Source organism: Pholcus phalangioides, unplaced genomic scaffold (assembly GCF_987345545.1).
Source record: "Pholcus phalangioides strain wild (caught in Gottingen) unplaced genomic scaffold, Ppha-v1.0 ptg000027l_1, whole genome shotgun sequence".
NCBI lineage: Eukaryota > Metazoa > Arthropoda > Arachnida > Araneae > Pholcidae > Pholcus > Pholcus phalangioides.
The window spans coordinates 13395694-13467782 of record NW_028301617.1 but is presented as its reverse complement, the minus strand read 5'-3'; the positions used below and the strand labels follow the sequence as shown (position 1 = coordinate 13467782).

Here is a 72089-nt window from a genome sequence, read left to right as displayed (position 1 = left end):
CAGTAATTATAATTCAAAATATAAAGCACTTTAAACTACAGGGTCATTCCATTTCAAATCACCCGGCAAAATGCCAAAATGACAGCCATAGTCTCAGATTTCAATGATTTTTTTTTTATTTGTTGCATTTACCATCCTTATTAACCGTGTGAAATATTATTTGCATATCTCTAAAACCTTTTGAGAAAAAAAATGTTGAAATTTATCAAAAACTGATGCAGATGACTTTTCCGAGGCTCAATTTTTAAGCGGCATTGTTTGAGAAAATAAATCATAACTTTTTCAATTTTCAATATATTCAAGTGAAATTTTCAATAAAGTGTTCACAAAAACATACAGAATATGAATAAAAATAATTCATACCCTTACATTTGAAATTTACATGCAAAAAAATTATGTAAACTTTGTTTTTGTGGAATTTTTCGTTACAAAAAATACAATTTTTCAAACGTATTTTTAGACCAGAGGCACAGCATTTACCAAAACAACTTTTATTTTAAATTTCTCCTAAATATATGAAGTAAAATACTGGAGAAAAAAAATAATGGTTTTTTGACCATTAATATGTTTATTCTGGCTTGCAACACAAAATTCATCGAAATAAGACTGGATCGTTCCGATTTCAAATCATTCAACTAGATACTGAAATGCAACCCCTCATCCCAGATTCCAATTATTATTTTTTATTTATTGCTTCTACACTATCTACCAATAAGCATTTGGACACCTATGCAAATGACGATATCTGCGGTCCTGAGATACGTCACACCCTCCGCTGGTATATATCATGTAAGAAACAACATCGGCATTAGTCGCATGCAAGATGGCACGCAGTTCGGAGCTCTCTGATTTCGAGAAAGGTATAATTATCGGGTATCACAAAAATGACCGATCTTTAAGGGACATATCTAGCAAGCTGAAGTACCAAAATCGACAGTGGCCTATGTGATTAAGAAGTGGAAGGTGAGCTGTGATTGTCGGAATTTGCCCCGAGTCGGCAGACCAACGAAACTGGGAGATAGAGACTGACGGGTGCTGCCCAGAGAAATTCGGAAGAACCGCACCCAACCGATGGCCCTCATCCACGAGGAGTTTCAACAGGCATCCAGGAGTATTGTTTCAATGAATACCATCCGTAAGGAAGCACATCTGATTGGTTTTCATGGTCTTGCTGCTGCCCATAAGCCTTTGATCACAATGTCCAGCCGCGTTTCTCAGTTAATGTGGTGCAAAGCACATCGAAATTGGACCGTAGATCAGTGGAAACGAGTTCTTTGGAGCGACGAATCAAGGTTCACCCTCTACCGTTTGGATGGCAGGGTCTGGGTCTGGCGTCTGCCTGGAGAAGGTCTCCTGCCAGAATGCATTGTGCCAACAGTCAAGTTCGGCGGAGGTGGAATTATGGTCTGGGGGTGTTTCTCCTGGTATGTACTGGGACCCTTGGTCCCCATTCATGGTAAGCTCAACGTCGATGCCTACTGCACTATTTTGAATGACAATGTGCTTCCTACGTTGTGGCAGTTTTACGGGGTGGACCCCTGTTACTTCCAGGACGACAATGCCAGCTGTCATACTGCGAGGTTAAGCAAGGCTTGGTATGGTGCCAATGGGGTTCATCGAATGGACTGGACTGCCCAGAGCCCAGACCTGAACCCTATCGAGAACCTCTGGGACGAGTTGGATCGCCGAATTAAGGGGTGCCCTACCCGTCCAAAATCGGTGAAGGAACTGACATGTCTTCTCCAAGCCGAGTGGAAGAAAATACTACTAGCCGTCACACAAGGACTTGTGGAAAGTATGCCCCGGAGGGTTCACGCTGTAATTGCCTCTCGTGGAGGCTCTACCAACTTTTGATTTTGAATAAAGTTAGTTTTTCTTTTCTATCACAGGTGTCCAAATACTTATTGGTAGATAGTGTACCATGCTTGTTGACCATGCATGTACATAAGTTTCATGTACATATCTCAAAAACTATTTGAGAAAAAAATTGTTTTCTAACCTCACGAATGACGTCTCTTAGGCTAACCCCCATTCAAGCAATATTATTCGTGAAAATATATCATAACTTTGCAGATTTTCAATATATACAAATAAAATTTCCACTAAAATGCTCACAAAAAAATGCAGATTATGAATAGAAAAAATGTAAACCTTAGAGGGAAAAAGTCATTTAAATTTAATTTTTTTATTATTTTTTTTATTTTTAACACAATTTTTTAAACATTTTTTTTTTGGATGTACAGCATGAATTTTCAATTTTTTTAAAATTTAATCCTATTAATATATTAAGAAGACTAGAAAAGTAAACATTATTTTGACAGTTAATATGTACATTTGAGTAAAAAAACACAATTGTACTTATATGACTACATTAATTATATTTGTACATTTTGACTTAATATAATGATTCATGCTTAGTAAAAAGAAATTTATTTCATTATTACTAAACATGAAGCGTTATTTTATTTTTCATGTACACTTATACATTTATTACAGTATTCATTAAATTGAGTTTCATAAGTAGTTAATGCAATAATTCAAAACAATTAATAAATTTTAAAATTCTAGGATTAAATGAATTCATGAAATAATTAGAAATGTTAATGTAATGTGTCAAAATAAAAGTTTGTTTTGGTAAATGCTGTGCCTCTGGTCTGAAAATATGTTTGAAAAATTGTATTTTTTCTAACGAAAAATTCCACAAAAACAAAGTTTACATAATTCTTTTGCATGTAAATTTCAAACGTAAGTGTATGAATTATTTTTATTCATATTCTGTATGCTTTTGTGAACACTCACTTGAAAATTTCACTTGAATATATTGAAAATTGAAAAAGTTATGATTTATTTTCTCAAACAATGCCACTTAAAAATTGAGCCTCGGGAAAGTCATCTGCATCAGTTTTTGATAAATTTCAACATTTTTTTTCTCAAAAAGTTTTAGAGATATGCAAATAATATTTCACACGGTTAATAAGGAATGCAACAAATAAAAAAAAATCATTGAAATCTGAGACTATGGGTGTCATGGCTGGGTGATTTGACATGGAATGACCCTACATAAAAATATGTTTTTTGTTATTTAACACATCTATCACGTTAAAAAAAATCTATTTGACAACATCGACAATAAGTTTTTGACTGTTTTAATACTGAGTTAGCTTCTGAAGTAAAAAATCTAACCCTGATTTCCTATCACACACATTTTGAATAAGCGGCTCTATTTCGCTTAGTATATTGAACACAGGTAATCAGTAGGAGTTTAGATAAAATGAACCAAAAAAATTAGCAATTATCTGTTTTAGATTCTTTGCATGTCGAAAAATTCAAAACTGCAAAAAAAAATAATTTTGTTTCAATTATTGTCATAAATTAGCATTTAAAAATAGAACATTATGATATGCAAAAAAGTAAGTTTCTCATCATGTTATATACCTATTGTGCTCGAAATACTCAAAAGCATTCATTTAGGTTTTTGAAGGTTTTTGATGGTTTAAACCAGTTTTTGATGCTTGTCACATCAAAAACCCAACCCTCACATCAGGATTGAAAGCCATAGATTTTGTTCACTCTGTTACAAACACAAGTATCGCTGAAAAAAAAAGTATTTCTGCTGTTTTTACCCCTTAAAATAATGAAACCAACTCATTTCTTACACGTATACTGAAAAAAGGACAGTTTTAAGGAATTGATATTTTCTTTTTCTTTCGTTTTTATGGTTTTTCATGATTTTTTCAAAACGGCACATAGAAAAGTTTATTTTTTACGAATATTTAACTACTTCAAATCAAAACTTTATCATTTCTGACAAACAATGGATTTTCAACTTTTACAAACAACTTTTCGATAATTTATAATTTAATATCTTAGTTTGGAGTGCTGTTTAATTTTCTGCCAAAATGCTTCCCGTAGCATCAGGGGCAGCTGTTAGGAGGGGTGATTTTACAAATCGCTAAGCAACTGGTTTCAGCATGTAGTAACCATACGTCCTGCATTTTGTCTCATGTTTCACGTGATATCCTTGTTTTTCTTTTTTTTCTTCTTCTCCATCCCAACTTTTCTGAAAAATGTCCCAATTTTACCCATTTTTTACACTAAGTTTTCTTGAATTTGTTGTTGCAATATTATCATATAGAAGTTCAGAAAATTTCATGAATTATCATATTGTGCTAGGAGGGGGTGGTGATCACTGCTCCCTCCCATAGACCCACCCCATGTAAGAGAGTGAACACAGTTGTTCAACTGAGAGAAAGCTATTATCACAAACATTCTAAGTAGGCTATGCAAACATACTTTCATTTTCTCAACAATTATAAAGGTTGTCCCAAATTATCTCTGTAACCATTGACTTTAATAAATAACCAATTTTTAATCAATTAATTCAAAGGATGTGATTGGTTGTAGCCTTGTAGCCAATTGTGAAGGGTTTCCGTTTCCACTGAAACTGCCCAAATCGCTGTCTTCCACCAGGAGGAGCTATTAATACAGATATTTCACAAGGGAGAATTTTTTTTTTTTCATCTCAATCTGCCATAAAATGCCTGAGAACAGTTATGGCATTAACCCTTATTTCTTTAGCAATTGCCTTTCTAGCCTGATGGCGCTTTTCTTCCAGGTCGGTGATGTTTGGCCATTTCATGTTTTCCCTTCTGCTGGGTTATTATTATTATTTGTGGGTTGCAATTTTTTTTTTGCTATTGGTTATCGTCTGAATGTGCTATCCCTTTTAGAAATTTGCTTGTAAGTAATAGGCTTTACTGCAGCATTTGAATTTATCAAGTCTGTTAATACCCACATTTTCATAGGTTTTTTTTTTGTTCGTTATACGTTTCCTGAACATCTCATTTTGAATTTGTTTTTAGGATTACATATGGATTCTCACAGGCTGAACACATTCCATATTTCAATTTTAACTAGTTTTTTGCATACTGGCTGTTATAATTTTAATCTTGCAGTTGTGTTTTTTATTGAACCCAGGGCTTTTTTTTGCCCTGACCTTTATATTGTTTAAAACGACGATTTTTGGCCGAACATTTTTTATTATTTTTAATTCCTTATCTCGTCTAGGATACTATATTCTTAATCTTGATCCTTTATTTAGTCTAAAAATTGTTTTTGCTCATTTTTTATTGTCATTTTTTTAGAGCCATATTGTTATCCCATTTTCTGGCAATGTATTGATGGTTAATTTTCTATAATCGTGGTCAGCGTCAACTTGACGACTGTTTTAGCACTAAACAATCGCCACTTTTGTGGTGGACTGTTCAGGATAGCCGACAAAAAACACACAAATTACATGAAAACTGGAATTTATTATATGAATAAGTATAATCGGCGGGAAAATGAGATAATCAATTGAGATATGCTGGAAATGCAGAAAATGACAATAAGAAATTGAATAAAAGAAAAATGTGGTTAATTATAGCAGTTGCCAAAACTAGCAAATACCGATTTGGCTGTCAAGGTTGACAATTTCGCCATGAAAAGAAGCAGACATGTTAGCCCTGACCCACACTTATGGAAAATGAACTGCTTTGGCAATGTTTTTTTGTCAAGAAAGGCATCCGAAATCATGATTCTGTTTCAATTTTGCAACTTCTCGTCATACTTTCTGGAGTTTCCCCAATTAAATAAAACGAATCTCTAACCAAAAGAGATTATACTATATCTTTTCCAAACGCCCGAGCCTGGCCTTATTTAAATTTATCGTGGCCTCCATAAATGATAAACTGACATGTTCTTTCTTTCTTTTTTTTAACACGGGAGTCGGGTAGAAATGGTAATGATTTCAATTTATTGGTACAGAAATTACCCAATCACAGATGTGGAGGCGATTGTATTTCAATACATTAGCCTCTCCAGATGGAAAAAAATATTCTCTATAATAAAAAAACAGGAACAGCTATAATATAATCTTCCAGCCACTGTGATGGTTGGGTGGTCATAGTGATGGACTTGCATTGCAAGAACCTGGGTTCAAACCCCAGCGTCGCCACAGTGGTGGTTGGCTGAACTTGGCAAATGCAGGCAGATCTCCCCATTAAAAAAGTCTCACCACAGAGAGCAACAGGCCCAAAATGGTACAATTATTCACTTCACTCATAGTTAGAAACATTGACGGCAAATCACACTGTATAACAAGCATTACACAGAAACAAACTTCACGTCCACAACACGTACATTTCCTTGAGACCCCCACCAAATCCAAGTGACTCTCCTTTAAGGGGTTGCTACTCGCACTTATTAGGGTAATTGAGGCTAACAACGAAAGCTCTTTTATCTTAAGGGGGATAATATAATCACATAATCATATCTAAAGGGGGAATTTCTAGGACTTACGCTGTCCCCCTTGAGTATAAACAAATCTTACTTTTCTAGCTTTAGTTGGATTATTTTCTTGGCAAGAAAATAATCCGGGTATAACATACTAAAAAAAAAAACCTTAGATAATAGTCAAAAACAGACTTTTTTTGTACATTATTTATTGTATGCTGGCATACATTAAGACATTTTTTTTTCAATAATTTTAACATTACCAGAATAGCTACATTTCTCATCAACAGATGGCACTGAACATTTTCTTAACTTCTGCACCATATTTCAAGGATAAATGTAACTATTTTAGCGATAAAAATTTTGGCATTTAAAAAAAAAAAAAAAAAAAAAAATCTGTCTTTCTGTGCAAAACTGCATTGTCTATGCTTTTTGAATTATTGAATTTTTACTTTTAATTAGGTTGTGATCACATTTTGGATGGTGATAAAAGAGCAATTGTTGTAAATCCACTCACCCACTGTTGAAAAGCTATGCTAATTCGAGTGTATTATTCATTGGTGATGTGTATATAAATTTCATAAACATTAGTAGGGCTATTTTTTCTGAATTTTTAAATTGTACACTTCTGTCAACTTCAAAAGGGAAAACCGTTAGCATAAATCTAAAAAAACAAAATCATTAGCATTTCCAAAAATGTCTGCACGTCATTGTATATCTTGCATTTTCCAATAAATTTTCAGATATCAATCAAAAACTATATTCATGCTATATTACATTTCAATTATGTGCTGCATAAGCTTATTTTGTCCACGACAATCTCAATAATGCATATATGCTATTGCTACGTAAGCTAATTTCAACGCCTCGCTTATAACATACACTTCTCGGATCACCTAGGGGCCCTGTTATAACTCAACTAGACTGTATTTACATGTAACACAATGTCAGAAGAGCAAGAAGTGATGCTTATGGTTTCCCTTTCAATCATGCTCAAAAGTAAGTACTGAGCAAAATTACCCATTTATCCGTTATTTCACAACTACAAAATTTATGTATCCGTAATTACATTGTATCAATTATATTATATCATTATTTACATAATTATTTTATTAATTTTTCTAGCGTCAACTAAAAAGCGCTTAGCGAGTTATTTGGCAAAATTCGGTTTCGCCAAAAGCTCCGCCTTTCGTGACGTCTTGCGCGTCGTGCGCCGCGCGTTTTGCCGATGTTCTCTTCACTCTTGTGTGTTTTCTTTCACTTCGTGCCGGGTTTTCCTAGGAGCAGGTTGCCTGCGCCGCGCGTAACGTGATTCACTCAGCGCGACACGCCGTCCACTCACCAATAAAAAAACAGTATGACTGTTTTCCTACAGAGCGCAATACGCCTGACGACAGCGCTTTACGTCGGGCGTGATTGGCGGACTGCTTCTGAAGGAGTCAAATGCGTCGTGCGCCTCGGTTTTGCCGATATTCTCTTCACTTTTGTGTGTTTTCTTTCCCTTCCCTTCAAACCGGATCATGCAGACAACAGAGTAGCTGATGCCAATGCCATATACTATAATATAGCCGCCCTGATGCGCCACGCTAGGAAAACACAAACGCGTAGCGTAATTATGTAACACTTTTCTCCCGACACGAAATGGTCTAATTCGGTTCACACGGCGCAAAAAACCTATTCCTAGGAAAACCCGGCTTAAGTCGGGCTCGGGAATACGTTGAAACCACACAACGTACTTACCTGTAATTGAATGTGAACTTGCCAACGTAGGAATCTGTCCAAGGAGTCAGAGAATGCACACCAAGATGGGATCCTGATTATATCCTTTGATGACCAATTTAAGGGTCCTTAAACGATCAAAATCAGTGAGAGCACGATCGCAACGCAATACCCGTCCGGTAAACATAGTCGACTGTAACCAAAACCAACCTCAAGATGGATAAAGTTCGTAGTTGTTGTTGTTTTACGATTTTTTGGGATTATTTTCTTTTACATGACGTCATCGTCTGCTTCTGAACACTGCTAACACCTTCCAAAGCAGAACGTGTTGACACCGGTCACCCGAATTGCTTCATTCCCATCCCCCCCCCCCAATATATATATATATATATATATATATATATATAAAAAAATAAATAAATAAATAAATAAATAAAAATAAACTTTCTTTAAAAATATTTTTACTGTATTAGAACAAATCTAATGAGGCTTTTCGAATGGACGTCACAATCATCATCACTCTGAGGGACAAACACTAGATCATATTTTCCCAACCTTTTTTGTTCCATCGCCATAGAATCCTATACTATACCTGTAGCTTCTACCGCCCCCTGGAACATTACATCGCTCACCCCCACCCCCAGGGGACGTTAACGCTCACGTTGGGAATCACTGCACTAGATGATCCCCATAGAGCATAGAGATCAATGTTAAAATTGTCGATTTTACCGTAGAAATGCGGAAATTTAGTGGTGTTTTCCACCACTTCAATGATTTTAGAAATTTAATTGAATTTTTTATTTTCCAAATATATATATATATATATATATTGAGTTCGCTTAGAAATACAAAGCCCAGAAAATTAAATATAAAGTAATTTGCCGGACCCACTTTTGAGGTGGATTTCTATGCATTAACTAATTTCAACTTTTTATTTATATCTTTTCAAGTGCGAAAATAAAAATTAATGTCTCCGTATTGCCTTATATTATCCAATTTCATCAATCCATATAATTTAGGATGTTTTGAAATTAATTATGGGCCCATATAAATTACACTCATGTCCATAAATTAAGGATAATTCAGAATCACACGGAAATCGAAATCTAAAGTAAAAATTTCACCTGTAGAATTATCACACACATCTGCAAGAATGATATGCAAATTTCAGGAAGCCACCAGATGATGCCGATAGTACGTCACAATGACGGGAGTGTAAGAGGGGGGGTATATAAGAAATGGTGGCAAAGAAGTGAAATTGTTCACAAGAGTTCTGTAAGGCGCTCAGTGCCGTAAGCGAATAGTTATGACACAGAGGACGCATGTGGGTGATTTTTTACGTGGTAGAATTATCGGTCGCCTGGAATGTGGGCGTACTCAGATGGAAGTATCCGTGGAATTGTCCAAAGTGTCATCTCTAGGCTTTGGCAACGATTCCAAGATAACGGAAATGTCAGTAGACGTCACAGTACAGGTCGCCCCCGAGTTATAATGCCGAATGAAGACCGGTATTTGGCAATAACTGCCAAAAGAAGCAGACGGAGCACATCCGACCTGTCTCGTCAGCTATCTGCAGCCACGGGTACCAGTTTCAAGGCAAACCGTGTACAGACGTTTTGGAGATATTGGTCTATATGCTCGCAGGCCTGTCAGATGTGTTCCGCTCACGCAAACTCACTATCGGCAGCGATTAGCCTGGAGTTGAGAACATGCAATGTGGCCATCGTCATAGTGGGCTTGTGTGATGTTTTTCGACGAGTCCAGGTTTAGCTTGCAGTCTGATTCACGTCGGACTTTCACGTGGAGAACGCCAGGTACCCGTTACCACCAAGACAACATCATTGAACGACACCGTTACGGTGGTGCAGCATTGCTCGTTTGGGGTGGAATTATACTGGGTTCCGTTGAATTACGATATCTCGCCAACCTTGGCGGTGACTTGGCGACCGAAACATGTAGTACCGCCAAGTCAGTTCGTTTGTCGTCAGTCGAGATCTGGACTCGCGGAGACTGGGTTGTATTTTGTGTATGTGCTAAGCGTCATGTAATATTTTTTGTTTCACTTTACTGTTAATTAAAGTAATAATTGGGTATGAAGCACTCCGTATTACTTTGCAATCTCCGTTTTCTACTCTGCTACACCTTGCGTCTGTAGAAATCGCAAGAGGTTATTGGCACCAGGTCACGTTGTCACTGCGTGGTAACCAGAAGTGAAACCGAAATGGCTCCGATGGACGTTAGGCTCCAGATCGACAGATTGCAGTGTCAAAAGGACTGGACACGATGGAAAATGTCGACGACTCTACTGCTGATGACCCATGAACTTTTGGGTTTTGTAACGGGAGAGGAAGTTCCTCCGAGAGAAAAGGAAAATTCGTCGCTCGCCGAGGCAGCGGAGTTTCGTCAATCCAAAAAGGACTTCGACGTAGGTGACGCTAATGCACTGTTGCTCATAACTCAGAGCCTAGATGAAACGAACTTTGACTTTGTAAAAACGTGCACAACAGCCAGAGAAGCGTGGGAAAAGCTGCTAGCGATCTACGACAAGTCATCGTCGCATCGACTAGACCGGCTGTGGACGGAGTTTTTTCACCTCGAGTGGAGCGAGAAAGAAACTGTCGCGTCTTTCATCAGCCGTTGCCAGAATATATTCATAGAAGCAAACGACGAGCTTCGCCGCATTTTAAAATGCGAGGTTCCCAGTGCGATGTTGCTGTTTCGTATTGTGTCAACACTACCGAGGGAGTACATGGCCTTCAAGACGGTATGGGATGGTGTACCACTGGATGAACGGTCAATCGAGCTCTTAACAGAACGGTTGTGCGGATTTGAACAACAAAGCAAGTTACAACGGGGTTCAGACGGCTCGGCGTTACGCGCGGAGAAAATGGATTCCTTTCCCGGCGAAAAGAAACTCGTATCGAAAAGGAAAGACGAGAAATGGAAACAAGGACAGAAAAATCACGGGAAAACTGGATCTACTGCGAAAATAACGTGTTTCGTGTCACCGAATTCGGGCTCCGCGATGTCATGTATGTTACTACAAGCCGCCGATAGCTGGATTGCGGACTCGGGAGCATCACATCACATGACACCGAATAGCGATGTATTCGTGAATTTCGAGAAATTCGAACTTCCGGAAGTTGTCAATGCTGCTGGTGGGGAGAAGCTTCTTGCCTATGGATGCAGTCGGATAAACGTAAAAACGAAAGTCAACGGTAAGTGGAATCGCAACTTTCTCATCGATGTCTGGTACGTTCCCGATTTGAAATATCAGCTCTTCTCCTTAACGCATGCTCTCGAGAAAAATCTGTAAACGATTTTTGTGAATAGGTACTGCTACGTAAAAAGAAACCACGTGACTGTTGCAGTCGGGCAAAAATCGAATAATGGTTTGTTCATCATGAACATGGTTATTGAGAAACCAAAAGTGTCTGTACCAGTACTCGTTTCAAGTTCGAGTGACACTCTCCAGTTAATGCACGAGAGGTTGGTGCATCAAAATAAAAAGCACTGTGAAAAATTTCTCAAGAAGAAGGGAATTTCTGTGTCTGCTGGTGACACTCAATTTTGTGTTGGGTGTGCGTATGGGAAGTCCCATAGAAAATCATTCAAGTCTCGAATGATTAGAGCAACACAACCAGGTGAACAAATCAATGCTGATGTTGTAGGACCCATGGAAGAAGTCTCTGTTGGAGGTTCTCGTTTCATGCTGATTATGAAAGATGACTACACCAAGTTTCGTCGTGTTTTCTTCTTGAAAGCTAAAAGTGAAGTAGCTTCTTGCATCGAGACTTTTCTCAACGAAATTAAAACAGCAGGTCATGTTGTGAAGCAATTTCTGTGTGATTCCGGAACAGAATTTGTAAATAATGCAGTAAAGAAAATTCTTAATGATCGTGGTATTGAGATGTGTGTGTCCATGGTTGAAACACCTGAACAAAATGGGGCGGCTGAACGTGAAAATCGCATAGTTGTGGAAGCAGCCAGGGCCATGGTTCATCATAAGCAACTTCCTAAGAAGCTGTGGGCAGAGGCTTGCAATACTGCTGTATTCGTTCTCAACCACACAGGTCCAACTCCAGTAGATGGTAAAACACCGCATGAGCTGTGGTATGGTAAACCAGACAATTTTAATTTCAAACGTCTACGAATGTTTGGTACTAGGTGTTATGCTCATCAACCAAAACAAAGGCGTCGAAAGTGGGACAGAAAGTCTGTGGAAGGACTGTTTGTTGGTTACCAGGCTCACGATGAATATCGTGTGTACATACCATGTAAAAACGCTGTCAAATTAACCTGTAACGTTATTTTCTGTAAAGAATCATCATTCAAAGCAGAAACTGTGGATTTCATTGAAAATTGTGATGAGTGCAGCGATGAAGATGATAACATCCAAGTGTCCCTGAGGACTGATGATGAATGCCAAGAAAAACCAGAAATTTCCGAAAGGCGGTATCCTCTTCGAGAACGTAGACCACCTCCTTTTCTTACAGAAAATTATGTGCTGTTGGTCAGTACCTTGACTGGTGTTAGCACTCCTAGCAGTTACAGTGAAGCTGTAAGTTCGCCTGAAGCGAAAATGTGGCATCATGCCATGGAGGAAGAAATGAGGTCTCACGAAGAGAATCAAACATGGGAACTGACAAAACTTCCTACCGGTAAAAGAGTTCTTGACATCAAGTGGGTGTACCGAATCAAAACAAAAGCAGACGGATCACTTGACAAGGTGAAAGCTAGGCTTGTCACAAGAGGTTTTACGCAGAGAAAAGGTCAAGACTATGATGACTTGTTTTTCCCCGTTGCTCGTTTTGATACCCTGCGTACTGTTCTTAGTGTTGCGGCTTCACATAAATTGTATCTTCATCAATTTGATGTGAAAACAGCTTTCCTGTATGGATTTCTTGATGAGGAAATTTATATGCGACAACCAGAGGGATGATGATGGCTCTGGTCGAGTGTGTCGTCTTATACGTTCGCTTTATGGACTAAAGCAAGCTCCTCGATGTTGGAATCGTCGATTCGCGCAATTTATCACCAAGTTGAATTTTCAACAATCTCAGGCTGATCCATGTCTGTTTATTAGAAAGACAGAGGAAGAGATGCTCATCATCGCTCTCTATGTTGATGACGGACTGGTAGCTGGATCAAGCAAGTTGGAGATAGACAAGCTGATCGCTGATCTGAAGCAAGAGTTCAAGATAACTGATGGTCCACTAGACTCGTTCTTGAGTGTCCAAGTTCAACAGAAAGAAAATGGGGACATTTTCATATCTCAAGGCCTGTATGCTGAGAAAATCTTGCATCGTTTTGGTATGGAGCAAGCTAAGCCAGTAGCTACTCCATGTGAAACCACTAAAGCTCAGGAGGGAGCTGATCCTGTCGATGTTCCTTATAGAGAAGCAGTTGGGTGCTTACAGTATCTAGCTGTGGTTACTCGCCCGGATGTAGCTTTTGCTGTAACTTTTGTGTCTCGAGCTTTGTGCAAACCAACAAAAGATGACTGGATTCGTGTGAAAAGGATTTACCGATACCTTCATGGTACCACTGATTTGGGCCTGATGTATCGTTCATCTCTGAGATCAATCTTCTGTGTTTACAGTGATGCAGATCATGCTGGTGATCTGAAAACTCGAAGGTCAACTTCTGGAATGGTCTCTTTGAATTCAGGTGCTGCTATCACCTGGTGGTCAAGGCTTCAACACAGTGTAGCCATCTCCTCGACGGAAGCCGAATATGTAGCCGCAAGTGAAGCTGCTAATGAGCTGGTGTGGTTGAAGCTGTTGTTCAAAGAACTTATCGGATTCGGTGACATTCCAGTTCTCTATGTGGACAACCAAAGTGCTATAAAGCTGGTGCAAAATCCACAATTTCATCGTAGATCAAAGCATATTGACGTTCAATTTCATTCAGTGCGTGAAAAATGTGAAAACAATGTAATGTCTGTGATGTATGTACCGTCCCGAGATCAAAGGGCTGATATCATGACAAAGCCATTGTCAAGAGTAATTTTTAATTGTATTCGCAAAAATATTGGCTTAATATCGGGAGGGAGTGTTGAATTACGATATCTCGCCAACCTTGGCGGTGACTTGGCGACCGAAACATGTAGTACCGCCAAGTCAGTTCGTTTGTCGTCAGTCGAGATCTGGACTCGCGGAGACTGGGTTGTGTTTTGTGTATGTGCTAAGCGTCATGTAATATTTTTTGTTTCACTTTACTGTTAATTAAAGTAATAATTGAGTATGAAGCACTCTGTATTACTTTGCAATCTCCGTTATCTACTCTGCTACACCTTGCGTCTGTAGAAATCGCAAGAGATCTGCATGTTCAAACCGGAACCATGAAAGCCCAAATTCATCGGGACATCATTCTGGAACAACATGTACGTTTGTTTAGGGGTGCCATGGGAGCAAAATTTGTGTTTATGGATGACAACGCCCGTCCTCACCGAGCAAACATCGTAAACGAATGCCTTGAATCTGAGGATATGACCCGTATGGAATGGCCAGCATTCTCACCTGACTTGAGAAAAAGAATTCAATAATGAAATAAATGAGGTAGAGAGCCGAAGGTGCATTAAAGTAAAACGGACAAGGTGAATATATATCTATGTATATACTGTAATTAGAATTTCATAACGTAAGTTGTAATGAGTAAGTTGTATAGGTATATCTCATAATGTAGATTACAAAAGAGGGTGTTAGTGGGGGGGGGGGGGAGGAAAAGAAATAAATGAAACATTTCAGAGAGAATCAGAAATATTGTTAAATGTCGGTACTGTAATTGAAAGAAGATAAAATTTGATTAGTAACTATTGATTCGCAGCTAGATGCTTGGTCACCCGGTGCAAGCGCGCATTTTTACGCCCCCTTGTAATGGTAAAGGAGAGGTTTCAGAATGAAATTTGCGACACCTCGGGTTCAGCGCCTGGCGTACGAGACCCATGGCCTCCACATCCTGTAGCGGGGCCCCTAGTCTGGGATATTTTGCGGGCCCCTCGGCCAGACTTTTAACGGGCCTCTTCTGTAGTTAATTTATAGCGTGAAAAAGCAAAAAATGATGAGAACCGTCCCGGGCTCCAGGGCTAGAGCCCTGTCAGCCCTCCCTCTGTGGGGGCCATGACGAGACCCGTCTGCTCCCCCTAGTTGCGGCCCTGTGTATGAATGAAGGCTGACAGTTGAATTCATATCAGATGGCATAGAGTTATAAAATTCAGGAACTATGTAAGTAAAATACTTTCTTTTCAAAGTTTTATGAACACAAGATAATGCATAGATTCAATTTATTCCTGAGGAAGAACGAGACAAATTATTATTTAAAGAAAACTGATTTTTGAAAATGAGGAAGTGTGATTTAGAAAAATATATACATATATATCAACTTTATTCGGAAAATCCATTGATTCAGCTGAATGCATGCTGTGCTATAACCTCACTTTTTCCGGCATGCCGAAAGTGGCCAAGACCACAACATACAAAAAGCATGTGCCCCTCGTGTTTTACGCCATGCCGGCCAATGCGTGGGAATACGGTAAGTTTATTAAAATTTTTGAGTAAAATAATTTGGTAGTTGTTCAAATCAGCGCTCGTGTAATCAGTTCCATTTTGCCCAGATCTTAACTTGAAAAGTAAAAAATACGTTGGCAGAGGAATGGGAAAAAAGACGAGCCCACAAAAAGCCAAGTATTGTACTTAGTTTGAATTCTTTTACGAGAGAACACACCTTTTCTTTTCCTCTCCTACAAAGAAGCATTCAACAGTGGGCGGAACAAAAATTTTAAACCACACAACACTAAATCCGATATCCCGCTGTTTGTACGGGGGGAAGGAAAAATGGTTGGATTTTTTTCGAAGCAGTTTTGTGACAATTACCTGAACCTTTTTCAAGTAGATTTTCTCAACACCCTCAAACCATCAGTCGGTTAATCGATGGCTCTCAGAAATATCAAAATCTGTTGATACCGGTTTAGGTATTGCGCAAAGGAATGCGATTGGTGAAGAACTGGTGGAGGGTTGGACAGAAGCTTCCAGAAGGTTATACTCATCCAGGCAGTGGTGCCACAAACCCGGTACAATGAAATAGAAATTTGTAGAATGTTCCTTTTCTCGAAGTTTCGACAGACCTTTAAATAGTAGGGAGTTGTACGATTTTGGACTCGAATAGAGAGAGACTGGATGAAAAATCAGTTGTGATTGAACTGTGCGAGAAAGTTGTTAGCTCTCTGATTAGGTTGTAAATTGCTTTTCTGTAAATAAATCTGTGATTGTCCATCGAACCGCTTTTTGTTTTGCAATCTCGAAGTCTTGTGAAAAATTATCCGGAACAGTATCTAAGAGGCTTCGACATTACTCTTTACGTTCCCCTAGCGTAACCAACCGTCTTCCTTTTTTATGTCATTTCAAGCGTCCTTCTCCGTTTCGGAAAATTCGCCTTTTTGTCCTCCTTTTCAGGTTTCCGGATTTTTTTTTTTTTGGGAAATTTTTTTTTCTCCACTTAGAAACACATATTTCTTTATTGATATGAGTTTGTTTGGTTTTCCCCCCACACGCATTCACCAATAGTCGTCGAAATTCCCAAAATTTTTTCTGTTTCTGCTTTTTTTAGCGGTTCTGTTTTAGAGTTGAGGAAAATTATAGGTGTGACCGGTTTTATTGGTCGGAGAATAGTAGCGCCATCTATCGGGGAAATTGGGATACGTGACGTCACCAACGATGCATACGCAGTACGTTCTACTTCCACAGTCAACAAAGCGCAAAAGCCTATTTTGTGTGCTTTCAATCCTCATGTTATTGTACAAGTAATACGGATTCCAGACTATTCTAGAACTGATCTTACGTAAGAATTGTAAAGACGCAGCAATGTTTCTGTATTTTGAAAAAAATTGCTGTTGCGAATTATGAAACCGACATTCCTTGATGCTTTTGAAACAATGTCATCAATATGCTGGTTGAAATTGAGAGTCTTATCAAAAGTGACACCTAGGTCCTTCGTGTACTCTAATCCTTCGAGCGTTTGACCATCAATATTGTAATTATACAGGATGGGGCTATGCTTCTTACTGAAAGACAAACGTTTGCACTTGGCAATATTCAGATTTAACTTATTGGTGTTACACCATGAACTGAGTTATTTGACAGAATTTTGTAGCGTCTGGAACAGTGTTTCTCAACCGCTGGGCCTTGGCATCAGTCAAACCGGTCCATGAGGGAATTTGAAGACATCATAGCCACTCAGGTACAATAAACAATCTGGCCAATAGTCAGTTAGCCACGATTCAGATATGCACAATAATGATGGGTCGTATGAAGCGAGAAGATGCAATTTGTCCAGTTTATCACATAAGCTTTGTGTAGATTCGAAAAGATAACCGACAGTATATGTTCATTTTTTTGTAAGACGAGGTGACTCGTGGCCATGCTGTCATAAATGATCAGAGGAACCATGCTGAGAAGTAGCTGCTTCCGCAATAGTTCACTCTTCAGTCGAAACCTTCTAGATCAGTGGTTTCAGTGCCGACTTAACGCAAGGGCCTGCCCGGCACGGCCCAGGGGCCTCAGAGAAATTAGAACCGGTTGCGATTTTCGAAAATTTGTCAGGTCTCAGAAAAATCACTTGGCCCGGGGACTCATGATGCTCTTAAGACGGCCCCGAGTGGTTCTCAACCTTTGGAAGCCTACGGCCCAGTTGATTTCTTTTTTTGCGAGTAGAAGTGTCAGTTATATACACATGACTATCACCAATGGCAATATGGTCATGAGTCACCCGCAGTCTTACAAACAAATGAACATATACTGTTGGTTATCTTTTCGAATCTTCACGAAGCTTATGTAATAAACTGGACAAATTGCATCTTCTTCTTGCTATATACGACCCATCATTATTGTGCAGATCTGAATTGTGGCAAACTGGTGATTGACCAGATTGTTTATTGTGCCCAAGTGGCTATGAAGTCTTCAAATGCGACCAAACTTTTTCAACAGATGATAGAGTCTGCATCTTTGTCAAACATTTCGCTGCAACACACAGCCATTATGTAGTCTGGTGTCACTTGCAGACATGAGGAATTCGGGGATATTAATGCACAACTAAACCACTTCACAAATGTGACAAGATGAATGTAGATTTCAACCTTAGTTATAACGAAAAATAATCATCCACTTCCTTGAATGGTATAACAACTTAGTTTGTCTGAATTAGTTAAAACTTAATTTGAAAACATTAGATTTGTTTTGCATAAATATTCAATTTCTTGAAGAGTTTATAAAACATGTATGCAAACACAGAAGATGAAGAACGATCGTCTAGAAAACGACGAAGCAAAGCACGAGCAATCTCTGTTAATATTCTTTTCATATGATTCAGCTGCAGAAGTGATGCACTATCATGTAACCACAAGGGATCATGCAATTAACGTAATCCAATATTGGAACAGTTTCGAACATATGAAATATCTGATTGGAATACAACAGTAAAAGTAGTAGTCTAGCATTTTAATAACTGACAATCACAGGTATCTCAATTTCGGAATGCTTCATCATTTTATTTTTTAAATATGAGTCACAGGCTAACAAAGATGTTCTATAACTAAAGCAATTGAGAAAAACCTGTGAAGAAAGAAATTTTAGTGAATTAATAAGAAATTATCTTGAACTAATCATTCAATATTTTTGGGTAACTTGGCACCATCACAAATAAAATAAAGAACACTGTAACCAAATGAAGAAAGTTCTTTATCATGTGAAATAACTAGCATTAATACATTCAACAAGAGACTCTTTGTATGTCCATTTGAAATATTAAAAAAAAACCCCATTGTTTTAGTAAGCAGTATGCATTGAGAAAGTTTCATCAATAATTTAGTTTCCAGGCCACACAATCAATAAAAGATTCAAAGAAAACTACTAGATGTCACATTGATCATCAAAAACCTGTGCACACACACACTTTTTACTATAATAAAGCATTCACTTTCTTTTTAGATTTTGGAAGATTTGTTATTGAACTTTAATTTATTTATTCTTTCCTTCTAACACCTCTCTTTATCACTCTAAAGAAGTACAGGTTCCTCCACTGAAATATCATCATAGGCCATACTCTTATATGCTAAACCATTTCCTTGACGCTAGTAATTTCATTTGAACTCCCTTCAGAATGAATCAAGTTGTGCTTTTTCAAATAAGAACTGGTTGAAAACTTTTGGTAACAAAAATCACATTCGTATGGCTTCTCTCCAGTGTGGATTCTTTTGTGTGCGTTAAAATTGCTGCTGGAAGAAAATGCTTTATGGCAGATATTACACTCGTGTGGCCTCTCTTTACTATGGACCCTGTTGTGCGATTTTAAATCATCCACTCGAGAAAATGTTTTACCACACATTTGACACTCATGTGGCTTCTCTCCCGTGTGGACTTTCTTGTGCATGTTCAAAACACTTAATCGAGAGAATGTTTTACCACAGATATCACATTTGTGTGGCTTCTCTCCACTATGGACCATGTTGTGTAATTTTAAACCACCAACTTGGGAAAATGTTTTACCACAAATTTCACACTCGTGTGGCTTCTCTCCCGTGTGGACTCTTTTGTGCATATTCAAACTGTTGCTGAGAGAAAACTGTTTACCACAAATTTCACACTTGTGTGGTTTCTCTCCAGTATGGATTCTGTTGTGTGATTTTAAATGGGCTACTTGAGAAAAATTTTTACCACAAATTTCACACTCATACGGCTTCTCTCCCGTGTGAACTCTTTTGTGCATATTCAAACTTTGGCTGAGAGAAAACTGTTTACCACAGATTTCACACTTGTGTGGTCTTTCTCCACTATGGACCTTGCTGTGTGATTTTAAATGCACCACTTGAGAGAATGTTTTACCACAAGTTTCACACTCATATGGTTTCTCACCAGTGTGGACTCTTCTGTGACGATTAAAACTGCTACGGTCAGAAAATATTTTACTACAGATATCACACTCATGTGACTTCTCTACCGTGTGGACTCTTTTGTGTTGGTTAAAACTCCTACGGTCAGAAAATACTTTACCACAGGTTTCACAGTCACATGACTTCTTTCCCATGTGGACTCTTATGTGAATGTTTAAACTGCTACTTTGAGAAAATTGTTTGCCACAGATATCCCACTCACGTGATCCCTTCCCACTATGAACCCTGTTTTGTGATTTTGCATTTCTAACCCGAGAAAACATTTTACCACAGATTGTGTGGCTTGTGCCAGTTCAAATCACTGTCAGAAAATGTATTATCACAATTATTATGCTTATAATGGCTACTCTCATGTGTGAAATATTTGATGTGCGTGTTTAAATTTCACAAAAAAAAAAAAATTCACATTCATGTGGTTCCTCCTCAGTGTGAATTTATGTATGCCTGTCTAAAGTGTCTATTGAATGAAACATTTTTCAACAGATGTCACACTGGTGTAGCTTCTTTTCTGCGTGTCTTTTTTTGTATAGATTTAAATTGATGATCTTTTAAAATGTTTTACTACAGGTATCGCATTGCTGTGTGTTTCCTAAAGTATTGAGATTCAAATCCAATGTCTTTACAGTAGTAGTTACTTAACATTAGTGTAAGTCATTCCTTTTCATCAATGTTCTTTTTCAGCACTGAGATCCATTTTAACTTTCCTTCACAAAGAAATGTATCAGAAAATATGGATTTTGTTTTAATTGAAACCAAACTGGCATCGCCTTCCTATACATCACCCTTGTTATGTGATCTCACAGATATACATCCATACTCTTAAAGATGTGTTTGAGCAAAGAGCAGACAACATACCGTGGAAATTGAAGTTTTCTACATATGATGCGAAGGTGAAACTGGAAAAAGTCATATGGTCTCTTCTGGAAATCGAACTCAGGTCCTCTTGCAAACCGGGCAAGGGTGCTATCATGAACACCACTGGAGACACAACCTTACCCTCCTTATTTCACACACTGTAATCTGAGTCTGTATAACTAAATAAATAATCTGCTATAGTTTCTACAATTCTTGTGAAGTTGGATGTTTTTCAGAAACATTTTTTCGCATATCCTCTAGTAAAGATTTGGTTGTTTTGTGCAGCAGATAATGATGGGAATCTTTGATTATCTACAAAATAAAGTAGAATCATAACAAAGTCTTGATATATTTTAATTAAGGTTGGCAAGGTTTTCGGCAGTACGCAGTAAAAGCCATGGTATTTACCCATACTGTCCAAAGCACTTGCCTCAAAAACGATGCATGAAAATCAAAGTAAAGATAAGGTCTATAATCAAATATAAATTATGAAATTGAAAACACTCAATTTTAGCAATTATATTATCAATTTATTATATAAAGATCACCTTTACAAAATGGCTAGCAAAATACAAAAGCTAAAAATTAAATGACACTTTCAGAACTTATTGTAAGAACTTGTCTTGAGTTTTAGTTTTTTTAGGGGTTTCTTTCAAGTATTTGTATCAGAAAAAAAAGTTACTGTTTTGTCGAATTTTGTCACTTTGAGGCTCCGGACTGTTTTAGGTACTTTGAAGATCCACTATCGAGGACTGCAGACACTTTTTTACCTGCGAGTGGTTTCCAATTTTTTTTCATGTATGATAGTACAGAAAAACCATCTCTTTTAAAGACACCGGTGAGACAAAAAAATTTGTCTGTGAAAGAGGGGTGACTGTTAATAAGGGGATTGAAATATATACTTTTATTATGCAGGGAGAAATAATAATTTGGCTGCAAAAGAGAGGTGTCTGTAAGGAGAGGTTTTATTCTACTCTGTATTTAAAAACTTACTGCCCAGAGCAAATACCGAAATAGAAATTCATGGATGCAACAGTTTATATGAAATGTTCCAATGGTTGAAAGTGAATGTTTTTCAAAATAGCCTCCAAAAAAAAAATAGCTGCATTTCAGAATACTGAATTGAGTTTAGTTACCTAGGATTGAAGACAGCAATTGGGCGCAGCATAACATTCTTCTTGTTTTTCTAACCATTTCATAGCCATCTGAAGGCAGTAAATTTGTGGACTGGAATGGTTTCGGTTGATCGATATTCGGATAATCGATGCTCTACTGTATTACCTATCCAATACTTTGGAATGCAACACTAACATGCTGGCCTTTATCAAAACTAATGAAAAGAGAAGGAATTTTAAACACTCTCACTTCAGTGATACAGCTCATATCAATTCATGTTATTGGATTTCATTAAGAACTTCTTCACAAGCAATTTGCTTCCCAAAAATGGTTTTTATCTATATTTATCTCCAACCCTTTTGTCTAATTGTGAAGAGAACATTGCCGATTCCTGAGGTTAAAAATATTTTTTTAAATATTTCACCTTTGCGAAGGGAATTTAAGATTCTCAGAACTTGCTTCATTAAAGTCCAAATTTTGAGTTCTTTTAGGCAAAAAACAATTTTTGCCGGGGCAGTTTTGCCCACTATCTTGCCAACTCTGCATATGGTAATCATTTTATAACTGACATATTTTTCGGATATAGTTGTTATCAATCACTTATTGTTATCAGAAACTGAATTCCCATGTGATCACATCAAGTGGCTTGAGTACAGGGTGCCCACTCTTACTGTTGCCCAATGGCTATTTCCGGAATTGTTTGTTTAAGTGGCAACTTTCAATTAGAAAGTGGCTGCTCTGTGTCTCCTCAGGCAAACAAAATATTCCCATGTTTCTAAGTGGAATATAAAGAAATAATTTCAGCATTAATGAAAGAAAGAAATCCAGAATTGATGAAAGAAATTATTCCAGCATTAATGAAAGAAAGAAATCCAGAATTGATGAAAGAAATTATTCCAGCATTAATGAAAGAAATAATTTAATCTTTTTTCATCTTTACATGAGTTCAATATCCTCTTTTTAATCTTTAAAACCCAATATTTAGAGACCGAACCGTACATTTCAATGGGGAAATTGCCAGGCACAAACTTTGTTTTCACTGAGTCACATGATTTCCTTGCATTCGATGTCGCTGCCATAATGGTGGCTGGATGCTCCCTTCAGTAATATAAGCTTGATGATACCAAGGGTTCAGAGATTAGCCATGTAGAAGCTACAACTTGATTATACAGGCTTATTTCTAACTTAGCTCTGATCCCTGTATAATGCTCATTGCCTACCTAAGGCAGTATCTGAATTCAACTTTGTTGCAAGCATTTGTCTCCTAAAAGATGTTTTGGACGTAGTCGACGAACTATTTGTTGCTTTTCAAGCAGACAACCTTAGTTTTAACTCTTACTGAGAGGTTAAAATTAACAAGATTCTGGATAGAAAAATTTCATAACAACCCTGGAATATGTTTGAAATACTTCACTTCACAATTAGAAAAAGGATATCAGTATTAGAGAGACAAATAAAAATTAAAAACGCTCAGGTTAAATCAACATGAAAGCAAAAAAACAGTTTTTAGACTATCTGGCTGAAAACTTAGACAACAGGTTTGAAGAAAGTACAATGAACATTTTCATTGACTTTGAAGCAGTTTTGAATCATATGAATGACATAACACGTGCAAAAACTTTTCAGTCTAATGATAATAAAAAAAAAAAGATACTATGTATAATGGTCCAAAAATGAATTACAACCCAAGTTCTGATGAAGCAATGGACAGTTTAAATTTGTCTCTATTGTAAAGGAAATGAGACTACCTTGTATAAAGATGAAAACATGCTTCCTAAAGAAGCGCCACTTACTGAAGAATGGTTATTCGTGAAAGAACTATTATACACAAATATAAAGGAATGAAAATGGCAGAATTTTGTAAATATATCAGTGGGTGCAGAGAAATAGTAACACACCTTTTATGTATCCAGAATATTGAAAGTTGAGCGTAATTGCCTTAACTTTGCCCCTTTCAATAGCATCATGTGAACATGGTTTTGCGACATTAAATCATATAACCTCAAGAAAAAGAGAGGGCTGAACTTGGTGATGACCATTTGGACACCCTAATATAAGATCATCATGCAAACAGTGCCGTCTTAACGCATGGGGCCCACCCGGGCATGGCCTGGGAGACATAGAGAAGAGGGGCCTAAGAAAAATGAGAAGTAGTTGAATTTTTTTAGAATTTGTAATGTACGGCTTCAGAAAAATCACTTGGCCCTGGGTGCTCATGATGCTCTTACGACGGTGCTGCATGCGAAGGTCCTTTTTTTCACTGTGATATGGAGTTTGAACTGGCTATTAAGGTTTTGGAAGCAAAAGAAAAAACTGCTGAAAAAAATGCAATAATTATATACATATAGTGTATATGCATATGATTGGCTCTTGTTATCTAATATTTTTTTATACATTTGTATCAAATCAATATTTAATATAAGGTTTTTGATTAAATATTTTTCAAAGCTTGAAAGTTTTGACGTATATTTTCATTTATGTATCATGAATTTTATATAGGCTACGAATGTCTTGGTATTTCATATGGTTTTCAGGGTGTTCAATTACAATTTAAAATTATTTTTCATCGTTAAAAAATTACCCTCATTTTTGAAAAATACCCCTCAATATTTGGGAGAAAAATGAAATTACTCGTCATAAATTTTTTTTTTGAATAACACTGGGTAAAAAGGTTTTTTCCCCATTTAGAGCTGTTTTTCCCTTTTTTCCATTTTTAAAATTTGAATATCTCAGTGAATATTACACTTTGAAAAGTGGAATTTTTTTGTTGGCATCGGGAGAGAAAGGGCAACCACTTCTAATTGGGAATTTGGACCACAAGGTGTCCATATAAAAAGTTAAAATTTTTATTTAAATAACTGTACAACCCCCTTGCAACATGAATGACATATCTGAGTACTACATGTTATTCTGAAAATTTTTCCAACTGGAAGTATGCCTCTATGACCAATGGTTCGCCAGTAAAATGTCACATGCCCTGTTACCTATACACCCTGTACAAAATAAATAAATGACACACATCTTTTTAATAACACAAAGTACTTTGTTGGTTCTGGCAAATGGAGAAGGGTTTTCATTTTTACTCAGATTGTCTAGATCAGGGTTGAACAAATCTCGGAGGCCAGGTCGCCACTACAACTAAAATATTGGTACTGGTACCTAAAATTTTATTTGCATAGTTACTAAATTGCAGGCTGACAGCAGCAACGAATATTTGTAATTTATAGCAGCATATCTGCCAACATGAAAGAGGCTCTGATAAAGTCCAAAGAAGCATTGTTTCGCACATTTTTTTCTTTGGGTAAAAATTGTTCTGGCTCCTAGATTTTCTTGCGATTCATCCATCCCTGGTCTAGATCATCATCCCCAAGCAGAGGGTGCTATAGATCAATCAAGATTTTTATCACAATACACCGTAAGATGCCAGGGCAGAGTTTAAATTTGTTTCTTTCTTTTCTTTTTCACTTGATTCACCCGGTATGATATCACCGGTATTCCCCCATAAATGAGAAGCTGATACTTTTTTTCTTAACATGGAGGACCCCCGGGTAGAAATGAGAATCATTCCGTCTAAACAAAAATTCACTTGAAAATCAATGCAATGGGGATAGGGACAGTAAATGTCTGATAAGAGGGTCCAGAGATGCCGCTGTACTCTAATTTACTTGAGTTCCAGGACCCAGGTTATTGGAAAAATCTGGTCCACCACTCTGATCTATCGCCATTTAACTGCCACATATTTTCACACCTGAATGTGGGAGCCATGTCACTTCTTCTTGCCACTTGGCAGTCGAGTGGTTAGGGAACTAGCCTCTCACTGTGCAGGTCTGGGTTCGAATCCCGGTTCGGTGTACGATAGTTTATTCCTTTACAATGGTTTGTCACTTTTTAAATCCTCTCAGTAACTGAAGACCCGAGCAGCGCCGGGTATTATAGCTAGATTATGATATTACTGTTGGTTTCCGCTTTTATGTTTTCTAAGCTGGTGATTTTTTTTTTTTCTTTTGGCCTCCGTAGCGTCAGTTACGGCCTTGGCGACTTTTCGTCGAGCCGTTGGGCGTGTTTGGCACCGGAAAAAAGTCACCAAGGGAATCTATATTATACTGCAACATAGGGCATAAGGACATATACTGACCTGTAATTGAATGTGAACTTGACCACGAACGAATCCGTCAGAAAAATTAATGGATCCTCGTAAGAAAGGATCCTGTTATATCCCCGAATGACCAATTATGACCATTTGATGACCCTTTAGCGATATCTCAATCAATGGCAATGCCCGTCGGGTAAACAATTAAACATCGTCGACTGTAACCAACATCAACTCCCGAGATAAACAAAGGATGAAGTTCGTTGTTGTTGTTTTAGGATTTTTTCCGAATCATTTTTCTTTGCGTGACTTCATGGTTTTAAACATTTTTGATTTTCTTTTTGATTGTCTGCTGATGGAAAAAGCACCAACCGATTGCAAATGAAACCAAAATGTGTAATTAGAATGAGGCTTTTTTTGGATCACGTGATATTTTGAGCAACCAATATGGCGAGTTCCTGTGCGATTCATGAAAGAAACAAATCTAAATTAAAGAAACATAGAAATGAATAGTTTTTTCTTCTTTTTAATGGGAGCTAGAAATTTTGAATTTTTTTTTTCAAACTTCAAGTTATCGATATGCCTGTTTTTCCTTCAAAACATACTTGATTAAAGCTGCGGTTCTTCAATGCAATTTATATGGGCATATAATTAATTTAAAAACATCCTAAACTATATGGATTGATGCAATTGGATAATACACTGAAGAGCAAAAAAAAACTGGTAACCTGCCTAATATCGTGTAGGGCCCCCGCGAGCCCGCAGAAGTGCCGCAACACGACGTGGTATGAACTCGAATAATGTCTGAAGTAGTGCTGGAGGTAATTGACACTATGAATCATGCAGGTCTGTCCATAAATCCGTAGGAGTAAGAGGCGGTGGAGATCTCTTCTGAACAGCACGTTGCAAGGCATCCCAGATATGTTCAATAATGTTCATGTCTGGGGATTTAGGTGGCCAGCGGAAGTGTCTAAAGTCAGAAGAGTGTTCCTGGAGCCACTTTGTAGCAATTCTGGACGTGTGGGGTGTCGCATTGTCCTGCTGAAATTGTCCAAGTCCGTCGGAATGCACAATGGACATGAATGGGTGCAGGTGATCAGACAGGATGCTTACGTACCTATCACAGTCGTATCTAGACGTATCAGGGGTCACATATCACGCCAACTACACACGCCCCATACCATCACAGAGCCTCCACCAGCTTGAACAGTCCCCTGTTGACATGTACGGTCCATGGATTCATGAGGTTGTCTCCATACCCGTACACGTCCATCAGCTCGAAGCAATTAGAACCAAGACTCGTCAGACCAGGCAACGTGTTTCCAGTCCTCAACAGTCCAATGTCGGTGTTGTCGGGCCCAGGCGAGGCGTAAAGCTTTGTGTCGTGCAGTCATCAAGGGTGCACGAGTGGGCCTTCGGCTCCGAAAGCCCATATCGATGATGTTTCGTTGAATGGTTCGCACGCTGACACTTGTTGATGGCCCAGCATTGAAATCTGCAGAAGGGTTGCACGTCTGTCACGTTTAATGATTCTCGTCAGTCGTCCCGTTCTTGCATGATCTTTTTCTGGCCGCAGCGATGTCGTAGATTTAATTTTTTACCGGATTCCTGATATTCACGGTACACTCGTGAAATGGTGATACGTGAAAATCCGAATTTCATCGCTACCTCGGAGATGCCACGTCCCATCTCTCGTGCGCCGACTATAACACCACGTTCAAACTCACTTAAATCTCGATAACCTGCCATTGTAGCAGCAGTTACCCATCTAACAACTATGCCAGACACTTGTTGTGTTATATAGACGTTGCCGACCGCAGCGCCGTACTCTTATTGGTTCCATATCTCTTTATTTGCATACGCATGCCTGCACCAGTTTTTTTTGGCTCTTCAGTTTATAAGACAACACGGAGACATTAATTCTCATTTTCCCGCTTGAGAAAATATAAATAAAAATTTGAAATCAATGTTATTGCATCCACCTCAAAGTGGATCCACCAAAAAAGTGGGTCTCCCTTGTTATTTTATATTTAATTTTCTAGGCTTCGTATATCTCTAAGCGAGCTCAATATTTCGAAAACCGAAGATTCAATTCAATTTTTAAAATTATTGATGTGGCGGAAAACTCCACTAAATTTCCGCATTTCTATGGTAAAATCGGCAATTTTAACATTGATCTCTATAGGGATCATCCACTGTATGTTTGTTCCCTGAGAAGTGATGCTGATGATGGTTATGGTCTATTCGAAAAACCTCATATTCATGACCAAAAAAAAAATTTTCTAGTTGTTTCGGATCACGATTTTATTAATTTCTGTAGTTTTGGCAACATTGCCCATTTCTCCACCGTGACTCTTTCTTTTTTTTTTTTCTTTCTGTAAACAACGCAACGATGGATGCTAGTTGGAATTAGGTTTTACAATGCTTAAGGATCCTTGATCTTTATTGTCGAGATATTCTCATTGATCAAGATGCCGGAGTCACAATCATGACGACGACCATCAAAGATTTGTCTTCAGAGTTGTTGGTGGAAAAAATTTTCTGGCATTAAATCGATTCCGAGGGACACTTTGCATTCTTAGGAATGGCGCATCAGTGTGCGAAACCTGGAGGAACCTTTCGTTGACGCCTTCGCTCTGGAAGAGCATCAAAGAGAAACATTGGTGTTGTGTACTTGCTTTCTCCGATAGAGGGTTACTATGGCATACCCCAAAGCGTATTAATAATCTTTAATACGCTTTGGCATACCCAGACTCTCAAGGTGATTGGTCCTTGCCCAACCGCACCCAGGCCATACTATCAAACATCTGCAACCTGAAGTCTTTCGAAGTTTCAAACTAGACTGCATTATCGACGCAAGTATGATGAGGATCGTGGCTGAACATTGCCCATATCTGGAACATTTGCATTTAGAATTCTTGAACCGTGCTGAATATAAGCGAATAGCGCTCAAATACCTGGAACCGATTCTCACCATGTATGGACCGAAATTGAAACGCCTACACTTGGTCTGGTGTTTAATAGAGAACAGTGAGCAGCTGGTTACAGAAATCATTAGTAAATGCACGTCACTTGAAGTATTTGTGTGGAAGAATAACCTTTCAGAATTTCCGATTTATAAACTTGCGAGTGGATGCCCCCGATTACAGGAACTGTGTCTATTTAAATGTGACCTTGTTTCCACAGGTGAAAACAATTTCTCTGGGTTCAAAGATTAGACAGTGTTTAACGTCAGTGAATGTTATTCCCGTGGATCGGACTTGTGCAGTTTACTAAAGAATTCAAACAATTTGGACATGTAGAATAATTAGTTTGGAATGATGATTTAATTTTCCGCGATGTCTCAAAGATCCCATCCGAAAAAAATCAGAGTTTTTGACATATCGCTAAAAAATTATCAAGGGATGAATTTGGAGGCTCTTGAACAGGCGATAGACAATTGGAAGTACACCTCGTTGCGTCTTGATATCTAGGGATTCCGATGTGATGTCACCAGTGTACTCAAAAGTTTTTTAGAAGGTAATAAGCATCCTAAACTTGAAGTTTCGAAGCTTAACCAAGGACGTGTGGATAAGTGTTTTAGAGATCTTCTTACAAAAGTGCCAAAATCTGAAAGAATTTACAGCATGGCCGATGTATGATAGACCTGACATGTGATCTTTTTGCTATTCAATGTATTCCCTTTTTTTATAACAAAATGTTCTGAAAAAGTCAGTGATCATGATTTTAGTCTGTTTTTCTCATAAAAGAAAATGGTTGGCGCAGGGTTGACAGATTTGTGACGCGTGGCAGTTTTTGATGGTTTAAACCATAGTTTCCCAACCTTTTTTGTCCCATCGCCCCTTCAGAAATTTTTTTCTCCAGCGCCCCCCAACGCAATCTAACCCATAGAATCCTATACTATATCCGTAGCTTCTACCGCCCCCCTGAAACATTCCATCGCCCACGTTGGGAATCACTGGTTTAAACTGTCATGTCAAAAACTTTAAATATTGCTTTTGAATATAAAAATTCCTTTTGAAAGCACACATATTGATTGAATGTAATGTTTAAAGTCAATGTGTTATATAAAGAATAAATACTCTTAATATGATTGCAAAATAATTTTCTGTTCTCTACCTTTGAGAAGAGAATTATTTTGGACAATATACAGTATATACATGATAAAATATCATACAATGCCCGTAAAGAATACTTATGGTTGTCTTATTTTGAGTATGGATAACTTCTCGATTTACCCCAACATGCGTATCGTATTTCTTTTTAAACGTATCAACTATGTTATAATTTACTACCGCCGGGGTAGGCTATTCCATTTATTAAAAACCCCATTAGAGAAAAATTTGAACTAGAATTGTCCCCCTTGTAAAAACAGTTGATCGACGGCGTATTAATAATTCATGGTCCATCCTATCCATCCCGTTGAAAATTTTTAACACTTCGATCACATATCCCAGACACCTGCGTTCATCCAATATGGACCGCTTCTTTGATAATTTCAAAAAATGTATAATTAATGCCGTCGGGGCTGGAAGGAGAGGGTCGCGCCCGCAGTGCTGTCCTGGCTTTGTCGAGCGGTGATGTTCCCTGGGATTGGGGGTTTGGGTGTGTGGTTATGCTGCTTGGGGGGTTGTTGGTCCGAACCGGGTGTGCTTTCCCGGCCGGCTTGCCGGTTTGAGTTTTTTTCCGGCACGCCCACGATCTCACGATCAATGAGCTTATATCGCAAAAGCGACAGAGTCTGGGCGTGCTCGGTTCTATACTATAATTAATGCCGTTCGTATGTACACCAAAATAACCGATTCTAATGATAAAGCCCTGAAATCTCCCTGGTTCTATAATGAGTGTCGAGATCTTAAGCATTCTATGAATGCGGCGTTGAGGTAAGCTAGGCGGCATGATCACTCAGAGTTGTATGCTCGCTTTGTGGAAGCTAGAAAATTTTTTCTTCTGTTTCAAACAAACAAGCTCTTTTTTTTTGGGAAAATAAACTTCGAAATCTGTAATGCTACTAATCTAACCACATTCTAGGCTGCTTCAACCCTTTTTATAGACACTGTCGTACCCCCTCCCCCTATCATCGATCCCCCTATAACCGAACTTGGTATGACTGTTTTTCAACATTACTTGCCTGCTCGATTGAGGCCTCACCTGGGAGCGAGATAGATCGCCCCCCCCCCTCCCCATTCTAGATGATCAAAATTCCTCATCTGAGTGCTTTTTTTTTTGCTATATTTTCATTCTAAGACCAAAAAATTCCCAGGATTAGACGGCCTTCTAAACTAATTTCTCATCAATCTCTCCCCCTCCAACCAACCCAATGGAGCACGGGACCCTCCTAAACTACTTCAATTTTATGTTCAGAACCAGAAACTTCCCAGACTAGCGGAACGAAATTAATATAATCATTATATGCCCACTTCACAAGAAAGGCCCTACTACTTACCCGGCGAATTGTACACGAATTTCCCTCCCGAGTTACTGTTACCAGTTTTTGTCACTCATTCTTACCAAACGACTCGTCGGAATCCGTAACATACAGGCAGTTTGAACATAGCTCAATCCTTCAAGAGCGCCTTGGCAGACCATCTGCCAAGGTATATTATCACTTCGTTGACTTCTGTAAAGGGGGTGCGGTAGCCGAGGTCGATAAGATACTTGCCTAAAGTACCAGAGGATGTTTAGAGGTGTCGCGAGTTCGATACCCGGTTCGTCCTTGTCAGAAAACTTTCCGGTTACAGGGGTACAACAAAAACGGCGACATGACCGCAGAAAAAATTGCTACCGCAGGGAGTCCCCCATCAAGGGATTAGCGCACCAACCTCTCGATGAGTGTAAAAAACAAGCCTGCCGTTCGGAATCGGCAATAAATTATAGATCCCGGTCTAATTAGCCCTCGTGTGCAGAAAATGACCGTGGTGCGACAAAAATGATCAAATGACTTCTCTAAAGCATTCGATTTAGTCATGGCCCCCCCATCCTGGAGCAGGGCCCTTAGGTTGGGATCTTCTGCGGGCCCCTCGACCAGATTTTCACGGGCCCTTTATGATGAATTTATAGAGTGAAAATTGTACCTCGCCCCAGGGCTGGAGCCTTGTCAGCCCACCCCTTGTGGGGGCTATGGATTTAGTTGAGAGAAATCTACTCTGGTGCAAATTACACGGGCTGGGAATTACCGATAAAATTATTAAAATCTACAAATTTTTCTTTTCTAACGCCTACGGTAGAGCGAGAACTGGCTATTCTTTCATCGATGCATTTCCAGTCAAGTCCGGTATTTTGCAGGGTGTGAACTTGTTTCCCCTCTATTATTTTCTATTTTTCTCGCCGACATAGAAAAAAATCGTTGAAACCTCCGATGCCCGAGGAATTCAGATCGATAATCACACACATATTAATTTGCTCTTGTACGCCGGTAATATAGTCCTTCTTACCGATGCAAAAACTCAACTTCAGAAAAAAAATAAATCTGACTGATAATTATTTCAGGAGAAACAGGCTACAAGTGATCAATAAAACAAAAGTAATAGTCTTCCGGCATTCAGGTCATCTTCCGAAAAACACATATTTTTTTTTTGGGACGGAGTAGAAATTGAAAGATTAGGCACAGAACAAAGTTCTTGCCAGAAATTTATTGTTTGGGGGGGGGGGGGGAAGGATACACAGAAAAAAAAAAGCAAGAAATATCTATTCGGAAGAAAGGCCGGGATTACACTATAAAATTTTGATAAAATATCTTTTATAAAACTTGAAAATACAACCAATAAGTTTATCGGTTGCATTCGAGCAAATGCAACCGATAACCTTATAGTTGGTTTTACCATAAAACTTTTATAGTGTAATCCCGGCCAAAATCATAGAATATTATTCCACGGTTATACCACCAGACAGACAATATGGCCTTCTTGCGTATCAGCGTGCATCTGGCGACAATTTTTGCCCTCGCACCACACAATTTTCAGATGGAATGTCGATGGCAATGTTCATAGTAGAAACATTATCCTACTGTTCTGGCACTTACAGTGAACTCTCCTAAGTTCACTAAATAAACCTAAGTTAAATTTATAGCTGTTGCAGCACTGAAAGCACTAGGTTTGGATTTTCAGTGGAACCAATAATGTGCCGAATTTTAGATTTTTCAACAGACATTTTACACGTCCCGTATTACACCTAAAAGTTGCAAACAACGAACAAAATTTTCCGTACTACCAGTACACACTTTACATTTCCAAAACGATCAGATTATGCAAATTAGACCATAAACAAGACTACCGCAGCTCGTCTCGCGCTACCTATCATTTCTGGCAAGAACTTTGTTCCCCACCTGATAGTTCGTAGCTATACGTATTTAGGTTTCCCCTTAACTCCCGTGTGGTAAATTTTTATTTGCCGCAAATTTACGAGTGAAAAAAATCGCATGCGACGTTCGCGCAGAGCTGTTAAATCTACTCCGTAGAACCGAAACCTTTCCTTATGTCACCTTCAAACTTTTTGACACAGTCTTGTTCGAAATGAGTTTTTTTCCAAGCCGATGCCTTATTAACTTAAAATCATCTCTCAACAAACTTGGGTGACGTGATATTTGAAATCTGCCACAACGGTCCTTTGTGCCGTCGATCTTCGACCTTATTATGCGCACCTTCTTTGGTGATTCGATCCACGAGAACAGACTGAATCTGCTCTCATCACCACGCTATAAATTCGCTACCATTTTCGATTCCAATCCAACCTTACCTACTATATGATATTCCTCTATGCTTTCGTAGAAACATTACTAGATTAAAAATCTTCCCCTTTGTGCTTATATACATCCAAAGGTCTCCAGTTCCAATTCTCACCTGAAGACCTGTGTGTGTCCATTCTGCAATTCCATACGTAGCCAGTGATATCTTCCGTACTTATTTGAATCTAATTTCTTCGCCACCCAAAAAAGTCCACTTTAATCACTAAATATAACTTTAACAAACGCGAAAACTTTTGGAGACCTTTTTTTCGAACTTTTCTCGAGAATTCTGTCGTGGCATCGAATATACTATAAAAATAATCAAGTTCATGGAAGCCCACAATTTACTTTTTCTCCCCCATGTTGTCCCTGGCCGGACCCGATCATTACATGAGTTATTTTTATTTACTTTTTTTTTTTAAGTAATTTTTTTTATTTGTTTGAACCTCCATGATTTTCTCCTCGACCATATGATATTGGACCATTTTGTTACACTATACTTAATTTTTTGTTTCTGCATGTGGTTCCCCCCCCCCCCATAACTTTGTTCGTCCCCGCCTCAATGGATCATTTATTTTGTACTAATTGTTATTAATTTTTTTATGTGCGTTTTCTATTTCTGTTCTGTGTTGTCTTCCTTCTTGTATGTACATTAGTGCATGACCATACTTGATTGGCACCACGATAATATCAATAAAATACTTACACGTTGCTCATCAGACAGAATATTAGCATGGTAGTTCAAATCAGAAGTCAAGATCGAAAAAATGGTCCCCATAGTTTGCTGAAATTACGTGTTTTTTGGTCTTCAAAGATTTGTTGAACAACTTGGTTCAGAGAAACAAGATGTGTATGTGACTGCTTATAGAATTTTTCCAAACTAAATTCACTCATACAACAACCACGATGTTCTCCAGCTTGGAATTATCCAACACACATTTAAAAAATAATTGAATTAAACGAGAAACATTAATATTAAATTAAATAGAAAACTCAAGGAAAGCTCGTAAAAGTTCGAATTAAACAAGTTCCACTGTAATTAAGGCTTGCTATTTCACCTCATTGGTTGTGAAAAATTATCAGATATCAAAACAATATATTTCTGATATTTAATAATAAAATTTCTTCCAAGGATAATAATAATTACCACATAGAATATTAATTTGAATGTAGAAAATATTGTATAATTTAAAAAAATATAACTAAAACATCATTACACAAAAATTACTGTAATGCATAACAAGTTTATGATAAAACCTTAGAACTTGAATTTTTTTTTCCTTCAAATGCCTGTGCTCCATTTCCAAAAACTTACTTAACTGATAGACATGGCTTCAACCCTTTCTGATTTGAGTTTTTTGGGCAATTGGAAAATTTTTTTCTAGAAATTTATTTCATTTTTAGGTCCAATAAAACATGAATATAAAACATTTTTCTGAAAAATGCTTTTCAGTGGTGGAATTCCAAAACGATTCCAATTGGCAATTCCAATACGACATTTTGAACCAATTTTTTTTTCAGCTCATATAATTTTAAATTCAAGTATATAATTTATGCGTATCATTCATTCTCTGATCATATGTAAAATAAAAATCAATATTGGCATCATTGAAATACGCAATAACTACCAGTTACAATTTTCTAGAGTTTCGCATGCAGTTAGAAATCAGCATAATAATGTGCATATCAACAAAAAGAATGGAGTTGAGCGTATAAAACTGATCGCGATGGAACAGTAAACCACTGCAATCTATCGGCAAAAAATAGAACTGCAATATACAATGATAATCTCATGAAGAATGAATCGTGAAAACCGCGAAAATGTTAGTGATTATCAGTGCGTTAGAAAGTGTTAGAATACGTTAAATCTCTCTCCAGTATATGGTGGAGACTGAATTTGTCAGAAATCCGAAATTCTTAAAAAGATGTGATTGTGGTGGAATGCCTGCAAGTTTTAAAAGGAACTAACTCTTTTTGGGATTTTGCCATTCAACTTTGGAACAACTTAATGTGACTGCCACAACAAAAAAAAGTTTTGTTTTGTTACATTGAACTGAGCTGAAAAAAGTGAATTGATTTTAGAATTGTTATGTTTCCTGTCGATAAAAGTAATGTTTAGAAATTTCATTTTCTGGATGTTATGGCGAAACTAATATTTGGAAAGAAAAGTGATTAGTCTCGACTCAATCCTCTGTCTAACCAATACACCAGAGACACACTTTTCAATTCCTTCTAACACGCGGAGGCTGCTATGTCTCCACTCAGCGAGCGCTTACGCTACTAATGCGTGTTATAAGGAACTGAAAAGAGTGTCTCTGGTGTATTAGTCAGCGCACTTGCCCGGTATGCAAGGGGATCCGAGATCGATTCCCGGAGGAGAAAAGTCACTTTTCTTTCCAAATATTAGTTTCGGCATAACATCCAGAAAATTCAATTTCGCAGTATATTTCAGGCCGGAAAAAAAAAAAAAACATCTCTTGATAATTTTATGCTTGTACATAGATAAAAGTTATTTAAATGTACAGCTGATAAAACCTTTTAAAATGTATACTATACATTAACATTAAAATTAATGAACTGCTGTAGTAACAGCAGAGAATTATGATTGCATGACCACAAAATGAAGTAATTTTTTATAAATAAATTTCTCCCATTTTTTCCGCATTTAGTTTGGAAGAGACCTATTTCTTCTGGCTGGTTTTTTCCGCCTCGGTTCGAGCTCCCTCTATTTTGGAAAACATATCACAAACATTTCATTCATGTGGCTTTTCTCCAGCATGAGCTCTTTTGTGAACATTCAAATTGCCGACTTGAGAAAACAGTTTACCACAAACATCACATTCATGTGGCTTCTCTCCAGTATGAACTCTTTTGTGAATATTTAAGTCAGCGATTCGAGAGAACTTTTTACTACAAGCATCGCACTCGTATAGCCTCTCTCCAGTGTGAACTCTTTTGTGAATATTCAAATCGGCATTCCGAGAAAACTTTCTATCACAAACGTCGCACTCGTGTGGTTTTTCTCCAGTGTGAACCCCTTTATGAACATTTAACTGGCTGATTTGAGTAAATGTTTTACCACAAACATCGCACTCATGTGGCTTCTCTCCAGTGTGAAGTCTTTTGTGAATATTCAAATCAGTGTTTCGAGAGAACTTTTTACCACAAACATCGCACTCATATGGCTTCTCTCCGGTGTGAACTCTTTTGTGAGTATTTAAATCACCCATTAGAGAAAACTTTTTACCACAGACATCACACTCGTGCGGTTTTTCTCCAGTGTGAACTCTTTTATGAACATTTAAATGGCCGATTTGAGTAAATGTTTTACCACAAACATTACACTTATGTGGCTTCTCTCCAGTGTGAACTCTTTTGTGAATATTCAAGTTGCTGATTTCAGTAAAACTTTTCTGACACAAATCACACTCATATGGCTTCTCTCCAGTATGAACTCTTATGTGATTCTTTAACTTGCTACTTACAAAAAACTTTTTACCACAAAAATTACACTGATGCAGTTTCTCTCCTGTGTGAATTTTCTTGTGAGCCTTTAAATTCCCCGGATGGGAGAACGTTTTTCCACATAAATCACATTCATATGGCCTCGTGCTGCCGTGGACCCTTTTCTTGTGCTTACTGAAATCAGATGCTTTAGTAAATATTTTTTTGCAGAGCTCACACGTAACAAGTTCATCTTTAATAGGGAGGTGATCATGTGAATTGGATTCGAATGATGTTACGTTCGATATTGGTAAGATTGGAACACGGATTGAATTGTCTTCAGCTATATCTTGTGAGCTCTTACAAGATAATTCATCCATTTTATGGGTTAGAACAATATCAAGGATGTATCTTAACTGTGAGCAGAAAGTAATACTCTAATTTACTGAATTCCTTTTCCGCTACAATAATGTTGTCGTTGCATGTTGGCTTCACATAATTGACAAGTTTTTCTTCCACCAGGGTCTTAAATAACCTTGAAAAAGAGCGATACGAAAATAAATGTAAAATCAACCTATAATATGTGACGTATTACAATTATCAAATTAATAATGATACTGATAGAGAGTGCCCCAAAGTTCCTCTGTTCTGAGCTAGATAACATACCCCATCAGCCGGTTTGCCGGGAATACCCATAAGTTCAGGCATGCCGGGAAATTTAGAGTCACTGATTCCAGAAAATTATTAAACTTCTGGACTAAGAGTCAGCTGAATAAAATGATCTGAAGCTCTCATTTCAGGATCCTCTATGTTTTACGAACTACGTCAGGAATAGCTCGAATTTCCCGCTACTTTATACAAATACAAGTCCACAAATGTCGAGTAGCTGCGAAAAATATACCCATAACAAATATGGATGTCACGTATTTCTCAAATACAGTAAACCAATTAAAAATGCAATTATAAAAACTAAAGACAATATATGCATGATAAAGTATAATGCAAAGCCAATATTTGTGGTTGTCTTATCTAAGCATGGATAGCTTCTCTATTTACCCCAACATGTTTTATCGTATTTCTTTTTAAACGTGTCAATTGTGTTAGAATTCACAACCCCCAGAGGTGAGCTATTCCATTTATTAACAACCATATCAGGAAAAAAACTCCCTGCGACACCACAACCTAGAATTGTCCCTTACAAATCGACACTAGTGTCCAATTGTCAAAGCAGTCGATTGACGGCGTATAAATAATTTGTGGTCTATACTATCCATCCCGTTGAAATTTTTGAACACTTCGATCACATCCCCCTGACACCTGCGTTCTTCTAAAGAATCTGAAGAGCAAAAAGGTGGAAAACTGCGCTGCAACGAATGATATTGTGATACAAAAAAGCAACAAAATATTTCTTCAATCTCTGAACATGCAAAAAACAAAGAAATAAAAAACATGCAAAACACACTGTACTTGCATTCGTATCAGGCTGACAATAATTAGGTTAAAGCGATAAATAAATGTCCAATTTTTTCGTTATTGTTTTCAAATTCCTGGACAAAAATTATTTGCAACAATGTAAACCATTATTTTATTCTAATTCACATATTTATTCAGTACAATAGACTCTGGACTATCGAGCCTAATGTGCAGAAAGGGTAGGCCGGATAATAAAAAAAGTAGGCTATGCTGGAATCCTATAAATGCTCACTTCCTACTATACTACTAAGAAAACACCCTTTTTATACCGAAACCTGAATTTAAACAGGATTGCAGCATGGGAAAATGAATGGAGCATGACGTTTAGCGTTGACAAGGGCATGGTCGCTCATTTTGGTTGAAACAACTCACGGTTCTCTTACGAGTTGAATGGTGTCACTATCCCGGATGCAACTAGGGTCACCGATTTGGGAATTCTCATTGACGAGCGACTTAGGTTTTCTGAACATTGTTCAGCGGTGGTCAAAAAATCGAATAGAATGCTTGGTCTCATTTTCAAAAAGGTCTCTTCGTGTTCTCCTAAAGTCATTCTTCCGCTTTTTCGAGGCTTAGTTCGTCCTGGACTGGAGTATGCTGTAAGGTTTTAGATCATACCTACAGAGGGACATAGACTTGGTTGAAGGGGTGCAGAGAAGAGCTACGCGTGTCCTTATTGGCACACAGGGCTTGAGTTATGGAGAGAGACTTCATTTTTTGAATATGTTAGAGATGAATTTAGTGAGTGTCCTTGCGGGAAATCGAACCCCTTTTATTTGCCAGGTGAGCTCCCTAGATCACTAGACTACAAAGGTAACAAATATCTAAATCTTTGCTAGAGCTCGTGTGCACTGAACGGGGATGTACGTGGATGGTCGAGCATAATCCAGGACAGTGGTTCTCAACCTTTTTTTGTCCATGGCCCCCTTTCAACCATTTCCCATTCCTGTGGCCCCCTTGTGAACATGAATAATTTTCTACTCCCCCTTCCTTTCTTCCCCCCCCCCATTTTCCCATTAGAAGATAGTTATTCAAAAATTGTCTGAAGTATAAATATTTTTGAATTTAATTTGATTAATTTTTAATTTATGAAAATAACGAAAAGCAAAATAAACATAATAGAATAAATCCCCTGGGGTCACAAAGGGTCTGTATCATCGTAATGTTACTTTTTGTGAAGTTTATTGTTTTGCGTTTTTCTCAGTTTGATTTGTATGTTTTATGTGTTGTGTCAGTCCAATTTAAAAAAAAATATTTTCAATCAATATCTCTGCGCTTGAAGACGGCACAATGTCATCAAGTTACTGTACTAGATGAAATTTTTATTATTTCCAAATTAGTTTTTTTTTTGTGTAAAAGATTATGGTTTGATTGAGAAATGTCAGTTGTAGCTTCCAAAATATGCATTCTTATAATGATAAAAATCGCAAAAAGTGGTAGCAAGCTGTTTTATTAATTTTATTCTCTTCATGCGGATAAAAGTAGTAATGAGGGAGTAGCCCCACAAATGAATCACAATTGAAAAGTTCAACCTTGCACATCGTTTTCAACAATAATACATGTATCAAGGATATTGGTTCATGTTGTAGCCCTACTATGAATTAAAAAAAAACCTAAAATGCGTGTGAAAATTTTTTTAAATATTTTTTTGAACCATTCATTCCAGAGAAATCATGTACGCAGTGACAAAACTGTTCGTGTGAACATAATAATGATTCATTATCAGGATTTCAAGCCCATCGGAAAATATAAATAATCAGATTTTCAAATACGAAAATTATCAGTTTGTTGACTTCAATTTCGATACGGTCAATATCTGATATTTCATTGGATGACAAGTTACAATCAAGTGGCTTTTTGGTTCATAATGTGACCGCTCTCTCGCAGACGAACGAAGCAACGTGCGTGTTGGCTTAAACACAGCACAATATTTCACATAACAGTCCGTACTATATTTAATATACAGGGTGCATAGGTAATGGGACATACGACATTTTACTGGCGAACCATTCATCCTAGAGGCATACTTCCAGTTGGAAAAAGTACCCGAATATAACGTGTAGTGCTGATATTTGATTCATGTTGCCAGGGGTTACATAGTTATTAAAATAAAAATGTTGACTTTTTATGCGGACACCCTGTGTCCCAAAACCCAATCAGAAAGTTGTTTCCTGGTCTCCAACAAAAAAATTCAACGTTTCTAAGTGCAATATTCACTGAGATATTCGAAGAAAGTTGGAAAAAAAACAGCATTAAAAATGCGGGGAAACCATTTTACCTGCATTTAATGTTGTTTTTCCCCAAATTTTTCCTCAATTTTTCGAATTTGCATATCTCGGTGAATATCGCACTTGGAAACGTGAAATTATTTACAACTTTTTAATTGGGTTCTTTGGCACACGGGGACGGTATAAAAAGTTTTTTTTATTTTATAGCTATACAACCCCTTACAACATGAATGGCATATCTGAGTTGGACACGTGATTTGGATACTTTTTCTTGTTGGGTATGTCTCTAAGACTAACGGCTCGTCAGTAAAGTGCCATACGCCACGTTACTCATGCAGCCTCCAAATACACATAAAAAAATATCTTCAGACGAAACACAGGCAACTCTCATTTTAACAAATACCATTATAATGGGAAAAATATCGTTTTAACGAAAACTTTTCTAATCCCTCGGATAGGTTTACATAGGAACAATATAAAAATCTGGAATTCCTTTGTAACGAAATTTCGTTATTACAAAGTGATTTCTCGGGTCTCTTGGAGTTCCGGTCTAATGGGGTTTGACTGTATTTCCAAAAAAAATCTGACATTTTTGCAGTAAAGTAATTGAACTTCGGCAATTTGATCTGAAAACAGTCCTTTTTATAATGATTATGTCCTTTTTACTTTTATAAATTTAGGAAGGAAACAAAAGGAAGAAAGGTTGGGGAGAAAAAGAAAAAGGGCCAAGAGACGGGCTCGGTTGTGCGTAAATGCCTCGAAATTCCACTTGTGCGCAAGGGGATTCGTGCCTCACTCTCAGTTTTATGACAAAATTTCACATTTATGAGACGTTTGACTACAGGCACGATTAATCTTTATGTATAGCTTTCAATATTAAAATATTTCATTTATACGAAGCACAATTTCAATTATTTGACATTTTCATTTTGATTCGAACTCCAAATCTTTGGCATTTAGACATTATTTCCAACTATCAAATCCAAGTAGTTTTTGCAGATTGTGAAAACGTGTCGCTGAATTGGTTTTGCATGCGTGTTATCAACACTAAAAACCATAAATTTTAGGTTGACAGATACAAAGAGACGCATTGATCGGGTTATGGACATTTCAAAGTGAAGTCTTACGAGAATTTATTGCACTTTTTTTTAGAAATCAGCAGATGCAGTGAGTCTTAAATAAACGGATTTAAATTGCTTTAAATGTAGTCATACGCCTTTTTAGAATTTTTTTTTCTAATGTCCACAACATTGTTCTTGCAAGATAGGAAAATTGCATTGAAATTATTTAGGATGCTGCAGGCCAGTAGTGAGCAGTTAAAAGGAAGCATTACAGTATCGATTTAAAAAACTGTAAAGATGTGGTGTCAATCTTAGAGGAAGTCCCAATACAGGGGCGGCTCGAGCTTACCTGCCGCCCAGGTGCGAAGCCTCATGTGCTACCCCTACTGGCGACCCTGCCAGGAGAATGATAGGGCTTCAGTGAAGGGCATCTGGAAATAAACCTGATTTTTTTTTCAGAAGAAAGCCGCACATCATTGTTTACCGTGCAAAATTTGCGCGACCATACGTCCCGCTTTTGAAGTAGAAAATTTTTTGTCTTTGTTAAGATAATTCTAGAACAAAAAACATTCTTAATAAATGCCAGATAGCTTAGTCCTTGAAAGAGCTCTTATTTTTGCGAGCCATCATCACTTATCCTGTAAAGATATTTAACGGGGTAATTTTTATTAAGAAAATTTTTTCAAAGATGTTTCTGGTATTCCAGGGGCCGGACAAGTGAAAAACCAAATTTTTCCTTTGCCTTCATTTGACTATTGTGGTTCAAATTCTGAGTGAGGGTATGAGCCCCTATGCTGGGATCTTTTGCAGACCTCCTCCCAGTCAGATTTCTCACGGCCCCTTCTATAGTTAATTTATAGCCTAAAAAAGCCAAAACTTTATGAGAATTTTCCCGGGCTCTCGTGGAGGCCATGGGTGAGGGAACCAAAATGCACACATTGCCCTTGTAATAGAGTACAGGGGTGGCGCTTGGCCATGCGACCCATTGCGGCCACACGGGCACCGCTTAAAAGAATGCTAAATCCGGGGTGAATGGGTAAAAAAAAATTCCATTGGCCAAAAAAAACCAAACTCTCGGCTCTGGAGAGGGCGCAAAATCTGAAATGAAGGGCCGAAAAAAATGGTTTGTTAGGAATTGTTTGGATAAATTGTGAGGGAGCGGCATGAACTTCTAAGGGTAGGGCTGACAGGGCTCCAGCTTGAGGCCCGGGACTAAATCCTTATAACATTTCTTTTTTCACTCTATAAATTAACTGTAGAAGGGGCCCTGGGAAAAAATCGGGCATGCGCCCCATGAAAGATTCCCTGACGCAGGAGGTAGGGGCTATGGAGGGAGCAATTACGATCAGAGGCCTTGTCTATTTTCTCAACGTTTCCGTTGTCGAGGTATAGTATGACTCAAAAACGTGATGTGAATTTTTACTGTGTTAAATTTTGTTGTCTTAAGTCTACGCTGCTGCCCCTTACAACCTGCCGCCAGGGTGCACTGCACCCCTTGCACCCTCGCTTAAGCCGCCCCCTGTCCCAATACATTATCACAGCAATCTAGTTTTTAAAAATTTTAAATTTCGCGGGTATTTTTCCCCATGTATGATTTGATCTCTTGGAGTTCGTTATAACTGAATTTCTTTATTTCTTTTCAGCAGAGGCAATGTATTGGCACCCCCTTTCAAAATTCATACAAAATACCCCAGAACAATCATTCTCTATTCGATTTTTATAAACATATTCCCCATCAGACCACTCAGTGCTGGCTGAAGATAGCTTTGTGCTAAACTACGTAGATGGCTATCCGTCTGTAATTGTATGAAAATGGTGGGTTTTTTACAAGCTTTCATTTTTCACCCATCTACTTCTTGCTACTACCCATTTACTACCAGCACTGAAAAGAATGCCAATGAATGGTCAACAAATCTTTGTTTTCTTCATGGCAGCCCTCTTTGAATGAAAAGTCTGAACACACACAATTTTCTGTTTTATACAGTTATTCCATTTTGCTTAAACCTCTTCTATAGTTTGTGTCAGGGCCTACTGTCACCCCCAAGTCGTAAAACCACCGAGATTACATGAACCACTTTTTTTATTTCCTTCCTCATGTTAATGCTACTTGAATAGGGGAAAAATTGCAAAAAATATATTATATGCATTTTGTTTGAAATTAAAATTTTTAGTCAGAGTGACTAAAAAAAATTTAATGTCACAAATTTCTTCGTGGCCCCCGTATCAGTAGCTGTGGCTCCCCTTTTGCAAGATTTTCATCCGTGGCCCCCCTGGAATATCCTAGGGCCCCCTGGGGCCATATGGCCCCCGGTTGAGAACCACTGATCCAGGACATCTGGTGGCAATGTCAGCAATTGTGAGCTTTGTCCTGAATTACGTCCGACCGTCCCATGTATGGTCCCTTTCAGTGCACGCAAGCTCTAGAGATTGAGACATTCGTTGACTTTGTTTGTAGTCTAGTGTGCTCATCCGGCAAGTGAGAGGACGTTGGTTCGACTCCTCGCAAGGGCAGTTGAATTTTCTCTTTTTCCTAAATTCATCTTCGCATCAGGGAGCTGTTAAAGCCTTCGTGTTGAATTTTAGTTGGAAGACGGTCTTATTTGTAGGTCGCTTTTCATCGAAACCGCTGCTTGTGACAGAAGATCGGGGAAGCATCGTAAGAGCTGGCCATGGGCAACGAGAGGCCCTAGCAGTTGGTTTACTCTGACTGCCCGCAAGACATCAGGGATGGATTGACCCCGCAATACTTCGTTGACTCTGTCAAGGACCCCGAATCAGCCTGAGCGAATACAAGGACGTGGAAAGTGCCCTCGTCCCATCAAGCTTCGCGGAGAGAACGATGAGAGGTCCGCGGTGCTGTTGTGGAGAACGCTGCGTCGAACACCATCAGGGAGTTTAAGGAACTCCTCAAAAGTGTCAGGAGTGAACGAAAAAGATCGGGAAGACAAGCCCCTGGTCTGTGGAGGTGTCATGAAGAAAGCCACCTACGAAGATCCTACCCGATTACCATTCCGAAGAAAGAGGACACCCCCCCCCCCGAAGCTCAGAGCCATTAAACTGAAAAGCTGCTATCTGGGGCAGTGTTACGAAAATCATTAAATAATGATTGTTCATCCATTTATTATGCCATATTTCACCTGTAAGTAATCGATGGTGATATCTCTGTAAATATCAACAAATTCACAAACAAACTTGGCGCGTTTGGCAACAGCTCCAACATGATGCCCCAAAGAAGAAATATAAAGATGTCAAGCCAATCGTCGAGATCATTTTAGAAGGCTCTCTACTTTGCCTTTATCAGTGGTACAGCTAAAATGGAACATAAAATTTTAGTCGGAAAATAAGGCGTTATTTGTTGGTCGCATTATGTTTTCAGATCACGTTCCAATGCAAAATTATTTTTTCAACTAGACAGAAGTTTTAACCACTTCTATACTTGTTGAACCCTCAAACTATGCAAATAAAAAATTAATAAAGAAAATGGTCCACGTACACCAAATAGCCTTGAAAACGATGCAATTTCTGCTTTGGCAGAATCATTAATTGTAATCAACAACATTTATAATACAGTAAAACCGCTCTTTTGTGAACACTCGCAGGACAAAAAAAAATTGTCCATAAAAGCGGGGCGACCGTAATGGGGGGGAGGTTTCCTGTATTAATTGTATTATATGTTATTAACAGTAACTGAAATGGTTCATTTGAATATAAATGAAATTCTGACTATATAAGCAGGGGTGCAAGTGCCCCTCATCCATTTTGGAGCAGCAAATTTCATTTTTGGAGCAGAAATTTTGAAAATGGAGCAGAACTAAACACGAACTATATCTGCGATATAAGGAGTAATTTTTCTGTGAAATGCCCATAGTTTTGCCAAAAATTGTTGGAACAAATAATTCTAAATAAATTTCATTCACAAATTAAAATTCATTAAAATTTTTTCTGAATTATCTTATCTGTCACTAATAAAACATACATTAGTGAAATGATGAATAAAAATTATTAGACTCAAATTAGCAACATGCATACTGAAAACCTAGACAGCAAGAATTTCTGCAGCTTGAACACCAAAATCTTATTCATCCTGATATAGCAAAAAAAGTGTGTGCAGAATATAATAAGAGTTTCCGTGGAAAATTGGCTTCTCACAGAATTTAAAGGAATTATTAAATTTAAAAGCAAAATGCAGAAAACGAGAATAATATAAATACCTTATTTACTTAAACAATTTCTCAACCTAAAATAGCATGTTAATAGATTACGAATCACGAGTCGCTTTCAGAAGTACAGTATCTCAATGACAATTTTTTTCCAATTTTTTATGCCCTTGAACATAAGATTGTGTATGTCTTATTCCATTAAAGCATTGGATAGACAGATTTTTCAATGTTTAAACAGACTTTCTTCATTTGTTAACAATGAACTCTCTTTCACTGTCTGTGTTACCATATGCTGAAGATAAAAAAGCCTTCACCAAAACAGGCAAAATTTTGAACTTTGGGCTGCTTTCAAAGTTACAAAGTTTGAATATGTCTACCCAATATCTATCTCTCTATTCTCTGAACTGATTTCACTTCTTGTAATTATTTGCATTGTAGTGCAACCCATTCATCACACATAATCAATAGTTCTGTTGGTGATACAATGTTAAACAACATTCCAGCAATACGTGAGGGAGTAATGTACCATCCCAGCAATGCACGAGAGGGATGAAAAAACAAGAAAGGGTGCAAACATTTCATTCTCTCCAACAACATGTTTTGGAAAGGTAGGACATTAATATATAATAGGTATCTCACAGAAGTTATGTAAAATGAGCATGCTCCTAATACAAACTCCTTCCTCTGACTATTGTTAAGAGCATGCCCCTCCCCCACCAATGCAGTGGCGGACCGTGCGGCCATATTGGGCGCCGCTCAAGGAAGGGTGCCCAATGGAGTTGAAAGGGTGGAAAAAGGTTTGTCGACCAAAAAAACGTGGTCAGTAGCACCAAAAAAAAAGGTTCTGCATGGGTAGAAATTTTTTTCCCTCGAGCCGGCCCTGTTCACCAAATCCGGTTTTTCGTGATGTGAAATTGTTGCGATCGGCAACCGCCGACGTTACCACGCGACCTCATAGTGGCTAGATGACAAAACTATGAATATATTAGCTGGAGCCTCCTTTTACAGATCCTATTTTTTCCCAAAGATCTCCGAAAAATTTCGGTAATTTAAACGAGTAAACCAATCCCTTTTTCGATGTATGCCGTCTTTAAACACCGGTTGGCAGCCGCGAAATTACTGTTATTTTCAGTATATAACCTATAACCAGCAGGAGAAAAAACGGTCTCCGAAATCGGAGAATTTGGCATATTCATTCAAGGACTTTGATAGCCCGCCGGTTATACCAATAACAGTACAGGACTTAATACTTCAAGGAATATAACTACTTTCCAAGGTCACGAGATAACACGATTGTGGTAGATAGTGGGAAGTGAAAAAAAAAAGAAGTTTCTCCCGCCCCCCGTATCTTTTTCCGTGTCTCGGAAAGAACGCGTCCCGTGATCAAAATTTTCATGTTTCTTTTTCCTTTAAGGGTATTTGACGTACAACAGTGCATTAGCAGTACCTCCGCGAACCACAAACAAGAATTGGCGCAAATGCGCAGGGATTCGGCGCCATGGCGCACCGTGTAGCAAGAGAACCGTTTCGGCGCAGTTTGGCGCACTTCTTGCACCCCTGTATAAGATGCATTTAAAGTAATGAAAGTGCGTAATTACTGCATAGACGTTAAATCTAAATTACAAAAGAAATATTATACAATGTTTACATACCTAATAGGGAAAAACTGATTAGTCACAGTGTGGTGGGTTTTGCCGAGTATTTCAACTCCTTCAAAATGTATTTTATGGTGAAAGACTAAATCCAATGACTTTCCGTCATTGCATTCACAGGAAAATGTATTTAATAAATGCATTAAATTAATTTCCAAGAGCACGAACTCTAATTTTACGTTTTTCACCTGTATTTCAAACGTCAATTTTTTCTCTTAGTGATAGAGAGTGACGATTATACTAGAGCTGACCACAATAAACAGTGGGGAATAATGTCAAATATGGGGTTCTAAATGGACATCAGAGGTGCCAAACATGAGCAAACATCAAGCCAAAATTTCATTCAAAAGTAGCCAAATATAAAAAAGTTCATCAAATACTATAACTTTGGCTGCCATCTAGTGAGCATAATTCGAACCAAAACAGAAACTAATGGTGTCTGTACAGGTGGTTTTAGTTCAATGGAAGAATGATGAAAATGGTGTCATTGACCGTATCTGAGGATGACAGTTACACAGGGGTTCAAAATACATTATTTAAATAGGCTTTTTGCTGGGATATTATTATTTGGCCGTAAAACAGGGGTGACCCTCAAGAGGGGTTTTACTGTATTTGGCAATATGTCAATGATTCCCTGCTCAATTAAAATGAACTACACAAATTTTGTTGATAGGGATTAAGAAAAAGTAGGACAAAAACTAGAAAGTAGGTCTTTTTACCAAACACCCCTGGCAGTTTTTTACATTTTAGGTGAAGACGACAAGTGATCAATTAACACTCCGATGGTCGTGTCAAAAGATACAAGACTACTTACTTATTCCCATTCTTAGTGTAGTTTCTGATTTTTAATAAATCAATGTTTTGTTTTTAATTTTCAGTAAATAAATGTTCCATCGCCAATTTTTTGAATGCATAAATGCTGTTTTCTGAATTTTGTGTACTTGTTCCCACCAAATCCAAAGTTGATTACAAGAAATTATGCAAAATCTATCCTGTATCTCAGATACGAGACGACCACCAATGCATCTCCTACTGATGCGGCCATCGGAGCTGGGGCGTAGCCAGAAATTTCGTTCGGGGGAACCAAAGTGATAGAACAATAGATTTGGCCATCTTTTTCCTTTTTTTTTGGTGATTTTCTCACATTTCGGGGAGGAGGACCAGATCCCCAAGCCCCCTCACTATGCCCTTGCTTCGGAGTGGCCGACTATAATACATACCAGACTCTATATACAATACCCCTATCGAATACCCAGTGTTCGTGGTATCCATATTCACTGTCTTTTTTCCTTTATTGGAAAACATTTTTTGGCAACACACACAAATCGTCATTCGTGGTTTTGTTTACAAAATTTTAGTTGTGCATATTTAGGATGACTCATTTTTGGGTGACTCAATAATGTCATTACTGTCATCCCTAGAGCCGTGGCAGCTTTTACGAGAGAAACATTCACCTCGAGTTGGATTATAGCCTTTGGCCACAATGTGCATTTCAGGACACAACCAGTTCTACAGAGCCAACTGAAGAGATTATAAAAGACATTGTCACGTTAGCAAAACAGGTGTAGGTGGAGAAGGGTTCAATAATATAGATGTAGAGGAAGTCGAACCAATACCGTCTTAACACATGGGCCCACCTGGCACGGCCCAGGGACCTCAAGAGAATAGGGCCTCCGAAAAATGAGTAATACTTGAATTTTTCGAAAATTTGCCAGATAGGGCCTGAGAAAATTCACTTGGCCCAGGGACCCATGATGCTCTTAAGACAGCTCTGAGTCCAACAGCTAATTAATAGCAATTCAGAGGCATTGACCGAGGAGGAATTAATGCAGCTGACTGCTCCAGAAACTGAAGCAGTACCAGATAAAGAAGTAGAAGACAAGTTCACCATGAGAAACATAGTGGAAGGGCTTCGCAAGTTCAAATCAGCAATAGATTATTTTCATGGCATAGATCCATATTCGCGGTTTCCATCTCACCTCAATGTTACGTTCTTAACGTGTAGAAAAATTGGTAGAGGGAACTTTGTCAACATACTTCAACATACTTGATGATATGAAGAAGAAAAGAAACGGAAAACAGAAATTACAATGTTCTTTCAGCAAACATCACCAACAATCGCTGCACCCTCTTTTACATTCCCTTTTACCCTCTGCGTCACCCTTTTCTTCTCATGATGTTCAATAAACGAGATATAAAAAAAACATATGGTTCCTGTTATTCGCTGACACCCCTGGAATGTATGACTCTCGAATACGGGGTGGGGCGACTGCACAGTGGGACTATGGTTTATGACGTAAACCATATTTTCCTTCTTTAATCTAAAAAACCCATCACAGTGCCAACTGTTGTTTGGATGCATATATATATTTTATATATAAAGTCTATGCATCATTTTCCAAGAACATTTCCGTAACATTTCTTCTCTCATCATTTTGCTTTTTTTTCTGAAACGAGTTGAGGATTCATCGTTTTTTTCATTCCACTGTTATTATCAGTCAACATGACAACAGTTTAGAGCAAATGATTTGAAGAATAAAGAATGGTGTGGTCAAGGGTTCTTGCACATTGAACAGGGCCGTCATTTCAACTTTTTCCAGGGGAGGGGGCAAAGCACATGTACTCAATGTATGTATAGGCCCTATATATTTGTATGTATATATATATATATATATATATACACATACCATTTCTAGGGTATTTTCAAAAGCAGGGGGGGGGGGGAGCCCCCCCCCCCTAAATGACAGGCCTGACATTGAATACCTGAATGCATGTAGGTATCAAAACAATCAACGTATTCAACGAAACACATTTACTGATAGGGAAAGTAAACAAAAAATTACTGTACTGCACAAGTTTTTTTTAACAGTGCATGTTTTTACTTGCTGATCATTACATTTCGAGTACTATGATTTGCTCCATTTAAGTTATGTCTAAAGGTGTTGCTCCTTCAATATCCGAGAAACAGGAACTTTGTGATTATCAGACTAAAAAAGCAATGCTGCCTTTGTTTATTCTGTTTTTGTACTTCATAAAATTCATCGTTAAATTTACGTAGAACTGAAATAATTTAGAAGGTAAGTGTAAAATATGTATCTCTTAAGTTTTATATCAAGAAATATTTAAGTAATTGCTCAGTTTTTGGAACAGATGCAGTATGGTCCGCCACGACTTTGGCAACTTTTTTTCTCGCGATAAGTCGCCAAGACCGTCATAATGGGGCTCTGGGTTGCCGTATTTTTAACATCTTTTCAGTTTTCGCTGGGTGATACTAGATGGCGCTGGCTTTGCCAAACAGGATTTTTCTTTTGTTCACCGCGTTTTTTCAAAAATTCTAAGCAGTCGTTGTTCCATTTCCAGCGCGTCTCTCTCTCTGATTATTATTCCTCCCTTCTGTAGCTTACGTCATTTGGATTATTATCTACTGCTCAGGTTGTATCATACCGTTTTATTATTTCGTTGTATTTATTAGTTATTCATCCATTGCCATGCCTTCTGTTTTATCGGTTTATTATTTAAAATGAACCTACAGAATTTTTCATGCCCGGATCCGTTTATTAAAAAAAGGGTCCGGGTTTTAGTTTTAGTGCATAGAATATTTATGCCCAGAATTCCTTCTGCCCTGATCTTTTTATTATTAAAAAAATGGGCCAGGAGTAATTTTTTTTAACTGATATTTTTTTCTATTTTTATGCTTGGTGGTTTCTATTATGTTTTGCACACTGTTTTTTTTTCGGCGTCCGTAGTGTCTGACGGTCTTGGCAACTCTTCGTCAGGCCATCAGACATGTGTGGCGCCAAAAAATCGCCAAGTGGTGGACTATATGACAGCTGTTCCCAGTTTTTTAAATTTTAAGAATTTTCTCATCTTAAAACTGAATGCGTATAAAACAGGTTATTTTATGTATGGCGTAACACTAAAATCAGACAGTGAGATACAGCAGTTCATAATAAAGATGTGAATTTATGTAATGAAGTCTCTCTGAAACGCTATTCCAACCATGATCCGCTATAATGCCAAACTCATTATTCCGCCAAAATACTTAGGGACGAATGTTGCTGTTACAACGAGGTTCAAATGTATTTTAAAAGGAAGCAACATTTTCATTGCAATGCATCGTTGGCTCGTACAATTTTTCTTTCCATATTTAATCAAACCATACTTATCATAGGCTCCTTGAAGAGGTCAGCTGACACCTTTTTCTTTTCTTTCTTTAGAATGGGGCCATATATTGAAGGGGAGTGTAAATCATTCTTCGCAAAAAAAAAATAAATCAATTAAAATAGACTATCGGTATTTCAACATAAAATGACATACAACAGCCACCATAATAGAGCAAGATCCTTGACATGTGGGTGGCCAATGGAACCGAGGCCCTACGAGCCAAACAATAAGAAATAATGAACACTTATTTCATTGATATACGTGTAGAAAAATTTTTATAAAATAATTTGAACTCGAAAAAAGAACCCTCCAAAAAACATTATTTCCACTCTCCAGAACAGTAAAAAAAATACCCTAATAATCCGCTGACCTGTCCTCGAATGTGAACTTGACCCCAAATGAATCCGCCCAAGGAATTAGTGAATCCGTGCAAGGTGGAATCCTAATTGAATCCCCTGATGACAAGTTATGACAATTCAACGATCAACATCGACGAGAGCACGATCTGAACAGCTATGACCATCGGGTAAACATTGTCGTCTGTGACTGCACTTGACTACTCGATATAAACAAAGAATAATGGTCGTAGTGGTTGTTACAGTTTTTTTAAGTTAATATAAAATATGATTGGTTTCTTCTGGATTGTTTATGACATTGCTTTTGTCAAACTTTGCAATTTTGTTTCTATTAAACGTTCTTTAAAATTGTTTTCGTCAGGATGAATTTAATTGAATTTCTTCAAAAAAAAATTTTGGTGGTGTTTTCGGATGAATAACCACTGCGAACTTCATCCTTTGCTTTTTTGGTGAGCTGTGAGTTCAGCTACAGTCCAACTGGTTCATACTAGTTCATTGATTAGCAGCATATCACTAATTTGGGTTCCAGGTCATTCGGGCATTGCCATTAATGAGACAATAGACAATCATGTTCGAACTGTAGCTTCTTCCACTGTTGATCTTGTACCTACTAGCCTTTATGTGGAGGACATTCGTTCTCTTTACTCTCGCCATTTCAAGGAAAATATCCGAAATGCTCTTTTCTTATCTATTCCTGAGTTTAGCTCCTTCTATAACTGCTGCCACAACTTCTCCCTTTTTTTTTCGAATAGAAGGTTGGAATGCTTGTTTTACAAACGCATTTGCAATAGAGCTCCCTTGAATGATTACCTCCATCGTATTAGGAAAATGGCTAACCCTCTCTGTCTACAATGCAAGATACCTGAAACTTCCACTCATTTTTCGTTTTCTTGTATTATGTTCTCCCAGGTTCGTTTCTCAACTTTTAGTTCTCTTTCTCCACCAGTTCGTTGTTGGTCCGAATTCTGTTCAGGCAAGCCTGAGAGTATTATCTGTAGCTTTGCGAAGTTTGTTACCCTCTGTCAACGTTTTTCGTGAGTTCTTTTTTTTTCTCCTCCTTTTTCTTTCTCTCGTTTGGTTTTTGTGTCTTTTTCTGCCTTGGTTGTTTGGTTCAGTTTTGTTACCACACACTCATCCAGGGACTCCATGCACGACCTCCTATATAACCGGCCTTTGCGTAGCGTTGTGACGTCACTGGAAGTAGTGCTAAACCTCCACCTCCTTAAGCCTAACGATCTGATCAGATACGGCGACGATATTTTTTGAAGTTTTTTTTCTCCCTGAAGAATTTGAATCACGTAACCAGTCAAGAAATTTTCTTAAAAGACATCGATATTTTTCAACAATAAACACATTAGACTCATTTAAAAAAATTCGTTTGCCCTTTCTTATCAGTTATGCACTATTCACTTCTTTTTTTTCAATTAAACAATGATTTCATAGATCTTCACACACACATTGTAGAGAGTCATCTTAATTCCTTAATTTTTTTTTCTATTTGAAATAAAACAAAAAAAAAACAATCATTCTGTACTAATATTTCTATAAGTATGAGACTTTTTTTAAAAAAATCGAGTGTTCCTAAAATTCAACCTTTGCAGAAATATCTTGAAAACACTTCTGATTTTTGAACAGATGAATGAGAAAAAAAAATCCTTGTATCTTTTTTACTTCTAAATATTATTTGATAGCAATAAGGGACACCATAATAATGTCAAATTGGAAAAGTTTATTTACATTTTTCGAAAAATGTTGACTTTATTTTACATGAATATGAAATCCTTTCATTGATGTAGGAAAAACAAATATTTCATGATGAATATTTCATAAATTCAATTTATTTCATGCCCACACATGAAATAAATTCAAAAAATATACATTTGATAAATGATTTTAATAATTTGATTTTTCAATGATTTTCAGTAATTTCAGATATATTGATTTCAAAAATACGCAAATTTGATTTTAATGTAAGTTGGTTGTTTTGAGTAAACAGTACAGTCAAAAATATATTTTTTGTGATCATCTGTGGCGTGTACCAAGTAACATAATATGGAACCCCAATAACTTGAAACCCAAAGACTATCGAAAAATAATTATGTTGATGTAAGCAGATGTCAAGTTAGCGAATTTTATTTCATTTTCCTTTAAACAATTTTTAAATTTTTTTTATGTATGTATATTGTTGAACACACACACACAATTCTAGATATCATTCACAGATTCATAAAAACAAATGTTCTTATCTGCAACTTCCTACGAAAAGTTTTCGTAATGGGAATAATCTCAAATTTTAGATGGAAAAGGGGCATATATTTTGGTTGTTGGAAGATGTTATTTGTGAATGAGCATATTGCAATGGACCAAAAAACAGATGAATTTCCTCCGCTCATTTAAAACTCATCAATTTAGCTTTCTCGTGTCGTCTCTCACACTCAAAAATTTCAAAAATCATTTACACTTGGGGCTTTCATATTAAACGGGTTGAGTTTTCAGGTTCCAAACAGAGAAATAACGGGAAGTAACCTTACTGAAAAGAGTAGAGAGAATTTGACGTATATTAATCAACAAATAGCAGAAACAATGAAAAATACAATTTTTCTCACACGAGAGTAATGTCGCAAAATTTTGTGAACTGATCAATGCATGGGCGATTTCTGAGTACGAGTTATGGTAATGCAGTTTAAATCATAGTCGACTTAAGTGGGATATGGTACTCATGTGTCAAGTTGAAATATTTTCCCCAATGAATCGAATATTGTGGCAACCATATAAATAATAAAAGGCGAGTTATCGAGGTTGCACTGTATTATAATTTAACACTTCAAAATACTCATTTTGAGATACGAAAAAAAAAAGTTAATGAATAAATTTGGAGGTTGATGTCTCCTTTCCAAATCACATTAATGTCGCATGAAGACATGTTCGCATTTAACGATTATGCTTTTATCATTTTTATGTTATAGCAGGCTGTTTCGAGTTATACCTGCACCATATTAAAAAAAAATCCCTTTGTGGAAAGTATGAACAAGTAATAATTATATTATTTGCCTGATAGGCATAATTGAAAAAGAAACCAACGATGATATAGGCAAAGCTATGATTCAAGCAAAAGCGGGGGGGGGGGGGGGTGTCACGATTTTTCTTACTCTGAAACAGAGTTCCTCACTCAAAATTTGAAAATTTTCAAAAACCATTAGAAATCCATGGCTTTTCCTTATTCTTTATCGTTGGTGACCTCTTCGAATATTTAGAAAGTTTTACATTTTTCTATTACCTTTCACTTGGCATTTTTTCCTTTTTGTTTCAAATTCATCACAAGTCATTTTTTTATAGAAAGTATTTGGGATTGCATCAGTAATACAACATACACTCATATACGTGACCTCATAGTGTTATCCATAAATGTTTTCACATCTATCTGATAGAAAAATCTCCCTTTCAATCAATAAATTGCATGTTATTTCATGTGCTATTCTTACGCGACATGGAGTTAATTGATGTTAGTGGTGATTAAGGATATGCTACATACTTTCCAAATTACCACTAATAGCAGAAACATTTAAATCGTTGTCACTAGCAACAGATGATTTCATCATCTTTGGATTGGGAATCTACTACATGAAGAAACATACCACAGTCTTTGTTATTTACTAGTGTCCAATAATCTTAAATATCAAGGAAGTTCATTATATTAAATACTATATAAGCTTGTTGTTTACACATTTCAAATACTCCTACCTGTTCCATATTCTTTTTCTCTCTGGCTTGTTTTGAAGTGTGGAACGGTGAAAATCACATGGAAGAACCATCTGAATTGACCATAAGTAAAAAAATTTGTGACCTGTCTCGATGGATATGAAAGAGCAACTCCCTGGCAACCTAGCAATCACGAACATACTCCTGCCCTGTAATAATTGTTGTAATTATACGTGCAAAGTTACAAGGGAACCTAATTCTTAAGTCTGCTTCTAAAGGCTCTTGGAAGTCTTCATAGTGTGACTACACAACTATCTCTGGCAGATTGGCAGAAGTCGAGCCTGTCCTAAGACTCTTAATGCAGCTTTGCTGAGTAGGGTCATGCAAAGCGCGTTGCAGAGAGCTTCAAGCGCTTTGCGGTCATGGTTCATGGAGGAACGATAGCACTACTCCTGCTGACGTCACAGCATTCCTGATCACGTGTGCAGATACCGGTTATCTAGGTGGTCGTGCTCCATGTCATATCATTTTAAAGCGGCTTAGCATCGTCCTCTAAGCCTGAAGACTTCTTCTCCATCTGCGTTTGTTCGTCTGGTTTGTGGGGTTTTTTTTTCTCTCCATATCTTTCAGAAGAAGAGAGAAGAATGGAAAATGTTGAAATTCCTGTGTGTTCTGTGTTTATGGTAACTTTTACTTTTTCGTTAGTATATATTTTTTTGACATGTTCTACGCTCTTGTGGAATATTTTTCTCTAACAGGGGATGGGGCCCAAAGGCATAAAGCTCTGTATAATTGAAGAAGAAGAAGAACACAGCTTTGGTTACAGTCGACTATGTTTACGAGACGGTATTGTAGTTGGGATCGTGCTCGCTCTGATTCTGGTTGTTGAAGGATCATCAAATGGTCATAATCGGTCATCAAGCGATATAATTAGGATCTCTTCTGAATTCCTTGGACAGATTCGTACTTAGTTGCCAAGTTCAATTACAGGTCAGTAGATGTATGTAGGGTCGCCTCAACGTATTCCTGATCCCAAGCATTCCTTTGTAGGGAAGAGACAGGTCCGGTCCTAGAAATTTTGCCGCCCTTAAGGGGCCATTTAAGTATTACGTAAGCAGATTTTAAGCCATTTTTGTTCCCTGTCCACTCCCCCCCTTGTCAGCAAAACACTGACCCCCCCCCTCCCTCGTCAGCAGCTTAGAATATGTCATATCTTCAAAAAGGGGCGGTTGATGACGTAAGCAACCCTCAACACCCCTCCCCTCTCGATGCTGACATAATACTTGAATGACCCCTAAGATACGATTATGTAAAAAGAGTTTGTATGTGTGAGTAGCGACCCCTTTGAGGACGGTCTCAAGACTATTTGATTTATAAGAACTTCCTGATAAGTGATATAATTTCATATTCCGTGACGTAAATAAAAATATACCAAACCAATTAATGCAATTGCTTAACTCTTGATTGAGTTGACTGTATTTAGTACATAGCGTGTTTCTCGGAAAATAGGATTCATTCTCATATTAATTTTTGCCATAAAAGTTGCATTAGGTCTGATTTTCGTGTTTTGTCCTATCTTCCTGATGTACAAAAATCTATTATGTATCTCGCTGATTAATTCAATTTGGCTTGAATTTCCCACAATTCCATTTACCGAAAGAACATTGGCCTTAATCTCTTGTGTCCAGCAACCGAGTTTTCCTATAAAATCTTTCCTAAAATTGAGCACTTTTTGCTTCACAGGGCCAGCTCGTAACAAATTTTCAATGCAGCTGTCACTGATTTTATCCCTGGGTAAGTCCTATGTGCTAGCTGGGGGGGGGGGGGGGACTGTTTTTAAATATCATTTTTTTATAAGTCACAGTCATTATTTCTACTCTCAAAACTGCTGCAAGGTAATTTTTGAATTCCTGTTGAGCATTTTATAAATCAGAATCATACTTCTACAACGAATGGTCGATGAGAGTATGCCATGAGGTAGGCCATGCTAGTACTTACGGACAACCCGTATACAGGTAATTAGATGCAGCAACAGTCTTTGAAAAATAGTTCTAGGTGTGATGAAATGAAACCTCACTTCTCCAAAGTTTAACATCCCCTTCGAGTTGAAATGCTTTTCTGTTCACTCGGAATACCAAGATTTCACTGTATATTTCTCAAAGAACTGGTAATTTGTAGTATCCCAAAAAATTACAAGACATTCTATATATCTTGGCAACTAACAAAAAAAAAAATGGCAAATGACTGCAAATGCTTTTTACATAATATATTGCTATGATTCACCCATGATTCTGTGTTTTTATGGTCCCTCTATATCCCATTTACATATCACTCTGGGATAAAACCACATAAATATGAGGTCTGCAAATGGTTATTTATACAAAAAAGGTCTTGTAAAACCCCACAAAAGCATTCACAATGTGCGGAAACCCTATGAATGTGTTGTGCACAAAAAGCTATTTTCACTCTAAGGTAATCTAAAAACTTGTGAGAAAACTTGGGTGAAATCTCCTGAATATGATTTTTGCAAACATCGTTATCACTCAAAAAACATAAAATAGTTCACACTAGAGTGAAACTCTATGAATGTATATAATGAAGCTAGAATCAATCAACAATCTGAAGCCAAAAATTTACTTTGATCACTGCAAATCCCTTTGATTTTAAGTGGTTCAAGCAGGTATTTGCTAAAAAAAACTTACAATTTCTGACTTCAGTAATTAGACAACTATCAAGAGCTGCAAATACTTCTCACTGAATACATTGCTCACATTCATGGATCATTGTTTTTATTTTCTCTCTACAGGTGTTCCAGACTCGCATTGATTTCCATACGGTAGCTGAAAGCGAAGCTTATTTCGAGATCTTTGCTTGCTGTGTTTGAAGCTGCGAATTTGAATTCTCTATTGCTATTAATATTATAGTTCACCGAGTGAAGTGACTCAGGGCAACCCTATGAATGTGGTGTTTATGAACAGATGTCTTCACAACAGGATGAACTAAAAACGTATGAAAATATTCACTCTGGGGTGAAAACCTATGAATGTGGTATTTGCAAAAAAATATTTTTGCAAAAATGCAATCTAACGACTCATGAAAAAATTCACTCTGGAAACAAGCCTTATGAATGTAGTGTTTGCAAAAAATTATTTTCACTAAAAAGTTATCTGAAAAAACATGAAAAAAATCACTCTGAGGTAAAACCATATGAATGTGATGTTTGCAAAAAAACATTTTCACAAAAGAGTATCTTGAAAAAGCACGAAGAAATTCATTATGGGGTGAGACCCTATGAGTGTGATGTTTGCAAGCAGGTATTTTCACAACAGAATGAACTAAAAATGCATAAAAAGATTCACTCTGTGGTAAAATCCTATGAATGTGGAGTATGCAAGAAGATATTTTCAAAAAATAGTAATCTAAAAATGCATGAAAAAATTCACTCTGGTGTGAAACCTTATGAATGTGGTGTTTGCAAACAGACATTTTCACAAAAGAGTAATTTGAAAAAGCACGAAATAATTCACTCTGGGGTTAAACCTTATGAATGTAGTGTTTGCAAAAAGATATTTTCACGACAGGATAAATTAAAAATGCATGAAAAATTTCACTCTGGGCTGAAAACCTATGAATGTGGTGTTTGCAAGAAGATGTTTTCACTGAGATGCAATCTAAAATCCCATGAAAAAATCCACTCTGGGGTAAAACCCTATGAATGTGGTGTTTGCAAGCGGGTATTTTCCAGAATGGATAACCTAAAAGACCATGAAAGAGTTCACTCTGGGGTGAAACCCTATGAATGTGGTGTTTGCAAAAAATTATTTTCGCGAATATCCAATCTACAAATTCACAAAAGAATTCACACTAGGATAAAACCCCATGAATGCAGTGTTTGCGAACAGGTATTTTCAAGAATATCTCATCTACAAATTCACAAAAGAATTCACTCTGGGGCAAAAATTTGTGAATGTTGTGTTTGCAAAAAAGTATTTTCACGAATATTTCCATCTACAAATTCACAAAAGAATTCACTCTTGTGAAATCTCATACATGTGGAATTTATAAACAAGCAATTTCATGGGATTTAATGAATAATTAAAAAATAGATAAAAAAGGAGTAAAATTTCATGAATATGGAATCTTTCAATTTCACAAAAATATCATCTAAAAATGAAACAAGAAAACTCACTATTGTGTGAAACCCTCTGATTTGCTATAAGGCATTTTCCCAAATGTGAAATTTGAAAGTCTATGAAAGATTTCACTCTGGGGTGGAACCTCATGAATGTGTTATTTTCAACTGAGTATATTTAAATAACTCATGATAGGATGGGTTATCACCATATGGTATTTTAAACCAAAAAATGGGTTCATGCTAGAGAAGCGTAACAAATTTGGTATTTCATAGCAAAGCATATTCAAGTCTTGAAGTCTATTTAATCTAAGACATGAAAAGCTTCGAACCTCACATAGAGAGATACAAAGGTTGCCCCACCCATTCACTAAAAAAAGAGTATTAGCATAGGTGGGGGGGGGGGGGTTGGACTATTTCCCTCTGCATTTCCACTATGCACAACCTAGCTGATTCCTCCCTTCTTTCGAAGAGTCTGTATCTGCTAATTATGCACCAACACGTTTACTGGAGACTAGGGGAGAATATTACCCACAATTCCACGGTACATGTGTGTACAAAAGTGGAAAAACATCAGTTCTGTTGTGATAACATGAAAAAATAAACAAAGTTCAAAATTTTTGCTCGTAATATTAATAATCACTCGTTAACCAAGTTAAAATTTCTGCTTGTTAACTGAAGTCTCACTGTATATTACTAACACTCCGATAGTTACATCACTAGGAGGTATATTGTGGGTCATCTCATATCTGTGAGACACACGATTGACTTTCCAGACTTTGCTGTAATTAACTTTGGTATAAAAAGGGTGTTTTTAATGGTATGGGTGTGGTAGGAAGTGAATATTTACCAAACTCTGACCTATATCCGGCCTGCCCTTCCACCACATTAGAAATAGCCCAGAGTCTACTGTACTGAATAAATATGTGTGAATTGGAAAAAAATGATAGTTTACACTGTAGCGAATGATTTTTGTCCAGAAATATGATAATGAAAATTGAGCATTTATTTATCGCTTTAATCGTTTAATCTAATTATTGCCAGCCTGATACAAATACAAATGCAGTGTGTTTTGCAAGTTTGTTTTTCTTTTGTATGTTGAGATTGAAGAAATATTTTGTTACCTTTGTATCACAGTTTCATTCCTTGCAATGCGATTTTCCAACTTTTGCTCTTAAAATTTTAGCCACTTGATCAAATAATACAAAAATGCTTCAGTTTACTAATTTATGCATTTATCGTATCTAATCTGCAAGAACGGTTATGATTAGTATCGGACATTTGCAATAAATCAAGATTTATGGTAGCTAAAGTAACGTTAAGTTTGAGCTACTCCAAACCAGTGCCATCTTAACGCATAGGCCCACCCTGTAGGATTGAGTGATTTGTAATGAAACTGATGTAAGTTTGCACATCGATATCCGATTTAACGATTTTGATCACAGCAATATATTGTTAATTCCGATGTCTAACATCGTGATGCCGATTCAATTTACACGCTTGCGCAATATTTCAGGGAAAACCAATATCCTTACATCGAGTTGAAATCTGGTTTAGTCTAGCTAGTCTGGTTCCAGCATCGATGTATTAAAAGGGAGGGGAGGGCGACTGCCTTCCAGAGAAAAAAAAATAGGCCTCTACACACACACACACACACACACAATTTGTAGAGTCTTCCAACTGACCCCACCCAAAAAATAGCATTAATCCGTCACTGGATTAGGAACCCTAGAGCCTTAGGAACCTCCCAAGCCAGATTTCACTCGGGTAACTGTAGTAAATTAATAGCATGGGAAAACAACATTATGGTAATTGCAGTGTTTGTTCATGGATCCCCCTCATTTCAAAATTTTCCCCTGACCATGAGCGGGCATATAGAGGGCAACTGCCCCTCTTGTCTCTCCCCCCCCCCCCCATTAATTAAAGAGCCCCACTCCCTAAAACCCTAAAAAAAGCCTTTATCTGCTTATGGTCAGGATGTCATATCGCAGGGCTCCCACTTTTCCTAATTTTTGGTAAAATATCCTACTTTTGTCCTATTTTCTAGATTTTATCCTACTTTTTTCACCAAATCTTGTCAATAAAATTTGTGTAACTTTTTTTTTTTAAATGGAAAGGGAATAATACAGAAATAGTGCCAAATAATACAAATGTAGTGGATTGCAATTAATGATTTTGTCAAAGCAATGGTCGTATCATTTTTTCAGGTTGTTTGGGGGTGGGGCTGTGTGTGGGCCATGTGGTTTATTAATTTTTCTTTAGCTTAGTTTGGTTGTTCAAAACTCGTTTTGTGTCATCATTTTTAAAAAACTTACAGATCTTTATAATTTGCTGTGCATTGTTGAAGAGAGTTGACAGGCTGGACTGTGGACTGTGGAAAAAATTTATATATATGTGTGTGTGTGTATATTGTGGGGAAAGACAGAATAGAATTATCTATGGTTGCCAAGAACTGTTTTTTTACCAAGTCATTCGTGCCATTTTTCTTTGGCTTGAATAAATCTTATAGGATACTGAAATTATGCTATAAAAAATTAATTTAAAATAAAAAAAAAATTTAGAGTCCCCCCCCCCCCCCATAAGGCTATAATTATGTCTTGGGAGAGAGGCGGTTACCCCTTCTTCCACGTCCTACTGTTTCAAAATTTTTTAGTGGAAGCTCTGCATATCAATACATCATTATATCGTGATGAAAGAGGTTGACAAATTTTTAATATCGCCCAGTCTTACCACCCAGGCTTCAAGAAAAGAGAGGCCTCACAAAAATGAGATACAGTTGAAATTTTCAAGGAGTATGCATGTAAATTTGCTTGGTAGGGCCTCAGAAAAATAACTAGGGCCGTGGTGTTCTTAAGACGACTCTGTTCCTAACCTAGTTTGTACAGTTTAACATAGAGGCTCCTGAAATACAGAGAACAGAAGAGCTTCAAATCAGTCTATTCAGCTGACTCCCAAAGTCCAGAAATTTTCTAGAACCAGTGACTCTCAAATTTCCCGGCGTGCCATAAAATATGGTCATTCCCGGCATGCTAGTCTCCCTTGATGTTTCCCAGCATGCTGCTGATGTGGTATATTCTCTAGCTCAGAACAGGGGAACTTCGAGGGCCACTCTCTGTCAGTATCATCATTAATTTGATAATTGTAATACGTCACATATTATAGATTCATTTTGCATTTATTTTCATACCTCTTTTTTCAAGGTAATTTAAGACCCCGGTGGAAGACAAATTTATCAATTCTATGAAGCGGACATGCAACGACAATTTTTTTAAACAATATTGTATCGGAAAAAGAATGTGGAAATTAGTTTCATCCTCCGCTTACAAAGATACATCCTTGATATATTCTTCTAACTTTTGAAATGGATGAATTATCTTGTAGGAGCTCACAAGATATCAATGAAAACAATTCAATCCCACCAATATCGAACGAAACACCATTTGAATCCATATCTCATGATCACCTCCCTATTAAAGTTGAACTTCTTACGTGTGAGTTCTGCAAAAAAATATTTACTAAAACATCTGATTTCAATAAGCACAAGAAAAGGGTCCACAGCAGTGTGAGGCCATATGAATGTGTTTTATGTGGAAAAACATTTTCTCATTTGGGGAATTTCAAGGCTCACAAAAAAATTCACATGGGAGAAAAACCATATCAGTGTAATTTGTGTGGTAAAAAGTTTTCTGTGAGTAACAAGTTAAAGAATCACATAAGAGTTCATACTGGAGACAAGCCATATGAGTGTGATGTTTGTGGTAAAAAATTTACTCAAATGTGCATTTTAAATGTTCATAAAAGAGTTCACATTGGAGGAAAACCACATGAGTGTGATGCTTGTGGGAAAAAGTTTTCTCTAATGGGTGATTTAAATACTCACAAAAGAGTTTACACCGGAGAGAAGCCATATGAGTTGTGATGTTTGTGGTAAAAAGTTCTCTCGAAACACTTTTTTGAATGTTCACAAAAGGCTTCACACTGGAGAGAAGCCATATGAGTGTGATATTTGTGGAAAAACATTTACTCAAATCAGCACTTTAAATGTTCATAAAAGAGTTCACATTGGAGAAAAACCACATGAGTGTGATGCTTGTGGCAAAAAGTTTTCTCTAATGGGTGGTTTAAATATTCACAAGAGAGTTCACACTGGAGAGAAGCCATATGAGTGCGATGTTTGTGGTAAAACATTTACTCAAATCAGCCAGTTAAATGTTCATAAAACAGTTCACACTGGAGAAAAACCACACGAGTGCGATGTTTGTCGTAGAAAGTTTTCTCGAATCGCTGATTTAAATATTCACAAAAGAGTTCATACTGGAGAGAAACCACATGAATGTGATGTTTGTGGTAAATTGTTTTCTCAAATCAGCAATATGAATGTTCACAAAAGAACTCATGCTGGAGAAAAACCACATGAGTGAAATGTTTCATAAAATAGGGAGCTCAAACCGAGGCGGAATAAAACTAACAAGAAGAAATAGGTTTGTTTCCAACTAAATGCGTAAGAAATGGAGGAAACTGATTTATAAAAATTACTTCTCGTTTTGTAGTCATGTATATATATATATATAAAATCATAATTTTCTTCTGTTACTAGAGGAGTTCATTATAATGTTAATGTATAGTATGCATTTTGAAAGGTTTTATTATCTGTACATTTAATTAAAAACTATTTTATCCATGTACAAGCGTTCAATTAATTTTATCAACAGGAAACATAACAGTTCTGAAATTAATTTACTTTTCTCAGCTCAGTTCAATGCAACAAAACAAAACTTTTTTGTTGTTGCAGTCATTGGGTTGTTACAAAGGTGAATGGCAAAATCCTAAAAAGAAGTAGTTCCTTTTAAAACTTGCAGGCATTTCCCCACATGCACATCTGTTTGAGAATTTTAGATTTCTAACAAATTCTGTCCACCATATCACTGGATTTAATGTATTTTCAGAGCCGCAACCGGGGGGGGGGGGGGGAGTCTTGTGCCACGGTCGCTGAATTCACCCTGTAACCGCTTCTACATAGCAAGGGGGCACTAAAATGTCGGTTTGCCCCATGTGACAAAGTCAAGTTAATATATGCTCTTTGCCGCCCCCCTAATTTACGTACTAAACGTTTTGAGGAACTAATCTTCTGGTCCCAAATCATATAACATTCCTTTACACACCTTTCCCATTTACGAACTATTTTTCACGTCCGTAGAAGTTCGTAAAAATGAACGTCGATTGTATACAAGTGGATCATTTCGCTCCAAAATGTCAAATTGAAACTGCCAATTGGAATCGTTTAGAAATTGCACCACCGAAATGTATTCTTCGAATGGACCTAAAGATGAAATAAATTTATATTAAAAAAAAAAAGTTTTAAAAAATTGTCCAAAAAAAAATTCAGATCAGAAAGAGTTGAACTATGTATCACTGAAGTAAGCCTCCTAGTGGTGCACCCTGGTTAACACAAAATCTATCTCACGCCATTGTTTCCACATATTAATACTCACATCCCTCATTTACAATAGCTCAGAATATATATTTACTTCCACACACCTATCAGTACTTGTCTTGCTTGGTCCTGTACATGTGCTTGTCTTTTGTGTACAAACCCTCATTGTGGGGCCTCGCTTGTTCACGCAGGCGGGGAGGGGTTCTCCCAGACGGGACATTGATTCTAGCGTATGCCCTATCTGGGACGCTGTCTACCCACGTGTTTGCCGTGCGGGGAGACCCGTAAGGCAGGAGATGAGGGTCCTGATTAGCCTGATGCGCTAGCTTTGGCCCCGGATTCAGCCGAAACGGGAGGCCTGGATTAGCCCCGTCTGACGGCCGTATTCACCAACACAGTTACGAAATACGAATGGGGATTTCTGGCAGTACCTGTCAGTTGACACTAGCTGCCCTCATGCCGACCCGCGGGGGGCCGTTGTGAAGAGTAAGGCAAGGGAGCATTGTGTGTGTATGTGAAAATGCATGTATGTCAGTCCGAAATTGGGAGCACTGTCTAGTGGGGGACCCACGGTTAATTAACCAGGAATTTTGAATCAAACATGTCTGGACGAGCTCTGTTAGTCATATTACTTATTAATATTTCGGAGGAAAAGTGATCGCTCCTTTGACGTCATCATCTTGCGCCATGGTCGCACCTCATTCGTCGGTTGCGTTCATGTACCTAATTGGACGAAAAATGTCACATGATATGCAATTTTGTAAGTAAAAAATAAATTAGTTTTAAGGTGAAGAGAAAAGAGGAATAGAATTAGTATTTTTAAAAAGCAAGGAAAAAAGGATGAAGAAGATATTTTTAATTATTTTTCGGAGCCATTTCTGAATAATTTCAGGAATGCCTCGATTTTAAAGTTTTTTTTTTTTTTTTTTTTTAAATTTTTGGAGAAAATGTTCTTGGAAAGATGGGTAAGGGAAATGGAGAAAAAGATAGAAAAAATTCCGGTTAATTAATTCCGGCTGTTATGAGCATTTAATTGCTCGTGGGGTGCTTGCTGCTACTCTGCAAGCTGCTCAGGAATTCTCTAGTGGGCGAGATACTGTCCAGCTTCTTTCCTAAATTCCTGGATTAGTTCACGCTTGTCTTTGCGTGATGTTTTTCTTATTATACTTTTCATGTATAATTGCGCTATTTGGAAGATTTCATTTGCGGGGCTATCACTAGCATCCATCGCGTCAGAGTCCGGGTCCTTTGCCACTAGATCACGTTGGCCTAGTCCGGGTTTCTTGTTGATGATTCCTTCCGCGGGTAGTGCGCTGGCTTCGCCTGTCTTGCTTACGGCATGCGATGGGCTCAGGCTGCGCCGTGGGTGGGCGTCGTTCGGTCGGGACTGCTTACTCGCCCCGTCTGTCGCCTTGGGATGGGCCTAGCGTTTCACTTCAGTACTGCGTTGGAAGTCCGTAGATCGGGACTTGTATTTTTCAGCTGATGCACGCTGATCTTCAAGTTCCGTTGGGAGGTCCGTAGAGCTGGCTCGGCCAATCGCATTCTTTTTCTTCGTCTTGTTTTCGTCCAGCGAAATTTTCTTTTTCCGCTCATAGAATTTACGTAGTATGCTTCGTGGGAGAAACGAAGTGTTCGTATAGTTTTTTCGTGATCTTCGAAATTCTTTGGGATTAATGAATTCATCATTTTGTTCTACCGTTGGGGGTGACGCTTGCTCCTTTGATTTTGCAAAAAATTTTTTGTAGGCTTCGCAGCCACGAAAGTTGCTCGTGTGGCCTTTCCCACAGTTTGAGCATGTCGGGGTGTCGACCCCTTTGATGTTACCGCAACATTTCACGTCATGGTTCCCCGAACAAACCATACATTTCTGCGGTCGCTCGCACTCGTCTCCTCTATGACCCCAGATTTGGCATCGATAACAAATATTAATCGATTTTCGATTGGGGTTCCTGCGATATTTCGTAATCGATATATCGATGAGGAGAAGTTTTTTAAGTTCAAGGATTCTCCTTGATTCTGGGTCGTCCTTCAAATCGACCTTCCAGAGGGGTAGCGGTTTCCCTCTTATTCTTTTCCTCTGTGATTTGAGCTGAGTGACGTCTAGGGGTGAGAATCCTTCTTCGCATAGTTCCTTTGAGATATCCTCTGCTGGGATCGCGGCAGTTAGCCCTCGTATAAGGACGCTGAGGGTAGGATCGTCTGAGGCTGATCGTCTAGTAATTTTCGCATCACTATTTTCTATGTGACTGAGGATTGTCTCGTAGTCCTTAAGACTGCAGAAGTCCATTTTGAATTCGTCCCGCACTATTTTTGTTTTCACTGGGGCACAACATTGTTCTTTTATCATTTGGGAGATACTACGCCACTGACGGTCCGCGCGAGCTACAATGGTGTAAGTGACGTCGTTCGACCCGCTTGTTGCTGGCTGTTCACTGCCTGGCTCGGGTTCACTTGGTACGGGTACATCCATTTCATCGTCGCTAGCACACGACTGATAAGCCGACGCTAACCCATCTTGTGGTGCGTGGTCCTCCTGGGTGCCGATGTTAGCGGTGTGGGGTTCTTTCTCGCCGTCTTGGGTACGGGGAGGGCTCCGGCTGTTCACTGCCGGTTTCCCCGTCGATCGATACCAGTGTGGGCGGGGCTTCATCATCGCTCCTTCCACGCGATTGGTCCGCTGCTGCTGGTTCGCTCGTCGGGGCGGGGCTTCCCTTACCGTCGGCGGCGGTGAAGACCTCATCTTTGGTCTGTTCGCCCACGTCATTTTCCAGTTTTCCCTGGGTTTCTCCCGGAGTTGCCGGTTCCTGTAGTTGCGGTTGGGTGTTGTCATTGCACTGGGCCTTGCTTCCCTCTTCCGGGGGCTCGGCTGGGCCCGAGTTTGGTGGGGTTCCATCGGGATCCGGCTGGGCTTCAGAATCCGGGACGGGTTTCTTCCGCATAAATATCGGGATCTCGTCCCACTTCTTGGCCCGCTTCCAGATATGTTTGTTTATTTCGTTGTAATAGTCCGTCCAGATGCCCTCGTTTTCCTCTTCGTCAAAGAAGCAATCTGTACCGATGATGATAATTTGTTGCAAGTTCCACCGTAGTGATTGCTTGAACAGCGGCACTTCCGGGTCATCTGGACTTCCCATAATTGTTTTGTAGTCTTCCATGGCTTTCCTTAGAAAATCATCGCCCGTGCAGTAGAACACTTCCGTGTCCGGGCGTCTGTTTCTGGGATGTGACTCGTTCCAGCTGTTGAAGTGGTCCCTGATGGTCCCGAGGTATGCGATGGCAGCCTTGTTCAGGTCAGCGTTACGTGCTTTCCTTCTGCTATAGACCGCTAGCAGCTTGGCCCATTCTGCATTCTCGCTGTCCTCATCAAGAATCACTTCGTGTAAGAAACAGACTGGTTGTGGAGCTAAGTTATTTCTTGGTGCCATGTTATTTCTGGGAATTTTTCGAAGTCGTTTGTGGGAATTAGTTATTTAAGTTATGAATCCCTGTCATATTTCTCATTCAATGATATCCGACTGAGTACGGATAGGTGTCTAGCTTCATGCCGCTAGGTTAGATCAGTTAGTAAGCGATCATCAGAGCACAGAGAAACGTGCTTCTCCTCTCGTGTCTCATCTGAGAATCCACCAACACAGTTTAAACTGCAATCTCAGGTAAAAGGATTGGTTAAATTGAGGATTTTAACCAATCCGTGTCGATCAGTAATCGTTTAACCTGGATTGTAGTTTGAACTATGTATACAGCCGTAAGTCAATTGACTGGTCACCCAGGTTTATCCGGCGGCTGAAGGGGTTACACTACTGGGCAGGTAGAGGGGCCGGGCCTGCCGGACTGGCCTGAGGTTTCTTGGTGCTGCTTCACATCGTTCTTGGATCTTGAATGCGTCTGCTTGCTTGCTTTGGTGGTATGTAGATCTTACCTAACCTGGCGTTGCATACTAATCTTTATTGGTTACGTATGTGCGTTCCCTTGTAGGGCTCCATGGTGGGTATAGTCGATAGGGGCCAAATAAACTATCTCCAACGTGGGAGAAAAATCAAAATGCACCAAAACGTCAAAGAACTGCTTTGAGTGAAACAATTGTCACTGAAACTGCTTCTGCTGTCTCATTTTTCTTTCTGCATTCTTCTGATACGGATAAACAGCTGGCCAAAGTTTCATCATTCTTAGGCTGACCATATTTCCTCGAGAGAAATACGGGACATTGGGATTCCAAATACGGGAAAATACGGGACATCGCCAAAAACGACGCCAAAACCAAACAAAGTTGCCAAATGTTGTTGAAATTACGAACAAATCACAATGGCGGGAAATGATGCATTACTGCAAATTGAAGTGGATTAAAATGTATTCCACGAAAAAAAAAAAGTTTACCAAACCAAGGCAAATGTGGAAGATTAGTATTCTCATATATAGATGTATCATAAAATAATTTATGAGTTGAAAAATAATGTCAATCTTTGACTTCAATAAAGAATAAAAATTCAAGTAGGCTTCGTGTAAAATATGGGAAAAACCGGGACACTTTTGCCAAAAAGTCGGGACGGCTGAAAAAACAGAAAAAACCGGAACTGTCCCGGGAAATACGGGACGTATGGTCACCCTAATCATTCTTAATTGATAAAGCGCTCTGGCGCAGCAAGTACATTAAAATCAGTGAAGGCTCTTCGTTCAGGAGACCTTTTCATTGAAACTAACATATCCAAACTCATTCAAAAGCTCACATCTCTTGGAAACATTCCCGTAACAGTCGAAATCCATCCCACGTTGAATTATTCACGTGGAGTCATTTCAGATCTTAACTTAATTAACATGGATGAAGAACTAGTAACAAGAGCTTGTAGGGCCTAACATCTGCCAAACATATCATGAGCCACAAAGATGGCAATCTAATTCCATCACGTAATATTATCCTGACATTTTCATCACCAACATTGCCGAAAGATATCAAGATCGGTTATTATAACCTCAAAATCCGGCCATACATACCTAACACTGTAAAGATGCTTCAACTGCCAAAAATTCGGTCTTTCACGAACGGCGTGTCGAAGTCAACTCACCTGCGCAAAGTGCGGTGAGAAGGACCACATTTCGGACAACTGCACTTCAACATCATTCAAGTGCAAAGTGCATAAATTGCTGTGGCGATTACCCCGTTTGACAGAAAATGGAACGAAGAAAAAGAGATCCAGAGGATCAACCCAAGTTGTCGCCTGACGTCAATAAAAACGTTTTTGAAAGTCATGAAGTATTTCAAACATGACGAGATAAAACGGTCATTACGTTCATTTTGGTAACGCAAAAAAAATGACCATTTTTTCAACTTTCGGAAGATATATGGCGCTATTCTAAGATACAGAAGGTAAAAAATAAATGAGCTTGGGGGCCATTCAAGTATTACGTAAGCAGATTTTTAGCCATTTTTGACCCCACCCCCTCCTCCCTCCCTCCCTCCCTCCCTGATGCTGACGTAATACTTGAATGACCCCTTGTGGAGTAGATCGGATTCGAACCCAGACCGTTCGAGGTTCCTTTTATATCTCACGCCATGCCTTTACCGATCGGACTATCGTAGCAACACCGATTGCGTGTTATTTTATGAAGACTTCACAAGTATTGATTAGTTGTACAGGGTGATCAGCGAATAAGCCCTTATTTCAAAATTAAATATCTCTACAACAAAGATCAATAGAATTATGCGGTAAACGGTACGTTTATTAGTAAAACTATAAGAATGTTGTACAGAAATTTCGAAAATTTATTTATTTTTTTAATTTTTTAAAATTAAAAAAAAAACTGGAGATTTTGGGGTTCTGAAAATCCTCATTTGTGTGAAGAGAAACCACTGCATTCGCCTAAAGTTACTGCATGGGCTGCGGTATGCGCCATGTGTGCTGACAAATTGCTCCAAAGTTGTAACGTAACGTTCAGTAGTAATCGTTTCTCGCACGAAGAAGGGGCCGATAATGCCTCTGGCGCATACCGCAGCCTATGCAGTATCTTTAGGCGAATGCAGTGGTTTCTCTCCACACAAATGAGGATTTTCGGAACCCCAAAATCTCCAGTTTTGTTTTTTCCTTTTTAAATTTTAAAAAATTAAAACAAAAACTAAATTTTAGAAATTTCTGTGCAACATTCTTACAGTTTTACTAATAAACGTACCGTTTACCGCATAATTTTATTGATCTTTGTTGTAGAGATATTTAATTTTGAAATAAGGGCTTATTCGGTGATCATCCTGTATTACAATTACGTTAAGTAATCTGTTGAGTTTAGCTGATGTGGCAGTTACTTTTTCGTTGTCTTTTATTCTTTTTATCCTTGAAAAATATAATAATTATAAATATAATTATTTGCGTTATTTATAATTATCGAAAAGAAAAAGATTTTTTCTTTTTTTTTTACTTCAATGTACACGTCAAAGAATCCATTGCATCTTTTCCAATTGTTGACAGATTTCAAAGATCCTTTGATCTTCTGTAAAAAACATGATATGGATGCAATTATAATTTATATAACGCGTTGGTAAATTTATATGAACAATTACTCATTGAAAAGCTTTACAT

General features: G+C 37.9%; 5 protein-coding genes across 8 annotated transcripts in view; 2 read left to right on the top strand and 3 right to left on the bottom strand.

Moving 5' to 3' along the window:
* The window catches only part of LOC149068489 (uncharacterized), a 16913-nt gene extending 8654 nt beyond the window's left edge, over positions 1–8259 (bottom strand). Inside the window, exon 1 of the mRNA XM_089251550.1 lies at positions 8014–8259. The gene's annotated coding sequence lies outside the window, so the exon portion shown is untranslated. The remainder of the gene's footprint in view (positions 1–8013) is intronic.
* A 1954-nt stretch (positions 8260–10213) lies between these two features.
* Positions 10214–11308, top strand: LOC149068488 (uncharacterized). The gene has a single exon (XM_089251565.1). It carries the CDS (start codon positions 10214–10216, stop codon positions 11306–11308), a length of 1095 nt encoding a protein of 364 aa, XP_089107691.1.
* A 7362-nt stretch (positions 11309–18670) lies between these two features.
* LOC149068487 (uncharacterized) lies at positions 18671–26344 on the bottom strand. 2 transcript variants are annotated; one of them, XM_089251603.1, is made up of 3 exons: positions 26043–26344; positions 21928–22121; positions 18671–21103 (listed from the first exon to the last, which is right to left on the bottom strand). In XM_089251603.1, the coding sequence occupies exon 3, from the start codon at positions 20197–20199 to the stop codon at positions 19099–19101; it is 1101 nt and encodes a 366-aa protein (XP_089107729.1). In that variant the 5' UTR covers positions 20200–21103; positions 21928–22121; positions 26043–26344; the 3' UTR covers positions 18671–19098. The 2 variants fall into 2 exon arrangements, with proteins under 2 accessions (XP_089107729.1, XP_089107728.1); XM_089251602.1 differs by lacking the exon at positions 21928–22121.
* Positions 26345–34888: 8544 nt separating this feature from the next.
* Positions 34889–52432, bottom strand: LOC149068486 (uncharacterized). Of its 3 annotated transcripts, none has more exons than XM_089251606.1 (2): positions 52253–52432; positions 34889–37699 (listed from the first exon to the last, which is right to left on the bottom strand). In XM_089251606.1, exon 2 carries the CDS (start codon positions 37542–37544, stop codon positions 36474–36476), a length of 1071 nt encoding a protein of 356 aa, XP_089107732.1. In that variant the 5' UTR covers positions 37545–37699; positions 52253–52432; the 3' UTR covers positions 34889–36473. The 3 variants fall into 3 exon arrangements, with proteins under 3 accessions (XP_089107732.1, XP_089107731.1, XP_089107733.1); XM_089251605.1 differs by having other exon boundaries at positions 52270–52432; XM_089251607.1 differs by lacking the exon at positions 52253–52432 and adding an exon at positions 51898–51980.
* A 4347-nt stretch (positions 52433–56779) lies between these two features.
* LOC149068485 (uncharacterized) lies at positions 56780–62560 on the top strand. The gene is made up of 2 exons (XM_089251894.1): positions 56780–56944; positions 58761–62560. Exon 2 carries the CDS (start codon positions 58933–58935, stop codon positions 59992–59994), a length of 1062 nt encoding a protein of 353 aa, XP_089108020.1. The 5' UTR covers positions 56780–56944; positions 58761–58932; the 3' UTR covers positions 59995–62560.
* Positions 62561–72089: the final 9529 nt, after the last annotated feature.

Bases quoted from the DNA above. Each gene is read 5' to 3' on its own strand.
- LOC149068488 (XM_089251565.1), top strand. From the start codon at position 10,214: ATGGCTCCGATGGACGTTAGGCTCCAGATCGACAGATTGCAGTGTCAA.
- LOC149068486 (XM_089251606.1), bottom strand. From the start codon at position 37,544: ATGGATGAATTATCTTGTAAGAGCTCACAAGATATAGCTGAAGACAAT.
- LOC149068487 (XM_089251603.1), bottom strand. From the start codon at position 20,199: ATGTTTTCTCGGGTTAGAAATGCAAAATCACAAAACAGGGTTCATAGT.
- LOC149068485 (XM_089251894.1), top strand. From the start codon at position 58,933: ATGTCTTCACAACAGGATGAACTAAAAACGTATGAAAATATTCACTCT.